Source organism: Populus alba, chromosome 14 (genome assembly GCF_005239225.2).
Source record: "Populus alba chromosome 14, ASM523922v2, whole genome shotgun sequence".
Lineage (NCBI taxonomy): Eukaryota > Viridiplantae > Streptophyta > Magnoliopsida > Malpighiales > Salicaceae > Populus > Populus alba.
This window is the reverse complement of record NC_133297.1, coordinates 11151081-11223169: the sequence shown is the minus strand read 5'-3', so window position 1 is coordinate 11223169 and position 72089 is coordinate 11151081. Positions and strand designations below refer to the sequence as shown.

Below are 72089 nucleotides of genomic sequence, written 5' to 3'. Positions count from 1 at the left end.
AAGCTACGATGGTTCAGAAAATGAGCCCCCCCTCCCCTTCAACCATTCCTTTCTTGTTTTGGTAACCGGCTAGGGTTCGGTCACCTAATCCAATTTCTTTATTGACTTTTTTTTTTTATAATGGTTTCTTGGTTGACTTTGAATTTCCCCTCCCAGGGCTCCTTCACCCCTGTCCACTTATTAAAAAAAAGGTTGAGCTTTTACATCTTGCATGCATGATTTAATGCTATAAGCTAGCTCTGAAGTTATCACGCTATCTGATTATTAATTCAAAATAAATAATAGCATATCCTCCATTTTATTATAAATATATTTACTTCAAAAGCCCTTAAAGAAACACAGAGTCGGAAACAATTCAGTTCAGTGTAACCGCAGTTTTTTTTATATATAAATACAAATAATTGAAGAAATACAGAGTATTTCTTCAAATTTGCCTTTAAAAACAAAATATAAATAGGGCTCTAATAGAATTATCCTGAAAAAGGAAACGTCAAAGCACCAATGTTAACTGGACTAGCTCATTGGCAAATCATGCAATTTAGCTTTGAGTCATTGATTGTGTATAAAACAAACCAGTCAATAACATAATAAAAAACAACAACAATTGCACACAAAAAAGGAAATATTTGTGATAATAATATTATTTATTGGTTTAAACTGTTTCAATTTAATTTCAATTTTTTTTTTTTAATAAAAATCAAACCAAATCTAAAATAATCACCTCCAATAACTAAAACCTTGCTAGAATAAAACCAAAAACAAAATAAAAAATATTTCATAAAACTTTAATTAATCCATTTTAAATTTTTTAGTTGGGATATTTTTTTAAATAATATTATAATTTTAATAACTAAATAATCACAGATGTTAATATACTTATTTTTCATAAGATTGTCTTGTGAATATGACATATATCAGATTATTTTTTTCCTTGTTCTAATTGCCCACCAAACTAACTCACAGGTATTCGACTTGACCGGTAACACTTCTTTGCAAGTTGTAAGGTTAATGTCATGAGAAATAAAATAAGGACACAGAAAAAAAATAAATGTATTTAGTTAAAGAGAGATAATAAAAAAACTATCTAATTATTTTTAAAAAAATATATAAGTTTGACAATAATATATGTAAAATAAATTTTTTATATTTTATTATGTCTTGTCCATCATAACTAAATACAATACAAAATAATTACTTTATTTTATTCATTACTATTAAATATGATTATGTCTTCATCTTTCTTTTCTATTTTTGTCCTATCTTATTTGTTTATACTATTTTTATCTTTTTTTTTTTATCCAGAACAATAACAAAATACTATCATAAATCAAACACAACCCACGTGATTTGAATGGCCAAAGTAACCCTTGAAAGCCCTGTACAGTGGTAATTTAAAAAAGTCCGATCTACTTATGTCCACCTAACTGCTACTATTAACAGTAACTTTTTGATAATTTAAAAAACATTTATATCCTTTACTCTGTCTGATGTCTCAAAGCCATTTAAGGTGTTTGAAACTATTTTGTAGAGTATTTTTAAAATATGTTTTTATTTAAAAAAAATATATTTTTTTTTACAGTAACGTATCAAGATCATTATAAAAAACTAAAAATATTAATTTAATTTTTTTAAAAGTTAAAAAGATTTTTAAAAAACATATAAAAATAAAAGCAAGAGCTTTACCAAACACCTCTTAATTCACCAGAAATGAAGGTTCAAAATTATGATGAGCCATAAAACTTACTGGGACATTCAAACTCTAAAAGAGCGTTTGGAAACGTGGTGTAAATCGTGTTTCTATAAAATTCAAAATTTTTTTTATTAAAATTTAATTCAATTTGTATGTTTTGGATCGTTTTGATGTGCTGATGTCAAAAATAATTTTTAAAAAATAAAAAAAATATTATTGACATGTATTTTGACATGAAAAATTATTTAAAAAGCAACCACTATCACACTGTGAAATACACTATAAATAAAGCTTGCATGCATCCAATTTCTCATGTGGATTCATGTGCATCATATGGCTTGTTATTGTATTAAATTAAGGTTATCAGTATGGGTCTGTAGAAGCCATGATGGGCCAACAAGTCCAAAATACTCCCAACTAAATTGGATCCAGGGTGTCCATGTGGCCCGACATGACAACACCCCTAAATAAAAGGCCATTGAAATATTATGAGCATACTAAACCCTAAACAATCTGGCCCATGTTAAGATAAGGATCCAAATTTAGGCCCATAAGGATCCAAATGTTGAGATTACCTTGGATCAACCTTGTTTTTTTCACAAGTTCTTTTACTCCATTTCTTTCCCTTTTTAATTTAAAACAACGTTAAAAGGCTGTCTTCTACCGTGGATATAAAATGAAAACCGGAGCATATTTTGTCCCACCACTCATTTTTGAATCGATTGTATCCTTTTACTCCAGAAATTTTCATAATATGATCCCGTCGTCAATATTTCACTAGTTTTTTCAATAAATTTGGACAGGTTGAAATTCTTGAAGAATAAAATAAAATCTGAAAATAATAAAAAAATATATATAAAAAACATAAGAACTATTAGAAAAGAAATACAAATTTGAAAACAAAACATTACATTTAAAAGTAGGGACAAATCAAAAAAAAAGAAAAGAAACGAATTATTTTAAATTTTTAAACAAATTAAAAAAGAGAGAAAGCAAATGAAATATCCCGTTTTTTTCTAAAGGCTTTTCAATTTCCTTTTCCATTTCTCAATCGAATATTTTGTTTTCAGATTTGTTAGCATTTTTTTTTTTTTCTAATAATTCTTATTTTATTTATTTTTTTAAAAAAATCTAGAGCGCATAGTTGTATATTATTTACATGATCCACACATAATAGAAAAATAGATGAAATCAGTCTCAGAGGCCGTTTTTTTTTTTTTTTTTTAAATATAAATAGAAAGATGCTAACCTCCCTTCCTGGGAAAGTTAGCCGTTAACCTTTCCCTCCATTTTCTCTTTTCTTATTTTTGGAAAAACCGCCAGGAACCTCTTAACCTGCCATTAACAGGAGGATACAGAGCTCTCTTCTTGTACCAAACTTCACTCATACTTTCCTCTGTGTAGAAGAAACAGTGGAGATTTGGAATGAATAGTCTGCAAGTAAGAAGGAATTGCTTTATGCAACCCCAAAAAGCCATCCTTTCCTTGTCGCTTCTACATTTGCTTATAAATGCTCTCTTTTGGAAAAAAATCTAACCGGATGCATTGTCATTTTGAAAAGAAATACAAACTCGACAACAACCAAAACCAAAAACCGTTTGGATTTTCTATCTAAAGAATTATGTCTTTGAGCCCACCCAGAACAAGAACCAATGGCACCACAGGAAACTTCCAGCCATACTGGTGCTACCAGTGCCATCAAATGGTCACGATTGACACCACGAATCCATCAGAAATCACCTGCCCTCGTTGTTCAGGGCAGTTCCTTTGTGAGATTGGAATTAATAGACCAATACTGGTTGTTGATTTCACTGCTTTTGATCCTTCACCAGAAGCTCGCTTACTTGAAGCACTATCTCTCATGCTTGACCCGCCACTCAGAAGATTCAATTATAGTCTCGATGAACCTGAACCTGAACCTGAACCTCCTCGTCGGTCCTGGTTTCGTAGACGGAATCGACCTGACTTTTTGGATACTGAAATTCGTCCTCGAAGGCGTAGAAATCTGTCGCTAGAGCTTGATGGGAGAGATAATTGGGATTCATTGGACCCTGAAATCCGCCCACGGAGGTCTCGGGATTGGAGTCTTGATGGGAGAGGTATTTTGGAACACGAACCTGGGATCCAATCCAGGCGAAGAACATGGATCCAATACAGGCCAAGGAATCCTTTTGGTGAACCAATTGAACCCCTTTCGCAATCTGAAAACCCAGTCCCTCCCCTGGTTGATCCCAGGGACTTTTTTTTGGGGTCAGGCCTAAACGAGTTGATTGAGCAATTGACACAAAATGACCGCCAAGGGCCACCACCAGCTCCAGAAACCGCCATTGATACCATACCAACTGTGAAAATCGAGGCAAGTCATTTGGTGAATGACTCTCATTGTCCGGTTTGCATGGAAGAGTTTAAAGTTGGAGGGGAGGCGAGGGAGTTGCCTTGTAAGCACATATACCACAGTGAATGTATCGTGCCATGGTTAAGGTTACACAACTCCTGTCCAGTTTGTCGAAAGGAGTTGCCGGTTAATAGTGAAAGTAGTGCTCAAGATGAAGATGAGAGTGAGGATGGAGGGGGTAGGAGGGGAAGGTGCTCGAGGTGGAGGAGGCAGTTGTCATCTTTATGGCCATTTCGCGCTAGGTATGGGAGGATTAGTCCTCACGGAGAGGTTGCCGGTACCTCTCAAGGAGGTGAGAATTGATTTCTCAACCTATATATATATTTAGCAAGATCATGTATTTAATATTGAGTAAATGGTTTCACGTTTATTTGGATGCGCAAAATTATTCCTTGGTATATGTGGTACTTCTTAATTTATCTCTTTGATAGCTGCTCGGGATAGCGAAATTCAACTCTCATGTTTCATTTTACAAGTCTGGAAACTGACAAAACATTTCCATGCGGCAAATCATACTATTTAGCAGAAAGGATGAATTTCTGAATAGCAAGATTTGATGGATGTTAAATATATCGGAAACTGGTTGTGATTTGCCTCTTATATACTGAATTCTTCTCTTACATTTTTTTTTCCAGCAGTTGATTCACGATGGTGTTCTTGCAATATTCTTTAGCAATAAAACGTTGATGGCCTTGCTAAAGCTATTTATATCGACTTTGTTATGGTTATATGTTTGTTAGGAATGTAATTGTATGGACCAATTAAGGAAGGACACTCGAGAACAAATTGTGCAGGACAGCTGATAGATTACAGGTATGCCATTTTCTGGCTTAGCATTGATAGTTTGTCAATCAATTCCATTTTATCCGAAAGAAACTAGATATCCTATTAGAACCACCATTGTTCTGCAAAGCTCATACGCAGAGCATCATTCTGTATTACTTTGTAGTGCATGCATACTACATCTGCTAACCAGGTGGTATGGCTTTGTGTTGCAGGGCGAAGCTAATTCTGCGGATAATATATCGTTTTATGCGACTACTGTTGTACTTCAATGAGACTTGACCTGAAAGCTTCGCAGTTGTCTCTGGTTTGGTTGGCGAAAAATATTATTTCAAGAGCAAAATGAAAAGAAATTAATTGGCATGCACTTTGTTGTATTGGCGTGATGTTTTATTTATTTGCAAAGAACATAAGTGAACCACCAAAGCCATTTATTTATTTTCTTCGCTAAAGAAGCAGTTCTGGATTAATGGTAAAGCACTCAAGGTTGAGTCCTTGAGAATGGCAGATCCCATGCACAACAGACAAAAATCCAATTCATTCACAGCTTCATAAGTGGTTGTCAAATGCATTTGCATTATGCGTTGTCTCTTTTTCATTGAAATATCCGTGACAAGCTGTATAAATGCAAATCACACGATTAATTCCATGAAAACATTCAGAACTGTGTAACCTAAGAAATTTATGGAGAGGTCGTTTCTCAATGTATTCTGTCATTTTCAACATACTCAAAGTCCCTATTTGACAAACAAAGATCTCTAGGTTAAGACTGAAGAAGCATACTGTACTACACTTACCTCTGAAAGTAATGGAGCTGATGTCTTATTTAAAATCTCTTCCACAAATAATCCAGCATCTGAGCAAACACTATATTTCTGCAATTCCTTCACCCTATGCATCCCACCAATCTTCTGTAGCTAGATTCTAATACATCCCTCTCATCGAGCAGGTTGCTTGATAATCTTCAATTATGAAATGCTTTCATAAGGTGTGGCTGAAGATGAAACTTAACTTCAGTTTTATAATAGTGCTGATTGTGTAGCAATTTAGAAGATTGCAATGAGAAGAATTACATATGATATGCATCGCAAGTAACAATAAGATATCAGAGTCAATGTGATATGAAACACGTCACATAAACATTATTTTTGCAAGGTAGCAAAAATGCAAACACGAATTTGTTCAAATAAAGACTTGAGAGAAGAAAAGATAGAAATAAATGCCAAAAGAGATAAAATTTAATGCTCACTGTGCTGACTCGTTTGTCAGAGCAAATGGAGTAACACAGCCCAAAGGGAACTGGAAAAAAAAAAAAAAAAACACAAGAAGATCAGAGAGTGAATTACCATTGAACTTTTAGATCACAGACAGATTTAATCAGACAAAATAAACATGTTGAAATATTAGATTGCCATGAATGTAATGAATCACTAGCTCATAGAATAAGATCTGGCATTATTTAACCCTGATCTAATAAGATTATTACCATTGCAACACAATCATGGATGTGATTGCTTTCATATGTATCCGCAGTGGGAGCATTACACCAGATAAGAATAGCCAAACTTAAGAAGGAGTCTAGTTTATCCCTACAAACAATTGAATTTCTCTCAGATCCAAGGAGAGTTAAAAGAGGAAACAGAATCTCGTGCACATTTTCCAGAATTTTGTCTGGCATCCTATTCCAGGCTGTAAGAAGTCAAGGCCACAAATACAAGTGCAAGCAAGGATAGAATAAAAAACTGCCAGTAACAAGGAAATAACAATGGAAAAATGAGATATGGGAGGGAGCACAGTCCAGGCATATACCTGAAGTATCTCACCTAGTGCTTCTTCAGGAGCCATTCTTGTACCTCCTTTTCCCAAACCAAGCCTCTGAGACTACACTGCACAGTTGAAAGGCACAAGTAACTCTCATTTGAAAGGCATAAGTAATTTCTATTATTAGAGAATAATATAAATCATATTTTGCCACTTTACATAACAACTTTTCCTTTCTTTTCATATTCTTTGGAAACTCATTCCCTTATCCCGACAAAAGTTATTGGGTTGAGATGATTATTTGATATGGTATCAAAGTCTTGATGACCAAACAGTCATAAGTTTAAATCTCACCATTCTCATTTATTTAATAAAAGTTAAGCACAAGGTAATGTGAGCTTGTACAAGTTTTAAGCTCAAATGACTTTTACTTGAAGGATTGTATTAGAGAATTATATAAATTATATTTTAAAATCTTATTTAATAACTTAAACTATTAGATTAAGATGGTTCTTTGACACCCATTAATATCCAGGAAATGAACAAATCCCATATAGGCTTTATGAATTCATAAGGTGAAACGGAGAAGGAAAGGTAACTTACCTTTCATATCTACTTTCGTATCCACCAAAGCGGAGACAATATGATACCGACTTTTCTTGTCCTGCATGTATAAGGATGTACAATTACCGGGGTATGGATGAGAAAAGATGCAAGTGAACAACTCAAAAACATGCTGTATAGTTTACCTTCAAGAACAAAATTTTACAGAGGCCACCTCCCTTATCTCCGACATATTTTTCCTGGTCCAAAACAAAATATTATTGCATCAGTAGCACCCGATTGGTGAAAAAATAACAAGTTCGAGCCCACATAAATTGAAAAAATAACATCAATTTACCTGTGGTTGTTTCTTTTGTCGTTTTATGTTATTTATAAATATTGATGGTTACTCAAAATTTATTTGATCATTAACTTTAGAATTTGTACAGATTAATTAAAATTTGTGCAAGTTGGTCCAAATACCCTATATATATATATTATTAAATGACAACAGGGACATTAAAATAAGCTATCACCGAGTACTGCGTGCAAATTCAAGTTATAAAACAGCTCACTTTTAGAAATTTAATTAAAAGTCAATGAAATTGCCAAGTCCCAATTCAAATGTAGTGATCTTGCAATTTAATAATTGCTAATTTTCTGACAAGGCATCATCACCCTTATCGTGCAACCATAAAATCACGGAAAAAAAAATGACTGAAAGAAAAATTCAAATTATCTAATAGTACTCATCACTAGTCAATATAATAAAAGATCAAGAAATTGGAAAATGAGACAAAACCAAGATAACCCAGATTAAGTTTTTGACATTAATGAAGAGCTCAAATTAAGAAGACTAAGGAAACAGCAAACCTCGAGCACTGTTTATTTTTATGTTTTAAAAATAATTTTTAAAAAAATTAAATTTTTTTTTTTTTTTAAATTAATATTTTTTAATGTTTTTAAGATTATTTTGATGCGTTGGTATCAAAAATAATTTTTAAAAAATAAAAAAAACATATTATTTTTAATAAATTTTTTAATAAAAAAACTTTAAAAAATAACTACAATCACACACAGACACACCTAGCCCATTGTGCGTGAATAGTAAGTAGAGAGAAGGAAATACTGTCTGTGATTCATGGAGATGAGGTTTCCACTGGGTTAGGATGATAAGTCCAAATCTAACTTGGAGTCCATCTTTTGGTTTATGGGTTTCGCCCTAAATCAAGATCACACCCACGAGTGGCCCACTTAATAGGATATTAGTGCTAGATAGGGCTAGTTTCTTGGTTTTCGACTGGGCTGAGAGCCTGAACATAGGAGATCTGGGCTACACTGCATAGATTAGACTTTAGAGCCTGCTTCATAAAAAGGGTGACACATTAGATCCATGGGAGATGAGCTCGCCATGTAAGTCTCGTATTCCCAATGCTCGTAAACTTTTTGTATTTTTGTTGCTATCTTGTTTGTGTCTGTGTGTGTAATAACGTTACTCGTGACATTATTTAGAACTAAACTATCCTATTGGCCTTCGTTATATCACCGGTTGAAGCACCAAAAATTTCAAATGTAAAAAAAGATAAGGACATTGCCAATGTATTTTTTAAAAAATAGATTTTAACAATGAATTCAAAATTACTTACATATGGAGTACTATATTTTTATTTAATATTAAGATAAAAATATATTAGATCTGCATGGGTCAATCTTGATTGATTTATAAAACTCTTAGGGATATTTAAAAAAAAATTGAAAAACTCAATCCTTAATTAACTTAACATTGAAGAATAAAATTGATACTTAATTAAAAAAACAAGAAAACTCTCAAAGCAAGTCTTGTACATTACCGGATTCAGTTTTTTTTTTATTTTTATCATGTTGATTAATTTTCATTTAATAGTATGACAACAAAATGCATAAAAAAAATTTGTATGGAATTTTTTTTTTAGAAAAAGAAAAACATGATAGGCACGTGGAACCAAGATAAAAAAAAATAATAATAGATCATTGATAACAAAGTATGAAATTATATATATATATTTTTTAATTTTGAGTTAAATAAAAAAAATATATTATTGATAACAAATTGTGAAATTATATTTTTTTAAAATTGAGGGGCAAACAATGCATTAAAAAAAATAAAATCATAGCCTGAATATTGTGGATTAATCTATCAAACTCATGACTGAACTTATAAACTCAATTATATTTAATTATTTTTTTTATAATTTTTTTTACTCAAATATAAAATAACAAAGTAAAAAAGATTTTAAAAAAAAACTCAGACTCATTGGCTTTTTAGCCTAACCCATGCTTTTAGCATGTCTATATATTTTTATTTTCTTTTTATTTCTCAAAGGGATCACTCTATTTTCCATTAAAAAAAAATTGGTGACACATGTCGTCTATGTGTTTATAATTTCATAAATAGAGGTTACCAAAAAAGTTGGGTTTTAATTATTATTATTATTATTTTGTTAAGAAGTATTTTTTTAATCTAAAATGCATAAAAAAACATTTGAAACACCATGATAAAGATGTAAAAATAACGATTGGATCATACATTACTATCTCAATTGCAATTGGCTCAGTTATGCCCATGGAATATATTACGAAAAACCCCACATGAAAGTATGTTTTGTAAAGATGTTGCTGTGTTTATGTATTATCACGGGGTACAAAACCATTGGGATAAAACCAAAACTAAAGACTTATATTGAAATCTTCTGTAGAGTTATCAATTTTAGATTCAAGGAACAACGTCAACATATGCCAGCGGGTAGTAGAACATCCACGCTCCATAATAATGCACCTCGATGTTGGATTATTTGTCAAAATAGCTGAATTTTGATCATTAGATGATAAATGTAATAAATTATTTGCATTTATTATTCCAAAATTCAAGATGATATGATACTCAAAACAAAAACAGAATTGTATTATGCGTGACAATCATCCTCTAGTATGAATCAAACTGTGGGCAATAAATGACAATAAACATGGGATATGGTGACTTATCCGATCGACAGGTGCTTTGGCGGGTCACATGATGTGTTGTCGTTTTGCAACAAAGGAATTGTCGTGTTGTAGTTTTGTTCATGTGCTCAAATTAGACAACGGCAATACTGCTTCTGTGGGACCGTGTTCTGTTAGAGGCCCAGTCATGGCACGCCAAATGGCCAAACAATTCGATATTCAAAGCTCAGCGATGAAGGATGAGAGAACGCATCCAAAGTCAGTAACGTGGCCCAATGCAGACTCACCTTGAAGAGACCAAATACAACGTAAAAACTGCAGAGGAAACAATTAAGGATGGGATTTCATGCCCTAACCCGTTGCAAAATAGAACACGTCATTGGGCATGCCCCCGCTACGCTGCATGTCTTTATTTTATTTTTTGCAAAAAAATGATATTAAAGTGATGTAAACAGTTTGTGTTTTTTTTTTCAAGAGAAACAATGTCTGGTGTTACAAGTGAGTTTTAAATGTATTTGAGAAATTAATGATTTTAGTTATAAGATGAACTCAGATTAATGAGTTGTAAACTACCCGATTAGCTAGTGAAATGTTAGTCTCAAATCAACCTAAGGCCTAGGAGTACTTCTCACCATGAACTAAAACAAGAATATGAATATGAAGTTGATTCATTATGCTCTGAGGTTATATATACATGTTTATTTAGAATTTAATGCTTAGTTACAGGGTAAATATGAGCCATAATTAATATGGTTAATTAAAGTAACTTTAGCTTTGGATCCAATATTTGGGAGTTATATATTGATACTTATAGATATATTTATTTGGAATTTGATGTTTAGTAAAGGGTAAAATATAACTCATTGGTACTATGGTTAGAATAACTGTAGTCCCTTGACTCTAAATTTGGCTATAATTATGAGTAAGCAATTAACATTTGTGTTCAAAACGGTTGGTTTGAATTAATTAATTTTGTGAATGAATAAAAGTGTTTATGCACTTTTAAATCTTTAAACATATATACTAATATTTTTGTATAATAAATAAATTGATTGTAAAGTTATATATTATTAAGTTTTGATATGCTTGTCCAACTATGAGATGAACAATTATTTAATGAGAATGTGACACTCATCCTCTATTTATTTATTTGTTCAGATTTTCAGAAGTTTATAATTGATGCCTAGACTTTAATATTTCAATATAATTAGATCAATTTATAATATTAGACTTGGTAGTACATTTGATTTTATTTTACTTTGAAGTTGGGTTAATTTGATATAAAATGATTTATATTGGGTTTTAGTTAAGTTATGATTCAAGATATTTTTTTAATAGAATATTATTTTGAGTATAATTTTTTTAATTGAAGTTCAGATTTTTTGCGTTCTTATAAAGTATGGAGTGTTGTCAGGCAAAAAGAGTTTTTTTTTTTTTTTTTTTGAGTTTTGGGTTCGAGGCATGCACTCTGTGCCAACAATGGAAAATTTAGTGAGAGCATTTTTTGTAGCTTTACACAAAAATCAAAACTTATATGGTAAAAAATAAATAAATCTAACACCCTAAATTCAAAAACCCACCAAAACCTAAAATCCTAAATACTTTCCCGCAAAATAAAAGTTTTTTTTTTTTTTTCAAAATACCCATATTATTTAATAAAAAATATCAAAAATTGAAATTCCCTTTACACTAAAGGAAACCTAGATGCCGAAAACCAAGCTCAAGCCCGCACAAAAAATAAAAACAAATCAATAAGCCCAGATCATAAAACTTTAAACTATAAGCTGTATCACAAGCTTGAAGTATGATTCAGTAAAGCCTACACTGATTATATATATAATAAAAGTCATCAAAAATAAAAATAAAAATGAAGTCTTGAGATTATTGCAATATAGAGAATGAGAATGAACCAACAAAGGGAGGTTGTATTGGCTGACAATGGGTTGGGTGGCCAAATTTTTTAGGAGGGTTGTTAGAAATTTAAAGGGGGTGGGAAGTATATCCAGTTTAAGGTTTAAATTGAAATTAAAGATGAAAAAGATACTGGAGAGAAAAGAGGATTTGATTTAGGTTTTTAATTTATTTAAAAATTATCGATAAAAATTTTCATGAGCAATTTTATTCAGTAACTTGACGCGTTAATAGAAAAGTGAATGGATTTTGTTTTTTTTTAAAAAAAGAATTGTCATTGTTTCTTTCAGAAATTATTAATGGAATATGTCCAGTGACAGAATATATTCTCTCCCATGTTTCTTGTTTTTTTTTTTTTTTTTTTTTCTTCTAGTAGTGTACATATTAAATGTTTGATCAATATATAACGTGGTGCAGACTATTTTTAAAAATGTTTTTTTTAATTAAAAATATATATTTTTTTAAAAAAATATTTTTTTAATATTAATATATCAAAATGAATTGTATTATTTCCTCCTTTGATCTTCTTTTTTTAATTTGATAATTTTCTGGGTAGATAAAATAACAATTGATGCCATAGAATATTGACCCGTTGTTTAACGTGATTTGCAGGTACAAGGAACATGGCACATTATCGCACCAACATCTAAATCTTTTTTGGATTTACATGTTGGTATTGAATCTGTAAGAGTTCACAATATCACCATTTAAGGTAACCGAGTTAAAAATAAAAATTCTTGCAGATGGTTTCAAGTTTCCATACCCCGTGTACATTGTTCCCACTGAGATAGGCACTTCTGACAGTTCCATGATCACAAAAGGGCTTTTCGAGTTTCACTTTGTCCGAATGCACAGGAAACTGTAATTTCTTTATTAGTAATAGCATCTAATTCAGATTAATTAGAAAAACCCTACGGGCTTTGGTTCATGTAACAAGCTTGGATGCAAAAAAAATAGTAATAAGAAAATTCTCCCCCCTTTTATTCCACTAGTAAAATGAAAGAAAATCAACAATTATTGCACGTAACAACACACTTTGAATAATTAATATTACATAAATTCAATATATAGAGAAGATCCACATGAGATGGTTTCAAAAAAATGTTTAAACTTCCCCATGTGAGCCTCCTTCTCCTAACTCAAGAGACTAATATATATGAACTTGAGGTTACTGTCAGTAATGTCTTCAGGCAACAACAGAAGAACATGAATTAAATATTATGAATGGACAAAAGAATGATAATGGCTGGCTTGATCTTGGACTAGGCTATTCAGCAAAGCTCCATAGACGAATATCGCCGTCGTAGAAATCATCGATCATCGGTGGATTGAAAGAGTCCCCATTGAACATTTGATCAATATACTTTGGTGATTGTAATCCATCAAAATTGTACCAAGAATCTAGCATTGGAATTGGTTCATTGACGGTCTCAAACGATTCCATTAGTGACATATAATCATCTAGCTGATCGGACGGTGAGGAAACCATTGACGGGGATGATAGGATTGATGATGATGACGAGGAGGAGGAGGAGGAAGGAAGAGGAAGTGGCGATACTTGAGGGGTGGTGGGATTGTCTTCAGAACTATTAGCAGCAGCAGCAGCAGCTGCTGCAGCCACTCTCTGAATGGACTTGGGGGACATCACAGCGTCAGGAATGTAATGTGAGGAGGTAATAGGAAAGTTGAGATTGGCTGAAGAGCCTTTGAGACATAAAAGTGCAGCATCATAGGCTCTAGCAGCAGCTTCAGGAGTTGAATAAGAGCCTAACCATATTCTTGTTTTTTGATTTGGTGCCCTTATCTCAGAAACCCATGAGCCCCAACTCCTCATCCTAACTCCCTTGTATTTCTTCTTCTTGCACGCTGATGAAGATGGTGGCATTGGTGTTGAAGTCTCTGACTGGATCCTGTGCTCGTTCTTCACCATTGTTGGATGGAGAGTAAAAGATCACAGGCTCTGGACCAATAAAAAGCTGGGATGGATCTGTTAATTTGTTGAAGGAGATGAATGAATGCTTCGGTGAACAAAAAGATTTTGAAGGAGTCTTCTGTTTTACTCTTTGGACAACTTGTTGTAATCTTTATTCTTCTTGTTGTTCATATGAAAGTGTGGAAACAAAAGTGTCTATATATATAGATGGTGTCGCCGTGTAGGTTCGAGTTTTTAAGCACAGCAGACCCCTCTAGTGAAGGAACAGTATGTCCATACACGAATACAAAATGGATGACAGATATTTTCAAGCTTATAAAAATGGAAGACTGATTTCTCGAAAAATGACTCGTCTGTCCAGCAGTGGTCAAAATCACTCCAGATCATGGAGTATACGCGTAAAAAAAACAAAGTAAACATCAATGAAGAGAAATGTCGATCGAGTGTCACAGAAAATAGCCAGCAAGACTAAATTTAATTATTGGCAGATGTCTTTTTAACACTATATATATATATATATATAGAGAGAGAGAGAGAGAGAGAGAGAGAGAGGTTACAAAATGTGTACTTGATGGTCTAATCAATCAAAGCATTTAATTACTTCATATCTCTTATTTATTTTATCTGAGAAGATCAATATTACAGCTAGATATACAGTTACGGAATTGGTCAAATTAATTATGAAGCCATATTGCTTGCTTGTTTAGACCGATATGACCTTAAACACTATCCAAAGATTAATTATATATGGTCTTAGGCTAATATTTACTTTTAGCAGGGTGGCGTGCTATGACTAAATTAAATAGTTAACAAGTAATTCTTCAGAAAATCATTAACACAGCTTCACGACTTTTTTGGCTAGACGACGTTACCTACAATTTAACTTGCAAGTGACACTTTATATATATATATATATATATATATATATATATATATATATATATTTCGATCAGCATTGACTAGTTTTTCCAACGGCAACCACAGGGTAACCTTGAGAAGAAAAAGCATCGATCAATCCAGGCATCGAGCAGACTACAGCCCACATGAACCAATCAGAAACCAGCATGGAAAGTTTATAAAAGCCCTTGATCTAGAGTTCTTTCCTGGCTTCCATGGCAAGTCACCCCTACGTACGATCCTAGCCCGGTTGACCCTCAAAGAACAGAATAAAAGATTGCAACAAATCAAAAGAGAAAACAAAAACTCAAGGGCAAATATGTACTTGTCTCATACCATTCTGTATCGATATTCAGGTGCCGGGTCATTAAAAAGAAATATACATATGCATGTGTATATATAAATAGATTAGTGATATCAAAACATAGGATTCTGTCTCAGAGGCAACTTCCAGGATCTTCAAGGGATGCTTCCTGCTTTTGCTGCTGTTCGCTGTGGTATGAACAGAAAATGATACTGCTTCAAACGCGCAGTCCAACAGTGATACTCGAATGGGAAGTCATTGACCAAAGCAACGGTGTTTTTGCGTGTGAAAATATTTTTGAAAATTTTTTGATTTTTTTTTAAATTAATATTTTTTTATTTTTAGATTATTTTAATGTGTGTATAAAGATAAATTTTAAAAATAAAAAATTAATTATTTTAATATATTTCAAATAAAAATTATTTAAAAAAAGCAACCATACGTCAGAGTCCTCAGACATCAGTCCCAGCTGTCGCTCCTCTGTCATGCAAGCTCTAAAACCGCGTCCTGCAAAATTGCCCTCTTTATCTCAAAAAAAAAAAAAAAAAAAAAAGCTTCCAAAAACTACTTGGTGGCTATCGCCTAGGTCATGCTTACGACTGCAACACTTGACTTTATAAGCATACAAGTTAATATGTTTTATTTTTTTTAATAAATTCTATGAGTTTTTTTTCTATTATAATAAATGATATCTTCAAATTAGATTGGATAAGATTAACTTCCATTCGATAAATTTTTTTTTGGAAATACAATTGAATTGCTGTATTCAAATTATCTTAGACATTATTTAAGATTAACTTTCATTTTAAAATAAACTTGTCACATTGAACTGAAAATAATTTTATACAATTATATATGGCACGGCAAAATCAAAATCAATTTCTTTTTTCTCTAAGGGAAAGGGCAGTGCCAGCACACATGCCCTTTTTTGGGGCACGCCCTTTTGGGGACAATTACCCTTTTTTTTCCATGCTGGGCCATGGCATTTGAAGTTAGTTTCACTCATTGAATCATTAGATATTAAACCCAGGTACACTCAATAAATTAACCTAGGATTTAGTTGATTTAATGGTTAGATCAATTTGAATAAAGTAAAATATCAGAATGAATAAAAATTCAGTTGACTCACTATATTGATCTTTGATTCGGATAATCAGGCAAAACTTAATTAAGATTTTTTTTTAAAAAAGTTTTTTCTCTTAGCTAGATATATTTTTTAATATTTTTTAGTTGAAGTTCATTATATAAATACAAAAAAATATGCAATACTATTTTTTCATATTACACCTAATATCAATAGTAGCGTCGATATCAGTATCACAAAAACAACCATTATCACAATGCCACTTTGGACAACACAACCATCACTATCACTGAAATTTTTATTAATATAATTATTATTTTATCATTTTCTTGCTATAACTTTCATATATTTCTGCAATTAAAATAATAACCACCGCCTTACTACCGCCACCATTAATCAGTGTAGCACCTCACCACCATCATCACCAGTTCTCACATCATAATTACTATCAATATTATCATTACCATAACAATCATTATTATTATCGCATATACTATTATAATCATAACTATAGCTTCAAATGAATAATTAAAAACTATAATTAAAATAAAATAATTGAAACTCAACTAATCATTCATTATTTTCTCATTCAAAACTATTCAACATAAATTAATATCTTTTAATTATTAAAAATTCCATATAAAAATCAATTTTTCTTAATTTCCATCTTAACCATGAAATTTATAAAAAATAATCAATAATCATTAAATTACCCATCATTTATTCAATTCTAACAAACTCAAATTATAAAATCACACTCAATCTCGTCAAGGCATCAATATCCATAAGGAGAAAGGTCTGGAGATTGTCTTTTCTGTACCCCTCAAAACCAAAACCAACAAAGAATTTATGGAGGCAAGAGAACCATGCATGCATGAGAAGATTTCTCGAGGCGGTAGAGAGACATGTGGGGTATGCATATCTGATTCAAATATGAAGATATCTTTGCAGAGAATGCCATTTAAAATTAAAGGCTCTGTAGACTTCCAATTGCAAAGGTAAGAACGAACCTGATCGTCGCAAAATTGAATCAACAATCAATGTTCTTAATATAGTGTTAAGGAATTATTACAACTTATAAATTTAAATTATTAAATGAAGTTTGATAAATAATGCTATATTATTCTTTAAAAATCTTTATCCCCATTCCACCTCTATTTTAAGCTGATTTATGATTTCATCAGACTCAATGCAAGTCTTTCAAATTTACATGCCAAATGGCCCTTTTACAGACATTTTAAATCATTATGTAGTCATTCCTTTTTGCGTATTCCAACTCCCTTCGATATTTCCTAATATAAACAACCAAAATGCAACCATAATTATTACGGGATTTTGAAATCTAGTGCATCTCTACGAAGACAGGTCGTGGGAAGTCATCTGGCGAAATGAGGAGACGAAATATTAAAGGGACCGGTGTAAAGTAAATATATAATTTGATAAGAAAAATCCTTTCTTGCTCTTGACTTCTCGATGAACTAATCAGAGTCTTTCAGTATTAAATTTACTCAAAATTCACCCATACGCGTTCTATATAGGATATTAATTATTAAATCTACAAGAAGGAATCGAGTTCTTCAATGATAATTCATGTGGGAAAAGAATAGTGTCGTCAATCTGTACTCGACTCTCCATTAACCTTCTAGCTCGCATTAAATAATAAGCCAGCCACTAGAAAACAGGCTTCGTCGAAAAAATAAAGCAAGGCATCTCTCTAAGCTATAATTTTATAATATGAAACACCCAACATAAAACATGTGTCCGGCCACATATCACTCGCCTTCTGTGTTATTCTTTTCAAATTTGTCAGAAATCACAGGAAACGATGAACAACGGACTTTTGTTTGTTTAAGGGAGATCAGGAGAGGAAATTTCTTAAGTATAACTATTATGGAACAATGCTCCAATTTGGTTTTGCACCTCTTTATTAAAGAACTCTAAAACGCGTGGGGAAAGTACTGTAGCTTTCCCCACGGTTTTCACTGCCAAAACATGCCAAAACATATCGCCTGTCATTAAATATATATCATTATAATTGTTGTAAGTTTTCTTCTTCTTTTTTTCTTCTGTCAGCGACATCATGATGGATTTCTGAAATGAGTTTCAAAAAATTAGGCTGCTGTTGTTTTTCTTTTCCGTGTAATTGGGTTTTTCTTTTCCTTCTATCAAGGGAACTGACATCTTATAATCTTTGGCATAATGTCCGTTTTTCATTGTTTCCTTTTCTGTTATTTGATCACATTGTCACCTCTTCTTTTCCCCAGCCAAAAACCCACACTAGCAATCAACATCCACCGTTGTTTTTCTGCCTTCTCCAGTGGCTGAAGTGGATCACCAGCAGCTTCACCGTCGATCACCGATCCAGCAACAGCAGCAAACACCTCCCGCAGGTAGGTAGCTTCTTCTCTCTTTTGCTTCTCCACGTAAATCATACGCATCTCTCAGCTCCCACCTCTCTCAGCAAGCAACTTTAGAGTGACAGTAGCTTTTAACATATTTCAGAAGAGATGGAACTGTATGTTCCAACTCAACTTAAAGACTGATGATTGATACATAAAAAAACCTATCATTTATTTTCCAGAGAATTATGAAAGGAGGGGCACATTCAAATAGAGATTTTCTTCTTTTTTTTCTATCCTGTCAACTCATAGACACTTCTCAAAGCGCTCCTGATACAGTAAATAGAGTGAGACATGCATCTAAAACTACCCTTTATTCAATCGTTGCATGGGGATGATAAAAAGCAACCAAAGTCTTATGATTACCCATTACAGTCGATAATGCTAAACACTATGATTCATGTTCAAACGTTCATGGAAGTCCGAACAGGGGTATACATAAGAAGGAACGAAACGCTTACATGGATCTCACCGAAGAACACAAGATCATATCGCTTATGTGCAAGTCTGAAAAGTAAAAAATAATGGGAAACAATAAAAAAGAATCCCATGAATCGGCACTGAAGTGTTTTATGTTTGATCAAGTAAATATAGTATTTGAGGGAATTAATACACCGTTGTTTTTCTACCTTTCTCCAGAGTAGCTGTAGATCGATCATCCAGCACCTCCCACCGTGGACCATTCCAGGCAGGCTCCACCGTCGACCACCATCCCTTCACGACAGACCAGCAACAACAACAAGCACCTCCCCCAGGCCAGGTTGTTGCCTTCTCTTCTTGCTTTTCCACGCAAATCATGCATGAATGCTGTAAAAAAAACAACAAACCCTGTCAGAATACATGAGTAATTATTACCATGTTGCTTGCAATCTGCTTTGCAAAGGAAATAGCAATTTGGTTAATTATTAATTTGTAATAATGATTAACAATTGGTTATATATATTTTGGGTGCTCCATTTCTCCGCTTATGCAACCGGCTCAATCTAAGATAGTGTCTAACTCCAGAGGAAGCAGATTGCAAAGTCTTCGACACACAATCAACTTTTTAAAAATCCGTTCTCTCAAACTCGGTTCCTTCTCCTCCTTCGCAGATCGCCGCCTTCGTCTATAAATAAATAATAATAAAAAAAACTTTAAAGAAGATGAACTTACTTGACAGTGATGTGTCGTCGTTCTTCTCTGCCTTCGGTTATCATCTTCCTCAAACATGAGGTACCACGCATCATGATCTCACGGAATCGACCAAGTAGAAGCTTGCTAGCTGGTTCCGGTGATGGAGCCAATAAAGTCAGATTTTCATTTCTTACAAGGCAGTCGCGGGTTTTTGCCATCTTTCAACTCATTGCATCCTTTTCATTCCATGTTTTCCTACCCTTAATAATTAAGGAGTCTGGCTGAAGGCATAGGCAAAGCATCTCAGTCAGGATTCAATTGGCCGAGACTGGCAACCAGAGGGAATGATTCTGTGGTTTCCAGTGAGTTCAGGGGCTTAGGGGTGGGGCTTCGATTGATAGATGAAGCTAATATGAGCGGCATCTGGTCTTCATGAAAAAAGGCAACGGGTTACCGGAGGCTCATCTCATATGTCCGATTCAGGCATCTCTCTTATTGACGCAGAAAATAATTCGGGGGGACGTGGACCGGACAAGATATTTTTTTGCTCTGAGTTTGTTGCCGAGTAGCATGGACACTCCACGTGGTTTGTCTGGACTTGCTCATCACATTTATTTTACTATATGCACATAGGTACAACATTATAGGTAGATCCATGTGAATTTCGCACTTTCCCGTGATAAACATTAATGTCGCTATGCTATTATTTTTTATGTTGGAAAGGTTACTTTATTACAAAGTATTTTTAAAAAAATATTTTTGTCTGTGCTTATTTTTATTTCTATTTTTTATATATTTAATTATTTAAATGTATTTTATAAAAAAAAAGTTTAATGAAATATATTTGATCATCAACCTTCAAATTTAGTTCATACGTACCCTTGCCGTTTGGCTAATCTGAATTCTGATCTTCGATCTGATGGAAAGGTTAAGAAAATCATGGCAAGTAAAAAAACCAAACGCAGAGGGTTTGAAATGAAAATGAAAATGACTGATGTGGTAGAGGCCTATAAGAGCTTCCTATAGTAGTACAAAATTAATTATTACATTTCGTGAGCTTTTCGGAGGATGTGCCACCTCTGTCTCGCACCCTCATGTGTTGTGCTTCGCAGTTGTCGCCAGAGGAGAAAAACAAGGAAAAGACGATGACGACTTTTGTGACCTCCCCGCCTTAAGTCTAATATTTTACAAGTTAAAAATTATATGCAAAAGCAAATCATTACTAGCGATTCCAAAATAAGCTTTATTTCATAGATAATGCATCTTATAATATTATTTTTTTAGATAGGACATAAAAAAATAATAGATCACGGGAAGTGGAATTCACATGGATCCATGTGAATTCCACTTCCCGTGATAAATATCCAGTTTAACATGTCCTATGCTATTATTTTTATTAATGTCCTATACATATTATCTAACATGTCCTATGCTATTATTTTTTATTAATATCCTATGTTCCTGATTATTGTTATTTATCACGGACATTTGAATTTCCACCTCCAAAGTAAGCTTTATTTTCATAGATAATGCATCTTTTGCTCTAACATAATTTATGTTTTATTTTCGTGGCTTTTTTCTTTGATTTTTTAAATCACAGGATTTTTTTTATGGTCTTTTCATATTGCATATCCCATTTCAAAATCTCTAGCCCTAATCACCATTATATTGTTATTATTATTAATATTATAATATATTTTACTATTTTTATATATTTAATTATTTTTAATGTATTTTATAAAAAAAAAAAAGTTTAATGAAATATATTTGATCATCAACCTTCAAAATTTCCAGTTCATTTACTAGAAAACATTTTTGACTCATAATTCATAAAATATTTTTATAATAAATAACTTATTCAACCATTATTTTCATATCATCATAATTATCATCTCACTATCTAACCCTTTACCATTATTTATTATTATTATTATTATTATTATCATCATTATAGTATCACCCTCTTTATTATTATTATCATCTCAAACTTATCACCATCATTATTAAAAAAAATATTTTGCAAGTTAAAAATTATATGCAAAAGAAAATCATTGCTAGCGAAAAATGACATGTTTTTTAGAGTATGGTTCTTGTTGTTTTTTTAAAATGTTTGTTGTAGTGAAGATATATCAAAAAATAATATTTTTTATTTTTAAAAAATTATTTTTTAAGACCACATCAAAACGATTAAAAACATAAAGAAATTATTAATTTTTAATAAATGAAATTAAAAATTTTTAGAAACACAATCACGTTTCTAAATGCTCTTTTCATCAACAGTGATTGTTTATGTTAGCTGTTTTCTTGGCACTTGGTCTACTTCAAATTTCATTTATCTTTTGAAAAAAAATTAAAGTGTATTAACTTTTTGGATAGGTGGCAATAATTATGTATACTTACAGCATGGTTTTAATACAGTTCAAGATGGTATTTAATTACGTGAAAGAATGGCGAAAATATAACATACAGATTGGGATTAATACAAACAGTAGTCGAAGGATGTTATAAATATGGGGAAGCAAAAATACAGGGGCGTGTACGTCTTCATGGTTTAGGTACAGATTTCACATGCCTAATGATCATGTAAAGAAAGCAGGTACAAGTCCTTCTGGGTTTTAGCAAGTGTGTTGCATACTTGCTCACCTATGGAATTATAGCTCACTTAGAGTGGTGTTTTGGATATGGGATATAAAATTCTTACGCCTATGTTTGAATTTTTTAAATAGAAATACAAACGATGAAGTGGGCGAACGCCGGGAACACACTCTCATTAAAAACAAACAGAGATGCAAATGGTTACCCTTATTCTTTGCGCTTATTACGATTTTGTTTTGATTTTGTTACTTTCGCTTTTGTTTTTTTCTTTAGCATTCACCAGAATTGTGATAGATTGTAGAGAGTTATTGCCTTTATTCTTTGTAGCTTATACCATTGTGATAATTAATGCTGGAGTTGTGATACTGATTTCTTTTACCTAGATATGTTGCCTCATCTTTTTTTTTTTTTTTTTTTTTCTTCCTTTTTGTTCTTTCATGCCTCATTCTCCAGATCTTATACCCCATGTCTTGTTTATTTTTATCCTTGCACATATTGAATCAAAATTGAACTTGTCGTTTTTCAGGTCTTTTGAAGGGGCTACTTTTTTTTATCATCGGTATTTTTCTCAGGTTTATTTTGTGCCTCTCTCTTATTTTTTTACTTTATCCATTTCTATTTCCTTGCATGCTTAATCATGATTATGGTATTCCTATGTTTAGCAACACATAATGTCTTTTTTTAAAATCGCTTAACCCTATTTTATTGTTATATCTCCATTCCTTTCCTGAACCAAGGAGTTATGTTTTTAGCTAACCCTGGTGACCCTATTTATCATGTCTTATGATATATCAAACATTTTTCAGTGTAATTATCCCTATGTTTACATGATTTCTTTAGAAAGTGCATGCCATTAGCATTTTCTCTATCCCGTGTTTTCCTTCACCTTAGCACATGATCATGTACTAATACTGGTTTTTTTTCTGTTTCTTCTCTCATTTACCTTGGCTGTTTTAATTTTCATAATTTATTTAGGCTAGCCATAATGACAAGTTACAGGACATGGGTTCAAGTCTGACATGAGTATGTGCATCTTCTCCATACTCACAATTTTGTCTCTTTGAATGACTACGAAACCCTGTTGATAGAATCTGCTATCCAATAATACTGCCGAGCGCTCTGCAAATACACCATCCTGCTCCACAACATACTCAGACGGGGTTGGCACATTTTGGTTTGTTCATTTAATTTAGGTGAGCAGGTCAGCACCGATAGATGCTATACAACCACCTTCTCCTTATCAAGCAACATTAGGTTGGCTAAACTGAAAGTAATGAAATTAATGCAGCAAGGCTATCCAATCTCCACAATCTACCCGCACTTGCTTCATTTCACCGATTGTGATGTAATCTGAACAGCAAATCTCTCTGTTGGCAGAGCCACGCACACATCAAATCTACTATAGCCAGGGCATTATAGTCAAGCAAAAAAAAAGGCGTATGTAATATCCAATCATGTATCCTTTTGTAGCCATTATTAACACCTTATTATGAAGCCCATTTTAAAATATCATTCGTTCAAAACTCTCTCAACTTTAATTTTTTTAACAGGTTATTTAATTGAAATACATTGATTTTGGGGATAAAGCATCACAAGATGTAACCATTAGCAACGCTCTTTCCTTTGGTTATGGCAAGAACGCTTGGCGCATGTTCAGCCCAAACAAAACCCCAGTCTCTACACTTTGTTAGAGCGTAATGGCTAATAATTGGAAAGTTGTGCTTCCTGCTCCACAAGAAACACCTAACTATCTTGATAACCTCCTTAACCCAATATCAATGGTTCATCGTCCAAGAATGTTTCGACGTGAAATTCGTGCTTATAACTCAATCATGTTCGCTTTCACGTCCATGGGGGGATTAATTCTTTGTTTGATCATTCTGTTGGGGGAGTCCCTACCTTCTGCTGGATCTTATGTTTTTAAGGAGCTCAATGATATTGCCACCATCTTATGGTTTCTCTTCTTCCCATGGATAATAGAGGCTAATGTAACCAAGTTTGCACAGCTTTATATTTTCGATACAGATAATGAGGTTTTCTAACCGGCTGCAACCATTCTGCAATGCGAAAATTTCAATCAAGCTTGGATAGTCAGATTGTTGTTGGTCTAATCAATATCTTGATTCATCGCTAATCAATTGGTTTTCGTTTGTTAGCCAGTCGTCATTGCTCACTGCGGAGGTACAAAGGTTCGGGATGTCAGAGGTTCCAGAATTTCACATACGGGTTAATTGCATTGCGTAAAACACGCGGGATGATGGGCGGAACTTACAAGCAATACGATGATTGCCTTCTTTAATGACCATTGGTGGTTTGGTTGTTGGGGACATTGGTCACTGTCGATCTGATTCGCGGACATAATTATTGAAAGTTTATCTGGAAACTTCAGAGGATCTCAAAGCTTCATCCTAAATTTATGTCCCTTCATTATCCACTTCTTTTTCCATATGGTTCAACCAGAGTGCCGTTTTCACACCTGATATTCCAATTAGCTCATCAAGAGCAGCAACCACACCTCTAAAAAAAAAAGGCAAAGGGCGTAGGAAAAAAAAGGTTTTCAATGAGAGCCTATTATGCTTATCTCATTCATGAAAGAGAAAAACACTAGAAAAGCACTTTCTCGCTGTATAAACAGGCGGACGAATTTGTACGGCAGCAATTTTTGGGTTGATGCATTTGTTAATGTTGAAAGAGGAACGTTTGGATTTCTATACGTGCAAACCAAGAAAATCTTAGAAGTGAGCATTACAAGGGAATACATTGATGCTGTTACTAGAGGGTGATGTTGGATGGATCAACTACAGGGAAAATTATACTTCCATCATCTTTAACAGAAAGGGCCCGTATGGTTACTAATTAGACCAAGAATGCTATGGCCGATATCGTAGTAGAGTTAGTGTTATGGGGAATACCTGATCTTTTTATCACATTTACCCTGTGCAATGTTATAATTGGCCTGAAATTCGTCGAGAAATTAAAAACAACAACAAGGTAGCTATCAACCTGAGGACAAACTCTGACATCATAGCAAGGGTATTTCATTCCCCAAGCTAATTGATATGATGTCATTCATCAAGTCCGGAAAAACCTTTCGACGGACAATTGCTGCGTATTTCTATTTGATTCTTAAATTTTCAAGTTTATCTATTTTATCCTTCTACAAACATCCGTTTTTACTTCTTGTCACTTGCAATTTTTCTCTTTTTTTTAGATGTTGCGCTGTGGAGTTTCCAAAAAGAGGTTTGCCACACATACTCATTTGTTAGTTTGGCTAGCTCTGCAGAAATTCAAATATGCCGTTCGCGCTGAGGATGTTGACTCTATTATTTCAGCTGAAAATACCTGACAAGCATCAAGATCTCTATTTGCTATGAGATCGTTTCAAAATTTATGATGCATGGTCCATGTGGCGCTGCAAATCCAAAGGCTCAATTATGGAAAAGAATAAATGTTCCAAACAGTTTCCAAAAAAAAAAAAACAAAGAATGCAAATCCATCTTTTGGTGAGAATGGCTTTGTTTATCTATAAACGACGAGCATGCAACCTATGGGCTCACATTTGGGTTAGAAATCGGTTATTTCCCCGCCCTGTTTCAATATTGTTGAGTATGTTGTTGTCCTTTACAACAAAGAACTTTTGCTTCGATACCATGCACAGTGTCATTAATGTTGAATTTGTTTGCCAATCTCTACTCATCAGTATCTTTTTAATATGTTATGAGCAAAGCGAGTTGATCGATGCAATAATGGTTCTGAAAAAAGATATTGCGAATGAAATAACAGGAGAAATATCAAAAGCTATCTATTCTAATGTATATTCATAACCAGTAAAGCATGGTCCCATTATACCACAGCCAGCCCACGGTTAGTTCCAGTTCCCATCTCAATAGGAGACCAGCTTTTGAAAGGACTTCTTCAGCGTCCAATACTGCCCATTACAACACCAATGTGTTTTTTTTCAGGTAATCAATCCTTATCGTCATACAGTCTCCTTGGCGGAACTGGATTATTAAGACAAGACAATGGTCTCACAGAGAGTGGTTGAGCCGACAGGGTTGGATGATTGTGTCGATGCTTGAGGACACTCTATCTAAATACTCACACAGTTTTCCAAACATATATGTTTAGGATTCTAGGCTAGCGCAGAAAAAGAAATGGGATTAAGTTAGTAGTGCATCTGCCTTGGTCGCATCTTTTGTATCTCCCTCAGTCAGGGAGAGTTGTATTGTCAGAAAATTGATTACTTAAAGTCATCGTTTAAAGAGAGCAAATGAAAACTTCGAAGAACATTGCACGGCGGGCAAATCTCCTGGTATCAATCATTTCCAACTATTTTCAACTTGCAGTCATGCAAGCTTTGGGAATCTCTCCTTAGGGAGATGAATAGACATGTCGCGATACAGATATCATTGGGTGAGGGGCTATACTTCACCAACCACTTTTCGCACCGCTAAGGCCACTTATTTATTAATATTATAATAACTCTGCTGAATCGCAGACCCAAAGATCCAAATAGTCTCGCGTGAGGTGCGCTTCGATCCAATAGTCTTTTGGTCATTTGAGCATGTCGAGTGATGACATGAATAATATTTCATCTGAGAGATCTCTTTCTTTGTGAACGGTCGGTTTTTGTCTGATGACTCTAATGGCTCTGGATGACGTTCGCGTTTGTTCTGCTTGACGACTTAAGACTTTAAATTCCGGGACACATCGTATTAAACTATCCATAAGCGAATGTTCCAATAGATGGACTCAAGAAGTCAGGAAGATCATAGGAACAGTCTGGACAAGCAACTTTTAAGAAGAGCACTGACTTGGCCTACACCCACACTTTAAAAAACATTCATTAGCTAATGCCACTTCCTTAGAGCTACCATATGGTTCAACATGCTGAGCGGTAGACAACTACTCTGAGCTATATTACATTCTATAATCTGACAATCAAAATGAAACAAGCGTCCTATTTAATTTGCTTCATAATTCACTTTCCAGTCATTGGGTGGGAACACAGGAACATCATATGGCATACAAAGTATAAATCAAGATGGAAGTTAGTTCAGTTCATTTGCATAATGAATATATTCTGAGGTCAATAAGATGCCGTCTCATCTGTTACTAGTGCACTTCTAATACTTAACCTGGGAGGGAACGAAAACCCAACCCATTCTCTAGATTTTCGCCAAGTTAGAAGTAGTGTTAGTGATGCAGAGTTCAACATGCGGATTTAAAACACAACACTCACCTGTCGACTTACTGGGAGATGATGAACACTATTGTATTGTTTGTTTGGATGAGGCTCTGATGATAATAGATGTCTGTTTGAAGCGCTTTTGGACAGCGGTCTGCTACGAGATGTTCTTAGAACTTAATCAATCCTATTGGTGGGTGGCAAGTCTGGTCTGTATATAGGTGGTGGGGGTTTACGACCGATCCAAATTCTTCTTGTGTTATCTGAGAACAAAAGAAGAAATAATTAATGCTTCTTTTACTAGCTCATTGCTATGGTCTGCATTCACATTCCTCACTTTGAATCAAAATATGCGACTATCAGCTGAAGGTTTAAGCCCAGACCAAAAGGATGAACTTAGACAGTTTGCAGAGTGGATCCTTTTAATTGGTGATGGACAAATATGTGATTTGGCTGTTTCGGATGACATGATGCGGCATTTATCATCCCATGTGAGCTTCAGGTTGAAGTAATTGATTCTCCAATTGCAGCTATTGTCTCTGCCATATATCCTGACATTGAAAGAGCTCATCTTGACCCATTCTACTTTAAAGACAAAGCAATTGTTACAGTTACCGAAGAACCTAACTGTTTCTGAGATTAATAATTTTATCCTTGATATTATACCTGGTCATAAATATAAACTTTCTTAGTTGTGATTCTATCCAAACAACTTCTGGTGATATTGACAACATCGATTTATTGTATCCAATTGAATTTATCAAACCAGCTTGACTTTAATGGTGTGCCCCAACACAGTATTTCATTGAAAATTGGCACACCGATTATGTTACTTCGGAACCTTAATCCCTCTGCTGGTTTATGCAATGGAACAAGGCTTATTGTTACACAGCTTGCCGAGCGAATTATTGAAGCCCAAATTATTACCGGTTCTAACATTGGAGATCGAGTTTTTATTCCACGAATTGTCTTTCCAGTTAATGATAAAAATGCCCCTTCACAATCAAACGGAGACAATTTCCTATTAGGCCTTGCTATGCTATGACTATTAATAAAAGCCAAGGACAATCACTTAAGATTGTTGGTGTCTTCTTGAAAGAACAAGTTTTCAGTCATGGTCAATTATATGTTGCTTTATCAAGAGCTACATCAAAGAATGGACTTAAAATCATTTCCCTCGATCATGAAGGAAAACCATCATGTTATGCCAAAAACATTGTTTACAAGGATATCATTCAATTATTACCAAAAGGTAATCTTGTATTCATTGTTGTATCTTTTGTGTGTTTAAATTCCTTATTCATAACCTTGAACATCTATGAGTCTTCTTTCAACATATATATAAAAAAAAAATTAGTTCCATTTTAACTATAATATATTTAAGTTTTTGCTTTTTTTGTTTTTTGTTGCATGCGGACAATAATTTCTCATACTCCTCTATTTTTCATAAAGTCTTTTCATGTCTTTTCAGGTTAGCCTGTCACTTCGTCTGCTATTTATTTTTCTACTTTGGATCAACGACTTCACTCCTTGCCCTTACAATTTCATGTAAGTTTGTTTTTTCTTCACAGCCCTTACTCCATGCTTAGGGTGATTTTAATATTGAGTAATGAGTGGACATGCTAATTCTTGATTTTTGTTGTTCCTAACCATTAATTTGTTTCATATACTACTTTCACCTTTGCCATACATGTATGAAAATAATCAATTGTCATACACATGTATTCATGATCTGAATTACATTTCCTACAATTAAATAGAATTTATGCTTTTATGATGACACTTTTCTGCCATATTAGCTTTATATTTTCAGATTTGGGTTCCATTTAGATCTACTACTATGTTTATATTTTAATCTCATGTTTAATTATTCGCTTATTTGTTCAATTTTTCCTTGCTTTTTTTAAATGCAGAGTAATGGCTATTCATTTACACAACATTAAAAAATATGTTTTCTACCCGCCACACTTTAATCCGAGCTCGAGTATGGTCGTGTTTGGATTCCAAAACAAAATGGACAAGCAACAAACTTCAATTGCCTATTTGTTGATCGTGAGGTATGCAAACATATCTACTAATATAATCTTTATTATTGTTTTCTTCAAATTCTTGCCTCTGCTTGCATGCTTTTTTTTTGGTCCATTTTTTAATTCCCACACAATTATGCAATGTCACCAATTATTTGCCTTTTTTAATGAACAAGGGTGGTGCAATACAAGGATCAGCCAAATCTAGAGATGCTGCACATTTTTCTTCAATCATTATTGAAGGTGGATATTATGAAGTCAAAAATTTCTACACCTTTGAAAATCGCTACATGAATGTTGTTGTTGGGCCATGAAGCTGTTGTTGATCTTAAGTCTGACACCAAAGTAACTCACCTCAATTCTCCCCCCCACTTTCAATTCCACGATATTACTTTAATTTCACAGATTTTGCACATGTCCTTAACAAAGAAAAAGGATCAAGACTTCTCACAGGTGTTCTTCATTCTTACCCTTATGTACCAAACTGTATCATGCATAGTTTTTTCAATTCCACTAACATGACTATTCAATTATTTATATAGATGTTCTCGGTAGGTCTAAAAGCAATACAACCAATTGAAAAGATTTTGGTTCGGGGGCAAACACTTGAAGACAAAAGGGAGTTCATCCTTGAAAATATACGGTTAATGATAAATTCAAATTATTTATTATATTGAATTCCTCCTAGCATTAGTCTAATATACTTTTATTTTGTTTAGAGGCGAGGAGCTTCGTATCACTTTATGGGTGACATTGCTCGAAGCTGACGACGCATCTTTTTAGCAGAACAAGATTCTCCTCTTATCGTTGCTTTTGCTGGTTTCGTGTCTCTGAATTTAGAGGTTTCCTTCGTTCTATCATCAGGCCTACCATCATTCAATGTTATTAGATTTTCGGTTCAAATTTCATAACCTCTTCACATTAAATATACACCAATAAATATGTGGTTGTTACATTTATAGGATCTGCAAATCTAATTGGCACCGCAGCTTCAGTTTGGTATTTTTTAACCCGGACATCCAGAATTATTAGCATACAAGCATTAGTAAATTTCTATATTCTTTGGAACCTTTTGCATTTGTTAAAATCAAATTTATGTATTTAATGTTTAAATTAATTCTCAGTTTCTTTATCTTTTTTGTAGCTATGCTCAGATGGCTGTTGACTTACACCAGCTGCCTCCATCATCAGGAGCTGTCCTCTCATTGGAAAACTCAGATAAATGAAAATAGAAGAACAATAAGGGAGATCCTCTGTATGGACCCATACGAACACAAGGTATCTATTATGTTATTCTTTAAATATTACTTATTGCAATTCATGTCGTGATGCCCAAGCCCAACAATTGGTCTAATAAAGATAGATCGTCAAATATAGTGTCTAGGATCAAGAATCATGGCATAGAAGTTCAAGGCCTATAATTTTATATCTCATGGCTGGTTCCAGACCCCTATAATATTATGATTACACTGCTGTTGGCAATCACCAACACTGCATAGCCTGCATTTTTATGAAAAAAAAATGTATGACTTTGTGCTTTAATTGACACCTGCAGAATGAAAGATTTACATGTAAAGCTTTCATAGTTGATTATGATCTCTTCAAGGGATGGTGGTGTCAAAAGCTGTCCAGATTGCAACAAGCCACTCTCTGGACTCCCTAATAATTTGCGATGCATGGAGCATGACTATCCATCCTCTGCACCAGTCCCATGGTTCAACTAATATGCATACCAAAACAACGTTGAATTTTTCAGCTAAAACATATATTAACCCATGCTTTTATTTCATTCTTAACTGGAGCTCTTTTTCATATCTTTTAGGTTCAGACTTAACTGCATCGTTAGCGATGGTCAAGATGTCACGAATTTTCTTCTCTCTGGCAAGACAGCTGAGTATTTTTCAATGCTTCAGCTCATCATTTTGGTGTTTCGACAAACAATTCACTGACCCATTTACTGTTCCACCTCAAATGATTGAGAATTAAACAAGACAAAAATATTTCAGCTTCGATTTGGAGCATACAAATCTGTTCTCGGCAGATGTGAGATATATGTTTGCAACATCTTTGATGAAATACCAACTAAAGCATCTGTTAGCCCACCTAGCCCAATTAAAAACATTGGACACGCCAGCCTCAATACCTCTGCTGCTGGGGAAAAGTTCAAGGACTTTCACCCCTTCAACACCAAACGTTGCAGATCCCTTTGGATGTAGATCAATCTCAGATTCAGACTCCAGCTTCACAGCAGGACACCTCTCCACAAAAAGACACGTTCCATGACAAGCTGCCATCGCCAGTCAAAAAAGAGCACTAACCTTCAATGATGTTGAGCCACACGACAGGTTTGCTTTGCCTCCCCACACATAACAAAATAATTCCAGTGCAAACATGACACACCAGCGGAGGCCACTATCTCATCATTGATATGCATTCCTTTAGTAATTTATTCCCTTGCCTGATCAACAACTTTATAAATACTCTTCCCTTTCATTCTTAATATCTTATTTGGCATGCAAAATATCATCCCGTGGAATCTTTTTTCAGCTATATCATTATTTTTATTCTTATTTTTTTGATTTCAAGATATTTAACTTCCAAGACACCACTATCTAAATATTTGCTCAACATTCATCCTATGAAAAGTTATTACTTAATTGTTCTACTAATAAATAAATTGTTTTGTCTTTCATTCACATTGTTTACATTTTCCATTCCTTAAGTACTTCCTTTCAACATATGATTCAGCACCCAGCTTCCCCACCCAAAACCCCTTCAACGAAGACTCATCAAAGGAGCATCTCTACAAAGATGATGACAATCCTGCACCTCAACTTTCAAAGAAGCAGCGCCTCTCCGTTTCATCACCTGAAAAGTAAGCATCTACTTCTAATTAGTTTCCCTTCTTTATGAACTCACATACTCAACAATAATGACATCTTCATTTCTCATTACTGATTTATCTTGAAAAAAAATTTAATATTTGTTGCTGTATAAAATTTATGACTTTCAGTTACACTGATTTTTTCCAATAGGAAACCAATTAACATTTGGTTAGTCAATGCTTGCTTTTCCAACATCACAACCTGATTGGGCGTCTTCATCATCTGCGTTGTTGATACAGCTTGCTGCTCATTCACGTCCAATTCTCTACCTATATGTATAAAGCATAAAATATTTACCTCTCGCTGCTTTTGTTATGCTTGAACTAACTTTGTTAACTATCTGAAACTTAACTTTTGCAACTAACTCTGTGAATATACTATTTATTCCCATATAATATGTGCAAATTTTTTTTTACAGATTTTGACACCCGCGGCAAATCGCGCGGGTATCAAGACTAGTATATATATATATATATTGTGGTTTCTTGCTTTTTATATGCAAATATGCACGAGCCCATCCATCCATATGAACTGTATAAACTCCACTACTACATCACTAGCTATGAATTTAAGAGGTTATTAAACTTCCATTGGCCAAGGAATGGTCAAGTCAGGTATAATTTAAGAGGCAATTCATTACGTAGAAAAAACTAGCGCAACTATCAAATGGAGTGGAAAGGAAAGCAAATTATTAATTAACTATTAATTAAAAAACTAAAACGTGTGGGAAATTTACCTTGTTAATCCTTTCATATGGCATTATGGATAAACTGTTCACGGTACTATTTTTTTTTATATTTGACCATTATTATACCAAATTATAAATTAATTTGTTGGAAAAGAGTGGAATTGAAAGACAAGAAATCAAATGTAAAAAACCACAGGAAATGGGTAGCTTTAAAAAGTTTGGATAAAATATTTATTATAGTCTCTATACTTTACAAATTATTAGATATTTTTGTGTCCCTTTTAGTTTCCAAAATTAAAGTGAAAAATAAAAAAAAAAACTTTATTTTTTTTTATTTTTGATTACATGTATGCATAAAACTTTTTTTTTTATTTTTTTTTTTTCTTTATAATTTATTTAACTCCAAAAGCATGTCGAAAAAACCTATGTATATTAAAAAAATTTGGAAAAAAAAATGACCTGCTGTGAAGCACAAGTCAAGTATCTAATAAAACATTAAGCAGTGTGGAAAAAATACTATGCATTTTACATTGTGTATTCTCTCATAATTTACTATGGATTGAAAGTAGTAAAATTTTTCTTTTTTTTGGTCTGCAATTGTTTTCAAACAATTAAATCCTTAAATTGCAAAAATCGATGGATGATTGCTTCCTTTTTGTTGTCAAGGGAAAAAACTTGAAAAGAAGAACAACCAATGTGGAAAAGAAACACTGGAAAAATGAATGGTAAGTTCAAAGTTAGCATGAAAAGTTCTATTTAGTCCTCTGAATTTCAACATTATACCTTTTTTATCCCTCCTATTTTTGGAAAAATTAGATTTGGTACAAAATTTCATTTTTAATTTTTATTTTTTAGCTCCTGATTTATGGAAAAGAGCATTACCAAAATTCTGGCGTAAAAAAGAAAAAATAATCATCATTCATAACCATTTTCGCCCCTCAAAATAGTTTGTTCTTGGTATTCACATGTTCTATGGGATGAGAGAAGTTTGATGATAGTTGTTTAGAGTCTCAATATTGTTAAAAAAAACAAATCTAAGTCGAGAAAGATAAATCTAAACCCAAATTGATTTTCAGGTTTTTATGGAAACCTTTTTTTTTGGTTTAGATTAATTAGTATCTAAATGTTTATAAGGGTAATTTTAAAGGTGTTTATGGGTTGAAATGACTTTAAAATTTATGGTTTTAGAGCAAGAAAAAAATCTTATGCCCCCCTAATTTTCCAAATCACCATAATTGTGGTTGAAATTTAGGCAACAGGCAACACATTGTTTGCTTATTTTTGTTTTTTTTAAAAAAAATAATGGTGGGACAATTATGTTGTCAACCCTTAAAAAATATATTTTTAAAAAAAAAAGTTAAAAGGGTCAGGCATGCATACCTGGGCCTAAAGGCCCCGACACTCCTAAACTTTTTTTTCAATTTTTAAATTTTATATGGAGGTAAAAAATGTATTTAAAAAAAAATTATTGACCCAATTGAATCCCATTGCAAGTTTTAATAGATTAAGCCACATCATCTATACTATTTTTTTTATTATTATTTAATGCATTTTTACCTTCAATTTTAAAAAAAATATATTTTCAACATTTAATGAATCGATAATCTATTTTTGTTATCTCAATCCTACTTGCCCTTTTTTTTTCATTTGAAAAAAAAAATATTCAGACAATAAATTATCATAAAATAAACTCTAGAGAAAAAAAAAAATTAATAGTCTCTGTTATTTTTTTTAACAATTAATTTTTTTTAATTTAATCCAATCACAAGTTAATTTTATTTTTTTTTTTTACAAAATTATCCTAGTGAGTATAACCAAGCAACCCGGATTAACACAATTAATCCAATATAATATTATTTTTTAATATTAAATGAAAATATCGTCCGTATGTGTGCTCCGACCCGCAAATAGTCTGGTAAATAATACTATCCGAGCAGGGTTTTCAGCTAAAAGAAACATGAAAAGAAAGCAACACCAAAGGGACCCCTCTTACGCCCACTTGATCACAGCTTACACAACTTTAACACATAATCATATACTTAACCATTTCCGTTTCCACATAAACAGAAGACTAAATCGAATACTTGAATCTCTGACTTGGTGTAAACTTGAACCACCTTCAATACTAATAATGCTCGAAGAAGCGACGGCATTTTATAAGGGTAACATCCACCTCAAATATGCCCCAAATTATATGATGTTTTGGCTCTACAAAAATATGCACGAGACAGAAAAATCGACTGCTCAAAATAATTAACCCCGACTGTATTTGACATTTTTGGATGATCTTGAGAACACATCAGATAGGCAATTGGGCATTTGGATATAACATTTGGGAGAGCAATGCAAGGAAAAACATCAGAAAAAGTTTACCACTGACTTTCTCATGGCTTCCACCCCCTCTTCAAGTCCTATTTTCCCAAGCCCTGTTGGATGAATGCATGCAGATCTCCATGCTTCCAACTCCATCCCCTTTTCACCACGGTTTAACCCGCATATAATGGGTGAGTGCAATCGCATCATGTTCAATCAGAGGCTTCTGTATAGACTTAAGAGGTGCGACTTTAAGCCTGCAGAAAGGCCAACAGACCTTTCTGGCCAGTGAATGAATATCGTGACAGACGTGTGTGATACAAGGGGGCTTGTTCTATCAAAACTCAAATTAAATATAAGATGACCTAAGCCATGTAAAAAATCTCTGTACAATCAAACCTGGGACTAGCTGTAACCTTTGTGTGTTTCCCCCATTCACAGTGGGAAGAAATATTACCCAAAGTGAATGTCCAGAGAAAAAAAATTTCTGATCCACCATTCATCAATAAATCTAATGATTTCTTTTTTAATATTTGTTCTTCTATATGTTAATTTTGACCGCGCTATTCTGTACTGGTTTCAGCAAACTAAACTGAGCAGCAGTGTACTTGGCAGCAGCAGCAACAACATAGCCCATGGCACATTCAAACTGCGAGCAGAATTAATATAGTGGTAGCCTACTAAATGTACAGTTCCAGTCCGTTCATCAAGCACTTGGATGCTTGAAGAGCCTGAAATCAACAACAATAAATTCAGCATTAATGGAACTGGATACCAGAAACCTAAATTTTTAACTGCATATATGATTTTTCACTAGCAATCTTCAGTGATAAGTCAAATAGAAGTAGCATTAATTCTCAAAACTTTTGGAAATTTCGAACCAGAACACAACAAACAAGATATTCAGCTCTTGACTTGAGTGTGATGATGCAGTATAGGAACAATAAAGTTTACTTGTTTATTTGTAATTTAATACATTTACAATTTTATTATTATTTGACTGATGATGCATATATGATGTTATTGTAATTATCAACCAAGTAATATTTTATTATGATTCTTATTTCCTATTTAGATGAGGATAGAAGTTTCTTGGTATCTATATAAACATCATATCCTTTGTAGAAGGAAACCCTAAAACCGAACCGATTGATTCAATGAAGTTATTTCAATTTGAAGTTTTAAGGGTTCAGTTCTTTTTAATCTTTAGTATGGTATTCCAGTTTATGCTAAAATTAAATATCACTTGATTTCAAATTAGTATGCCAGTCCTATCAGTCTGATCGCTTGTTTTTCCTGATTATATTATGAATATGTCTAAATACCACAAAGATGAACCACAAATTATCAGACCTTATTCTAATAACAAAAACCACTTTGCACCAGAAAGAAATGTAAAACAGCAAACCAAGATATTCAAAAGCATAAAGGAAAAATAATTTTAGACTCACAGTTATATTCAGTCCATCCAATGGCTTGATTTTCAAGATCATACAAGACTAGTTTATTTGAAAGTACTAAATCTGCAAAAGGAAATAAAGAAGAGAAAGGATTAGAAGAATTTCACAAATGATCAAAGTTTCTACTGATGGATCATCACAGCAGATGTCCACTTGAATTAGTTGTGTTTTTATGGTGGAAGAAGACACTATGTTCCCATGATCTAAGAATAAACTACAAAAGGATATGTTTGATAATTTACAAACTATACACATTCCATATAAGAATAACACCAACATGTATGTATTTTGCTTATACCTCCCAAAAGTGTCATGTTCCTTCTATCCCTCGATTGCACTCCACTGTTCTGCCATCCAATGCACCACAAACCTTCCTGTAAAAATCCAAATTCATAACCGGTTAATTTATCTATTTATGAAATGTAAAATTTTGATAGCAAACACAACTCAGAAATTAGCCAACAAATGAATAGCAAGCATGGTGCTGTATAAGACATGCATCTGAGAAGAAAGGCAAGGCATTAACAAAGGATAAGGCAAGGAATTTATGAAGCCATTGGCAAAAGGACTTTAGGCCTTGAGCAACTTTCTACAAGACAAAGGACTTCACCAAAGAAGTTATCTAACCAGAGATGGGCATTGGATTAAGCAAAACAATTGACATGGGTTCACGTATGATCATTAACAGTTGGAAACAAACAATAAAAAATGAATCCAGGGAAGCATTGGCAAGAGACCATACCCCCCCACCAACGACCACGGAGTAGGGGACAGTTTGAGAATTATGAGAAACTGGTTGGACTTTTAGAAGGACAAATTGAAGGTCAGAAACTTAGAGCATTTAGGACAGCCATGTACAAAATAGAACATTTTGTAGTGGAGAGGTAGAAGGTGGAGGGACCTTTTATGAGGATTAGATTTACAGTAACAAAGATTTTGAAGGAATTTATAAACAATTTATTTGACAGGGCTAACTGGATAAAAGAACACACAATTGGGTAAAGGATGGTGGTTAAAACAACAATAGGGTGGCCAATGGCTATCAATAAAAGAGTGCTGTCAGAGAACTATAGAGGTGGAAATAATACGTGACCCATTCACACACATACAAACAAAATCTGTAAGCATGGCTACACACACATACATACAATTAGGAATATGAAGATTATATCTAATGCAATAATAGCCTTGTGCCTACAACCAATATGTCAGTTTGTGCCCCAGGTAGTCACTTCACGCAAAAATGCTAAAAAGTATGACTTCTCCAGACTTGGTACCCCAATTTCATGGGATCATAAAAACACAAGGCATCAACTTCCCTGAGCTATTATTAGTCAACGATCAAAACAGTCCCTCAACCAAAAGATTTTATTATTTGCTACCTTAAACTTCCAAATTCACAATTAGTCCTTCTGTTAGGTTTTCATTAAAACTTAACGAAGCATTCCAACAAGCCACTATTTGGCATGACCCAGCCACCTTTAGCACCATTTTCACCTAAAAATTCATGCCCGTAACATCCACTATTACTTTAGCTTCTAATCACCATTCAAGCAAGCTCTAAGCACAAGCCAAACTTTAATTTTAAAACTTGAAATTTTTGGACTTTTTAAACTTGAGTTTGAAAATAGTTTTGTTAGGGTTAATTGATGTTGTGTAGAATGATTTGGAATTGGAATTTGTAGGACTAATTGAGAAATTTCAAAGTTTTAGGAATTATTATCACTATGACCAAAACTTCATGAAGGTCTATACATTTTTTCAAAAATAAATCTCCTTTGAATGAGAGATGCAGACTAAATGAAGATTTTTGGATTGATATTTTCCTATTAGATCATTTTGGTTCTTTTCTTAGGCATTCTCAATTGAGTCCTGTTTCTTATTTAGAAATTAACTAACTTTAATTTAGAATACATTATATTCCCAGTTGTAGGAGTTCGCTTAAGCTTTCTATTGATGATTGAATCAATATCCAAACTTTTTTAATGGTTAGAGTTTTGGTGCTTGTAGGAAAGAGCTAAAGGTTATGGTTTTAAGGAGATGTTTATTTGATGAATTCGAATATTGAAAATTCTTGCTTATCCCTTCCCGGCTGAGATTTCTAGTTATTCCCCTTTACCTCTGTTATCTATGTTTTTTACCCTGCTATCCTGTGTCAGTGTGTGCACGTCTAAAAAGTTGCTTTTATGCCCTAGCAACACAGGGGATTCTATCATATTTTAACATTTGATCTGTCATTGTGCTTAAATAACAGATGAAGTACAAGCAAGTGCAATGAAAAGAACTGGATAAAAACAATGCAGCGTCATCTAGGGATTGCTTTGAAAAAAGAAAATCATTGCTGCATAACCGCCTAGATGAAGTCCAAAATTCAAATTATTTTCCTTGAAAACCATGTAAAAGCTGAATTCAATTCATTGATAGCTTATGAGCTATTAAAAAACATGTCCATTACGTATAACACTAGATGATTAGATTTGAGGCCTGCATTCTTCTAAGGTACAATGAGGAGATGAGAAGCTATTCTAAAATTAAAGAACAAAAATATGCTACAGAGCTGCAAAACCAAAGCTGTAAGAATTTTTACAGTGCATTATACTTACAAAGGGAAAAAGATACTCGTGTGGATAAACCTTCAAGATAACTGAGTTTTCAAAATGGAAAGTGACATTAGGAAATCCATCATCCAAGCTGCAAATGAAACAAGAAATGTATGAGCAACTCCATTCTGCACCTCAATACTGAAATATTATTCAGGAGGACATCCGCATGAAGTCTGAACAAAGTATAAAGTTACTGTAAAACGATAATCAATTTCCGAGAATCATTGTTAAAGAAATTAACAAAACTGAGAAACAAACACCGGTCCCTTGGTAGACAAATTATGATGGAAAGAATCTGAAACTGAGTTTCATTTTTAGTCTACAGATCATTAAAGGAAGCTCGAGCTAAATGAAATGAAAAGAAAGAAATCAAATTTATGCACTTTTACCAACACAAACTTATACAGTAAGAATTGCTTTTCTCAAATTTACAGCCATAATCCATGCTGAAGTAGTCATAGGATTTGCTTTCCTGTTTTGCTTCAACTAACATTAATCTTCAAGATAATACAAAATGAGCCCCAAAGGCTCACCAGAGTAGTGAAAACTTACAAGACACTCTACACAGAAACAAATCTGAAAGGAGAAGAGAGTAAAGAACATAAACACAGTCGGTACACTCTACTGATGTTTGATGCGTGTGAAACAAAATCAGATGTACAAGATATAAATTATCATATCTGAGAAGAATACAATTTTAAAAGATAACCATAAGAGAATTTTCAAATTTATATCTTGAAATTAATGTTCCTAGAAGCTTTAATGAAAAATAACAAAAACAAAAGCTACAGACTGTACCTGTCAGAGAACTGGAAACATGTATATTCATCACGAACAGTATGAACTTTCAGATCAGGTTGCTGAGAGATTATCTGATAAAGACAAAAATCACATAAGTTCACAATTTATAACGAGAATTACAGCAAACAACAGCTATTTAAATCAGAATTACAGAAAACAACAGCTATTTAAATCATATACCTTACTTACTAACGGCTTATAAACCATTTCTGGAAGATAAGCTAAGGTTGTACCACTGTCTATTATAGCACCCTTTCTGTCCCCTGCCTCAAATACATCTGTTGGAAGACTTAGGAATTCATGACCAACTTGAACTGCCGTCATATTGACATTGTAATGGGGCCTAAAAATTTTATTACCAAAGTGTAGCTTCATATATTAAATTACATACACCAAGATCTAACACACCTAAGAAGAACACACTAAGTGTTTAATATTAAAATAGTCATGGATGAAGAAACAAATCCAACTTAAAAAGCTTTAAGATCATGAGCATGGAAGAAACCCTATCCATTAAACCATAACATAAATTTGGCATTAAATGTTGTAAGAAGTTGTTATATTGGTATTGAGACTTAATTTTCAACATAAATCTGGCAACTGATACATATGAACTAATGAAGCACATAAAATCAGCTCCTATCTTTTGCCATGTAATTAGCAATAGAAGTTCTTTTGTAAAGTGAAGATTCAAAAAGGAACTTGTTTTGTCTTCTTTTCTTTTATTATATGTTTGGAAAATTCCTTATACTCCACTTTGTATGTTTCTATATTCATCTTTCAAATAACATCTTTCTTTAATAATAATAAAAAAAAGGGTATCCCTGAACCCTAAATGAGAAAACATACAGCAATTTCAAAAATAAATCACGTACTGATTTGGTATCAAAGGAGTCATGTTAACTTTTGGTTGCACAACATGCCCAATAACAAATATTCCACCTCCATTTGTACCATCTAAGCAGTGTGCAAATATCTTCTTCACTTTTCCAGTTACTGCCAGCTGTGAAATCATCGACGAATTTGATTTTCCAAAACCAAGTATCCCATCAAGTGCTTCTTCATTAGATGACCCTAGATCTCCTGATTGTCTAGCACCACACCTATCTCATCATCACATCAACTTGATCAATGCCAGTAGGTAGAAAGACAATAGTTATAAGAACAAGAGAGGGAGGGAGGGAGTAAATGAGAAAAAAAATGGATAAACGATAGATACAACATGCAGATCTATATGCATGTGTATATGTACACAGGATATGGGGATCAAAATTAGTACTAATTACTAAAACAACAAGAACCTAGTTAAAAAATAAACTTGCAAGTTCCTAGGCAAATATTATTGACAACCATTTTAATTATGAAATTCGTAAGATTTCAAAATTAGCTAATTGAGTGCACGGAAATGGTTGAACCAAATATTTCCAAAGACAATGAATGCCAACCCAAGTCATAAATAATCAACATAATGCTATCCATTGGTCAATGCACGAAATTTAAAGAAGCATGATCAAAGTTTCTTCTCTCAATGAATAAATGTAATAGAGTTAAACCTAAGCTCTAGTACATTTTTTTTATTTGGATAAATTTTCTGATCTCCCTTTTTCTTTAAGCCCCCCCTCTCCTCCACTACTTCTTCTTCCTCTACTTGCCAAATTAACCCTAGATAACCAAAACATTACCTATGAACTCAGCATGATGCGAGAAATTTCTCTAAAGACAATTAAAAGCCAAGACTGGATTACAAATGAGGACATTGAAGCACTTTTTGAACAATGTGGCTTGTTCAAGATATTAGCCAATTGTGCCTCAATCTACTAGCCAACACCTTCAGCATGAATGAGATAAGCTACATAACTGAAAGCTCATAGAAAACTACAATGAAAGTGAATTCCAAACCCAATTGAGATAAATTCACAGAAACGCATCTAAACTGAAATCCTAAATTTGAAAACAAGCACTTACAATCTATCAATTGGTAATACCAATTGGCCTGGGTGGTTACAACATAGCAACCTCATTCATATCATACCAGCTTAAGAACCTAGTATTCTTGGATACTTCCTGATGCATATTTGACAAATCTAAAGCAAGTTCCAAAATCTTCCTTTTGGAAAAACATGCAATTTTCTTTCTATGCTCTGGATTATTGTTCCTTTAGACAACCTTTTTTATGCATAGACTTGGATTAATGCTATAAATGGCAGCAAAATATATACTGAAATTGTTCACAACGTATGTTTAAACTAACATAGACAAAGAAATGTGTCCAGAACCAAACAAAGACAAGCTGCAACCATTGAATATTTAACAATGTAACAACAAAACAGCATACAAATAACAACACAATTATTTGTGTATGTATCCAGCTGACTTTTCAAAATTTGTAATTTCGAGATTTGCACCTTGTATCATATCCTTTCTTCTAAGGTACCCAATGTCATTCACTAAGTAAAATTCCAGCAAGTCCCCTGAAGACCCCCTTTTTATAGATAAACCCGAAAGAGTTTCTCTATGAACAAATACGTTTCAAAGATCAATAAGCAAGACAAATCTAAACCATCAAACAATCACTATAAGAAAAGGTGACAGAAAAAACTTAGGTCCCAAAGTTTCCTCTACCTTGGGACCACAGCACTCGTCCATCATATCCTTTTCTTCTAAGCATGTGAAGCATTCAATAACCTAAGAAGCACCTTAAAATGAAGCTTAAACCCATTAATCAAAACTTGCGTACCTAGTAGTGGCATGCAAGAACAAGAAAAATAACAAACTCACCCAAATATAACACTTCCATTTGCTGCAGTAGTTTTGAGATCACCAGAAACTCTAGCATACTGCACAACATCCTTGACAAAATAACCAGCAGTGGAACTCCCATCTCCATAAATCTCAAGATACGGACAAGACATATTCGCGGTGCAGCCAGGTAATTGACCCCCATTTATCTCATAGCAAAACTCTTGATCACAAGGAACCAGCTTCCCAGTGTCTGACTCGTTTATATTATATAAAGTAAGATCAATCTGCAAAAAAATAAATAAAATATTAATTCAGAGATAATAATAATAACAATAATAATAATAAAAAAAAAAAGATGAACATCAAAGAGAAGGAACAGAGGGGGGGGGGAGGCATACACCAAGAGAGCTAGTTTTTGGGCATTCTCTGCATTGAATACAATTAACCCACATAATATCACTTCCTGTATCCACTTGTACATAGTAGTCCTTCGTCGGAGTTCCAATCCCTATCTTAGCATAATATAACCTACAGATACATATTCGGACCCAAAAATAAATATTGAATCACAATAATAATAAAAGTAAACAAAAGTGAGGATTATATGTATAGAAAAACGAACCCGAGGATATCGGGACGACCGATGCCGCCGAGGGGAAGATCGACTCCGGCGAGAATACGGAGCTGTCGTTGATCGTCGTGTGCTTTTAGGTCACTGAGAGAACGTTGAAGGCCAGCGTATTTGTATTTGACGCTAAAAACTCCGTTGTTTGCAGAAACAATTGTGAAAGAAATCATCATCGTAAGAAGAAGAACACAGGACTGAGCCTCCGCCATCATCATCAGCATCACCGTCCCCTCCACGACCCACCAAACTGGAATTTGGTGCGAGCGAGAAAAGCGAAGGAGAATAATAACACGGTTTAATAACTTATTTATTGGAGGGAGGGGAGGGCTTTTGTGTGCACGGTGGGGGTGGACCCGCGCAGTTTGCCGTACTCACAGTTTCGTTTCGCGAGGGGAAGCAAGGAGAGAGGAGGGACGTGAATTGGCGTGGCCTGGCGACTGCCGTCTCCCTCTTTGTTTTCTTTTTGTTAGGACGGAACGGAGTTACGGTTCAAAAGTGGATAATTGAGGGCTTGGCATCTCAATTTCTCGTGCCACCGTTAGTCCAGAATCAGCTTCTCCAATTTCCGTTAAATGGGCACATGGTGGTTTTCTATTAGATAGACGCAATGTGTACAAGTCCACAATTTTGAATCTAACATCTAATTACATTATTATATTTATATCAGCACTCAATTGTCTATTGCATAACATTATAGAATCTAACTCTACTTTTCATTTATTTTTATGTTTTGAAAATAATTTAAATTTTTAATTTTTTCTTTAAATTAAATTATTTTTTTGATATTTTTAGATTGTTTTGATACATTAATATCAATAATAATTTTTTAAAAATATAAAAATTTATTATATATATTTTTTAAAAAAATTATTTTAAAATATAATCATTACCAAACTTTTTAAACACCCTCGTCAACCAACATCTTGTTGTTTTCCTGCAAAGCACTTTCTTGAGTTTCTTTTTTAACACCAAATTCACTTTCACTCTCCAGTAAAAAATAAAAACAATAATATTTATATATAAATATATAAAAACAATATTATATTGATAAATTACTAATATATTTATACCTTAATGAGTAAATGTGCAAGATGTAAATGGCTTGTTCCTAGGAATGTTGACATTTTTTTACGTATTTTGGAGACAAAGCAAAGCTGATAAATAGTTGCGAGCTGGTGTAAAAAGCTATGGTGTTGCTCGTCGTCTTCTGAAATCTAAAAACCAATTGGAATTCCAATATTAGTAACAAATTGAAATCCATTGACTTGTCTATGTTTGGATTTTCATGTGATTGGCCGTACAAGCATCTTTGCCAAAGCCTTATTCTGCTTTTCCATGCATTCCTAGCATAAATGTGCTTTGCTCATTTGAACTGCAGAATCTGTCATTTTAGCTTTATCCTAGCTATTCATGATCTCCAAGTGAAACTCATCTCTTATTTGGACAATAATATTCCAACAACAAAAAAAAAAAAAAACAAAGCAGGGTTGAGCTTTTTGCTATTACATAATGATAAAATAAAAATATCGGATCATGTCTCTAAAGATTCAACGAGAAAATACTAAAAATGAAAAATTTGATCAAATACATCATCATCAAAATCCTTGATTAATGGAGTCTATAACTACATGTTATCAAAACGTCTATATATTCTCAATGACAAAACAAGTATCTATCTAAAACAAGTGATGAAGAACCATATTCAAGTGGAGGAAGCCAGTGTAATTAAACAGGGTCGTCATTGTTTCCAAATAGCAGAATCTCCACAATATCACCAGTCTCCTATTGAGCATTAAAAAAAAAAAAAAAAACATCAAGGGACATATTTGTGATTGTTTGATATTCTCTTAACTTTTAATAACGCCTCTCACCACTACACAAGCTGAAATATTGACTGTCATCAAGAAAAAGAACTTCATGCAATACCCATATCTAATTAAAATTAATTCAAACACAAGGTGTCCTAATAAATTATGTATCTTTCACCATGATCATAGATACAGGAAAAAAGAATGTCATGCACTCAAAAAAGAGATGGAAAGATTGATCTCCAGATGATACCTTTAACATTTTATGAAGAAAATGATGCACATTAAAAGGCAGGAAAAAAAAACTCATTATGTGCTAGCTAAGATAATATAATTTTTAAAAAACTCTCATTGTCTTTCATACAAAGTTTTCATACAATTTTTATATGCATACACACGACTTTTTATATGTGTAGTAGATACTTTTTTCTAACTAAAGGCAGACCATCACTAATATTTTTTACCAATAGAATGCATAACACAACAATCAAGGCATAACACATCAACCATGAGCTAGAATATCAGCCAAACAAATTTTTCAACCAATGATGCAATCTATTCTCCATGAAGAAATTCCCATACCTGGGTGTATAAATACACCTAATCACGCAAACAAGAGTTAATTAGAGTCGGTCATAATATCATCATAAACAGAACTAGAGAGCAATTCCTATCAAGAAAAGTTAGATAAAAGCCATAATAGTCAATTAATGCCAATCAAAGATTATAAAAACCAAATCAAAGCTAGCTAAATGCCATGAAAGCTAAGCGAAATCATTACACGTCCTCTAACCCTCACTTTCGTTTTTTCATAGCAAAACTTTTGATCACATTTATATTAATAGTAATATTTATAAGCATAAGTATTTCCCTATTATATTGTTCAAAATCTTTCAAATATATATGTTCAAAAAAAAGGGGTAAGTGATGATGGAAGAAAACAAAAATGAAAAGTTTTTTTTCTAAAACTTTTGTTTCCAAGCCTAAGTGGTTGGACTTCTGCCCATTTAGACTATGCCTAAACGAATAGAATTTTCTCAATCAAAACTCTACTTAAACCTAATATCACCCTCATCCAACTACTCTACCCACCACTCTTTTATGTATTTTTTAGGTTTTCATGAGGCGTCCATACAAAGTTTTCATACAATTTTTATGTGCATACACACGGCTTTTTATATGTATAGTAGATATTTTTTTCTACACTAATTGCAGACCATCACCAATAGTATGCATAACATAATAATCATGGCATAACACATCAACCACGAGCTAGAATATCAGCCAAACAAATTTTTCAACCAATGATGCAATCTATTCTCCAAGAAGAAATTATCATACCTGGGTGTATAAATACACCTAGTCACGCAGACAAGAGTTAATTAGAGTCGGTCATAATATCATCATAAACAGAACTAGAGAGCAATTCCTAACAAGAAAAATTAGATAAAATCCATAAAAATCAATTAATGTCAATCAAAGACTATAAAAACCAAATCAAAGCTAGTTAAATGCCATGAAAGCTAAGTGAAATCATTACACGTCCTCTAACCCTCATTTTATTTTTTATTTTCTTATAGATTTTTCGCTCTACTCACATACCAACTTAAACATCAAAGAGTTTCATGTTACTCAATGCCTTATTTTTCAGGGCTAGTCAAACCTATCGACCCATCCATGAAAACTCTAATTTCTATGTGAATTTTTTTGACAACTTCAATCGGTATGTATACTAAGTAAAGTTGGAAGTGTTAGAATATTATTGTAATACAATTCATTGACAAAATTAGTCTATCATATGCCAGCACAATCACAGAGTTTAGTAGCTATTAAGATAAATGGATCACATCACGTTGCAAGTTAGATTGTTTGTTTTAATGTTGAAAAAAATTAAAGCATTTCTAACATGTTTTTCAGGGGGGAAATTTTGACCATAAATTAAAAACCTAATGCATTTTGGACATCTTTTTAAAAAAATTGAGACAATACATATTAGACAACATTATTTTTTAACAAAAAAAACTCTAACATGACAATGTAGTGGATCGACCCGATTAACCTGGGTTAATCTCCTAAACTCGTGATCCAAGTTATAAAACTATGAATAACTTTGTAAAAACAAATTAAAATAAATTACTAGGCTCAATTCTTTATCAACTCAAATTGATCGATGAAATTGAAAAAAAAATCAATTAAAAAAAGGATAAAAAAAAAATCATAGTGAGCCTGAGTTAACATGGCAAACTCATGATTCGGATTATGCACCCCACCATATTTAAAAATCTTTTTATTTATCAATTATTTTTCATTAAATTATATGATAACTAGACATATTGCCCTCTTTTTATATCAAATCATATTTATATATATAAAAAAGGATAGGACATGATCATAGGACTATAATAACAAAAAAATCTGACTTTTTTTAAGTTAAATAACAAAAAAAAGGCATTCAAATAACAAATAATAAAATTAATTTTTAAAAAAGTTTTAGGGGCTAAGAATGCATCAAACAAAATAAAAATAAAAGAAAGGTCAGGCGGTTGGGCTTGTGCGTGCCATTGTTTTTAATATTAGTGTGCGAACAACACATCGTTTATAGCCCTATAAATCGATTATCGGAGAGTCAACAAAAAATAAGGGTTAGGATATTTCATACCGAAAAAATCACTTTTCAAACCTTTTTATTAAAAAAAACATCTAAAAAAAATATTATTGAGACATTAAATAACCCATAAATTAAACAACAAAAACAAAAACCAACTTGAATTCAAAAAATTCACTAGGCTCAGATTTACCTTCCCAGACAAGAGAAATGCCAAAAAATATCCAAGTAAAACTCCTCTTATTAAATAGAACCCATTTACACTAAGAATATCTTTTTTTCATGATAAAAATTTGATGTGAACTAATAATATTTTCTTTCTATCACTTAAATCAAGTGACTTTTTCTCTCTTCTCTCAAACAAGAGATTTAAAAATAAAATAAAAAACAAAGTTTGGAACAAAATTTAATTTTTAAAAAACTAAAAGAACTAACAATGAATCATCTGGGAAGAAGGATTAAAATGAAATTTTCACACCAACTTTAAAATCTTCTCCTATTTTCCCTATCTTTTTCACTTCAATCTCTTGTTTTTGAATCTTTTCTTTTCTTAAAAAATTAAAAGCAATTACCATTAATTTGACCGGTTAGAAAGCAAAGCAAATCACAAAAAAAAAATAAAAAAAAAATTAGAAACTAAAAATAGCATAGCATCACAATCCACAATACTAATTGAAAAAATAAAAATAAAACATAAAATTTAATTCTTAATAGATCAAATGTTGAATAATGAGCATAAAATTATCTAATTCTTAATAAATAAATTGAAAAAAGAAAAACGGAGCATAAAATTTTGCTTTTAAAAATAATATAATCTTTATAATATGCTTTTAAAAAATATATAAAAAAAAACATTATGCATTTAAAATATAAAAAAATCAAATTATCCTTGATTATTCTCATAATAACTAATAGGCCTAAAGAAAAAAAATCATTTTGCCTCTAATAATAAATCAATTGATTATTTGTCAAGAATAATAATGTGTCTAGTGAACCATGGCTTTCAGAACATAGACATGAAGTGCAAATTACACATACCAAAAAGAAATTGTATTTTACTAAAGAAATGGCATAATTATAATTTTTTTTCTATTTTTTACTGTAGCAGCAATATAATTGCAAACTTTTTTTAAAAAGAGATACACAGTGAGATCAAAAGTTTGAACAGCTCATTGAACTGGATGAATAATGAGATTTCATTTATCTGGTTCCATAAATATTACTGTACCTATCTGTGGAAAAATTACATAGCGAGGCAGAGTGTCCACCTGTAAGCTGCACTGAAGTGTTGTATGGACAGGTAAGATCTCAAATGGTGAATCAAGGTTCAGAAAGTTTACATGTTCTGGGAGGGGGAAGGAACGAGGCGAAGAAGCGGAATCACTTGATTTTTCTTTACCGGTATAAGAAAAGAGAAAAGGTAACAAGAATATAGGACCGCAGAAACAAAAATCCACAACCCTTTGGCATTGCAAAATGGCATGCTAGATGAGCAAATTGTGGAGAGGACACAATCTGTCTTCAGAAGTTTTCCAGTCATATCTGGTCATGAGAAATCACTGCACAAAGGAATTGGAAAGAATAATCAATACAGGGAAGCAGTATTTCGCCGATGGAGTGATGTGATATCAACAAAGAAAAGGATTTGCAAGAGGGGAAAACATTGAAAAAAGAATAAGAAAAATAAGATCGAACCAGACAAGGTTTAACACCCAGCTCTGAATGGAGAAAGATAAAATGACAATACAACAAGCATGGAGATACACATGAGGAGAGTGGCAGTGCATATGTAGGCCCATTTGTGGACGGGAGCACCATTATCATTTTGACCTGGTGCATATTACACAATCATGGTTCTTTATGCAATTGAAATTAAGAAAAATGAATGGCGTGCCCTTCTGTTTACATGTTTTTTGCATTAATAACCCACATTGAATTCAACAAACATTAAAGAGAAGCAAAAGGACAAAAAGACTTTTAATTGTGCTTACCTCTTTTATTCTCCTTTCCAGTCCGTCAATTCGCTGCGAGGAGCATAGAGCTTAGCCACTTGCTCCTCAGCTTCCGTGTCATTAACCACACCACGGCATCTAGAGAAGCCACAATAGCATGCTAGTTTTTCTTCAATTGAGAAAAATCTGAAAGAAATAAAGTCAGCATCTCAAGGAAATAAAAGGAACTTATTTCACAGAGGAGTCGAGGGAAACCTATAATCATATGTGAGTTCCTCCCATCTTTTAATATCTCTCTTTGCAAATATAATTATATGCTCATCACCGTTAACGCTTATAACTCTTGAATAGCAATTGGGCTGCAGAAAAGCAAGAGGAATTTTAACATTGATAAAACAAGTGTAGAAATAAATAACAATATCAGAAGCATATTATCCATGTGACCATTCACCTTCAAGCAAGTCTAAAAAAGTTGAATGAGAGAAAAATGCTGTTAAGGTGGATGAATTTATCATATGCCAAAATTTATTAATCATAAATCTTTTCTATAAATCATAAATGACAGATCATTCCAATACATTTTCTCGTTTGTAATAGGTAAGACTTTTAGAAAGGAACAGAGGATACACACACCTCACATGAGTGATTAATCAGATGGGCAATACTTCCAGCCCTTGTGGCATCAATGACTCGTTTATCATCAATTCTAAACATGTAAGTCCCAGCACCCTGAATTAACAAGGAAAAGGAAAGGTAACCTTCAATCTCAACAGCATTTTAAAGGACTACAACATGGTAAGCAATCAACCTTTCAAAAATAATCACATTAGTTTTATGTATTATAGTTCATAGTTGTACTAGAAGAGGCCACAAATACATGCATACAAAAGGCAAGGACAATGGCAAAATTCTCAACAGAAACATACCACTAATGAATTGTAGATAAAGTGCTCTCTCCTATCAGCTATTGGAGGTCTGACTAGTTCACCAGTATATTCAATGACCTAAAAAATCATGTAGTTATAAGTTAATTCCAAATACATGACAGAAAGAAATGTATCATATCACATGAGCAATTTAATTTACCATGTCTCCGGCTCTATGTGGATGCTTTGCAAAGATGCCAAATCCATGGATTCCAGATTTGCCTGTGGCATGATACATTCTCGATGGTCAGAAAGAAAATAACAACAACCACATAGAGTTCCAAATGCTCCTTCAAATAAATTGGAAACTTCAAATAGAAATTTGGAATACCAACTTACCAAATGCTAATCTCTTTCGGAAGGTCTGCCGCATGTGTTGATACTTTTCAGCCATAGAGAGAATGTTACTAGGAGCATCAAGCTGAGAGGCTCTTAGCCTTTGAAGACTAGAAGAGAAGCCAGAGTTAATGAGTCCATTAGAAGCAAGTGTACATCCTGAAGACTCATGTTGAGAGTAACCACCAACCAAGTACGGCTGATTCTCTACAAACAATCGCTTCAAGGATGCAGCAGCAAGGACTTCAGGTTCTTTCCGTCCCCTTCTCCCAAAATAATTGTAAGGCTCTGCAAGCATAAAAAGACATAAACAAAAATAATATTCTGGTTTTTTTATCTGATAGATTCAATAAAGCAGCTACTCATATAATAAGGAAACATTTGCAAACAAAGATGTAATTTCTATATGCCACCAAAGTTATTAGCAATTCAGATAAAACTCTGCTGCAAACTTGAAGGTCAGAAACAGTACCCGAAGGAAGGCATGCTTGACAGAGAGCAATGGAGACTCTTAAGTGTTATAAAGTCAATGGTTGCCAAGAGAATCATAATTGAAAAAATAAAAGGTTAACAAACATGTTCTTCCCCACACATGTCAGAGGGTAGGAAATAAAGATTTTTTTAAGTAACTGGTCGTGGAAGAACTGCAAAAGCACACAAGAAAACAGAAAAGCATACCTGTACGAGCACATCCTGATAGATTACATGGTGGGATGTAGTCAGAACACCGACGAGGAATTTGACCAACCCGTTCATCTGTGACCACACGCTCATTAGATGGCTGCCTATGCTTCTTGCAGAAGGAAAGTAAGCGAATGCACTGATCTGCATCATCTTCATCAAAAGAAAGGAGATAGAGTCTGTCCTCATCCTCAAGCTGTGCAAAGATAGAGAAAGATAAAATACAGGAATATATAAGCTATTTTTTCTATCAACAACTAGAGAGAATAAATATATAAATGCAGACATGTATGCAAGGATGCACTCAAGCACGCACACAAATATATATATTTATATATGCAAACACAGTACAAATCACTGAATGCTTGATAAAGAATACCTCAACACAAAGGCCAGCAGCGCGTGCACAAAGAGGATGATATGCTACCCGACAAGCGTTGTTTGAACACTGTAAACAATATTCATTTCAAAAGGGTCACAACTAAGCACTACCAAAAAATAAAGAAAGGAAAGGAAAGAGATGAGAAAACACAAGTGAATTATTAAATAAAAGATGTAAAAATATTAGCTTTTTTATCCTTCTCTTGCTAGGCAAAAAGGTCTCATATATTAGCGTTTTTTCATTATTTTTCATAAATAAAAAACAGTAAGAGCTCTTGATGGAAAAAAAAAAATAATGCACACAATATAGAAAGATAGCCCTTTGTCTAATAGCAAATTCCAAACAGACTGAAATGAAATTCATAAGAATATACACTTCTTAATTAGCTAAACTGGACCCTATCGCCTGATACATGCCAGTTGCCACAATGGTGGAAACATGCAGACTCGTCTATTCTTACATTATCTGATAGTTTAAGATATGTGGAACAGGCCTTTGGTATTTCTACAGAATCTATAGTGATCCAGAATAGAAGGGAGGAAATTGCATGAAAACACTTAGTGAGTTCTAGATGGGAAGAGCTTATGAAGATGTACAATATTCAAATTATTTGCAGTGTCTCGTTGAAGCAGAACTCAATAATCTTTGTGGACCAACCTTCTTCAAAGCAATTATTAAGGAACAAAATAGTTTTAGGACCTTTACAAAATTCTGCTTCAAGAACTTCCAGAATCTCCTTGGAATATTCAAAAAGACTAGAAATTCCACTTCTTTTTTTTATTCTTACTTTATACTCTAAGAGGATGCCTCATTCTCCTTGTAATCCTTCATTCTCACACACAGTAATTCATTCTTATGTTACCCAAAAAATAATATATACATCCATTTTTAGATAAAAGGTTTTCTTAAAATACAAACTGATCTGATTTCATCTCAACAGTTGATATTTTATTAGAGTATTCATCTTAGGGTAAAAAGTTGAATCCAGGAAAAAAAATATATACCAACTGTTTACAACTTTTCCATGCTCCTAAGTAATCTTGAGTGATAACTTCAAGATTCTTGATGGTATAACAATGTTTGGAACCCATGCAGTTTCTTACAACTCAAAGTTCACAATAGAATTTTCCTTGTGTATCACAACTTGCACTTTCTCTAAATAACCAACTAAAATTTCTAATGCATATTTCATGACTGAAGTTCTGTGGTGAATATCCAGGGGTATCAATCTGCTACAATTTATAGGGAAAAAGCAAACAAAAGAATCTCATGAAGATGATAGGATCACTTGAATACCCTTCAAATGCATGCATTTCATTTACTACATTAATTAGAGAGCTGAATATCATCCTTCTCAGAATGGGGCAATGAATGACTAGTAGTCGAGAGAGAATTCACTGTCTCACTGAGAAGAGCTGGGCTAAGGTTTCTTATATTTTCAATCGCATCAGCACTGGTGGCTTTTGGAAGAGTTGATGGGGCAGACAGCACATCAGCTGCGACAACTACAATGCAAATCTCACTAGCATAGTTATGGTTTGGCAGGGAGACAGTTCCCATTCACAAGATTTCAATTCAGCAACGCCAAGTCCCTAGCTTTCTGTACTGGTCACTCACATACATTGAGCTTATTAAAGATGAATTGGTTTTTGGGCGAACTCCAGAAAACAATAAAACTATTGCAAATGTTCCAGCACAAATTAAATAAAGATAACTAAACAAGAATAGCTACATAAGAACAGGGAGCACCAAAAAGGAACCAGAAAGCTATGCAGAAGCACCTATCCAGAAAGTCACAATACATATTAACATGAATATTATCACTGGATTAATTATGAGCTTACCTGGATACAAGCTCCATAAGCTACACCACATATACTGCATAAAAGCTTCCAACGATCCTGCTCAGTCACATAATCCAGATTAGAAGGAAAACAAATGTGCATTGCTTGATCTCAAAGAATCTGATTGTAGTGATTCTTAAGTCAAGAAGCCCTTGTAATACTGGCTTACTACAGCACACCACGTAGCACTCAGTGTGACAAGGTTACAGAGTGTAAATACAAGGAATAAACAAACACACACCGGAAAGGAACATTCTATAGAACAAGAAAATGCAAACTGAAATAACAAGCCAATGTACCTTATTGATTCTATTTAGCCCATCAATGGGCTCCATTCTCTTGACATCAGATAGGCAAGTTTCTGCAGCATATAAGGTGTGTCACCATAAGTCTTTATAAGGAAGGAAGAAACAAAAAGTAAACTAGATTCTAACCAGGTATCCATATGGCACAAGCCAAATGAGCCCAGCGTCCATCTGTTGTAGGCTTCATAGCACCACCTAAAGGAAAGTAAATTCACAGATTCAGTGGTGTGGCTCTTAGCTATAAGAAAGGTGTTCTAAGACAACCCCATACCTATAACAGGACAAAGGCAGCATGGTGGTGTGGAGTCAGGAGCGCCTGGTCGGCATAAATTGCATAACCACAGCACACCATCAACAGGTTCTAATTCCCCATAGCATCTGGCATGGACCTGAGCAGACACCAATTTCGATTAAATTGTTGGTAGGACTAGAAGGATTGTAGATATGAAATGAAAAGGAACAAAAGGTTAAGTCACCCCAATATTCAAGAGGAAGAATTGTTACAAAACAATATTAAGTAAGGCACTAAGAGTAAATAATGAGAAAACAGTGCCATTTTGAAAAGCTGCGGTCACAACACAATCCATTACGCAAATTCCATGAAACTGACAACAGAAAAACAAGTACAGAAACCCTTACCATCATTCTGCATTTGTCACACTGCAGGAACAAATTGTTTTCGTATTCCTGAAAACAAAGAGCTGCAATTAGAAATTTCTAACCATGGTGAAACATCAAAGTAGGAGTAATAGGAGAAGGATTCCCATAGTTGGGAAACAAATTGAAGACAAGAAGCCTGGAAAGCAAGGCAAGTTATAAAGATATAATGTGAAACAAGGAATTTTAAGAGTTTTTCATGCATGGTTCCTTTATAAGCCATGACAGAGCCGGGGTTGGTTGAGCAACAAGTAAGCATGTTGCTGAACCAAACTAGTGCTATCCATGCCTTATGGGGAGAAGTTAAGGTTTCACCTCATCCATATGGCAGACATTGCACTTATCAAGGTCTTTCCAATCAACACGAACAGGTCTGTAACCAACAGGTATGCCTTGATATCTTTCAGATGATAACTTGCACATGGACAGTTTGGAAGAATGTCTGGATTTTGATAATCCCTGTAAGAACCATTGGAAATTAGTGTAAAATTACAATCAAAATACAAGGTATTTGAAGAGTAGACACTCGTGCAAGTGTGCACAAACACCATAAGCTCAAAAAACCTCTGAACTTCCAACAACACTATAAAGACACCAACTGAACAAAATGCAGGATTCACTAGTCTAAAACTTTTGATATGGTGATCGATCACATAATACCAAAAATACCCCAATACTGCCAAAAAAATTCAAGGAACTTGATCCAATTTAAGAATAACAAAAAAGTTAAATTCACTAGGCCACCTAAGAAAAAAATCACGTCATCACAGAAAACAAAAAATTAACCAGATGCTAGTAACATAGTTATAGCAAAGTTCTAATACATCAATAGTGGGTGTCATGTCAGCTCAACAGATAATGATAGAATATTCATGATTCTAAGGAATTCTGATTAATGGTGAAAATTTAGATTCAAGGGTTTTCTTTGCTTCGGTTAGATTTGAGGGTTTTCATTGCTTCAGGATAGGGGAATGAGGAGATAATTTGCTCAGTTGTGAGAGTTATTGTAATTGTAAGCTAATCACAGGGAAGTCTGGGTCTACATAATTCTGCACATTACCATATTGTATTGTGCAGTCCTGAACAACATCACCCATAAGCAAGAAGCTCACGTGAAAGGTAGATGGTTAACAGATTCAGCTGCCTCTTTGCTGAAGATCTTTTCTCTTTGAGGAGGTTATTTAATGGTCAAAGTAAACCCCACACACCCACCCAGCCACACATCCCAATCTTGTGCCCTTCTGCAAAAACCACATTCCAAGAAGCGAACCCATAATTTACAGCTAACAAGAGCTCATCAGAGCATCTCTATCCAGAATTAGTTTGAAAAGTTAAAGACAAATAGTTTTACAAGATGTTCACCATAACATCAACCATGCCAAAACAATATAGAACCCCTCTTGCTAGCTTAAAATGAAAAAAAGAGAAGTGTTCTCATCCTCTCATAGTCTGCACTCCAACAATAAGCATTCCTGGCTTCCCTGAATATCCACCAATTATGATTGACATCCCACTCATACTTAGCTTCAACAACTGATCCATATAAATTATTTGATTCCAACATGAACTTCCCAAGTGACTTCCTGAGAATACCCTCATTAAACATGGAAAAAAAAATTGATTGCCAAATCACCCATTAAGAGCATTTTTTTGGGGCATTTGGGAGAGAGGCACTCCAGGATTCTTTGGAACTGGAACAATGTTTGTGGTGGCAGAGTGTAGGTGGAGAGAAATTCGAGAATTGTTAAAAACAATTTACTGTTAGGAGATAGAATAGTTATTTTGGCTTCCTAGAGTTTCTACAATAGGAGATATAGAGGTGTAATGCTGCCTTAGATGACACTTTGGCGGAGCTGAAAAGTATATTACTATATTTTCTAGATATTCTATTGTTGAGGATGTATATTTCTCATTACTGTAATTTTGCAAATTTTCTTCTTTATATGAGTTTTAAAAACAAAAGTGATAGAACAACTCTCTTGCAGTCCATTATTTTTTTAGATAACAGAAAATTGTATTAATTGCAAATGGAATGACAAAAGCTTGATGGAGAATAATCCATCCTCCCGAATAATAAAGCGAAGTGAATTACATAAAAGAGAAGCTTAGCCCCGCTGAATAAGCTAAAAAAACTCCCCTGAAAAACATCTGAAGCATGTCTAAAAGCGTACTAGTTTTTAAAAATTCTAGCATTCCTCTCCAACCAGGTACTCTAACACTCAACTAACTTAAAGTTCTGAAAAGTTTCAGCATCCAATGAAAAATTAAAAGAACGATTCGAAATCAAATTACAATTATGTAAAATAACAAAAGTAGGTTTCTATCTTAAAAGAAACTATCTACAATATTCCACTCCAACCCATTCATTATCCATTTGCCTAGCAAATGAGTGATTCAGAAGGTTCCAGCACAAAATGGCTGGGAGAAAATGACATAAATATAAAGTAGGTCCAGATTAAGGAATTTTAAGGCCATAGAATACCAAGATGCACACCTTAATTAATTTTATAACTTCAGGATTGGAGAACCCAAACATTTCAGAACCCGATTTGAGTATTCTTCTACTCACCTTCAGTGCTAAAAACCATTTAGAAGTACCATCTTGCATCTTCTTATTTTTCTGTATATTTATCCAGCAAGCAGCTGGAGTGGGATCCTTTATCTGCAAAAAAAAAAAAAATTAAAAAAATGATATAATCAATTGACACTCCTTCAGCAGGTTGACACTAAGCAGTGAAGCAAGCAACGGCACAAATGGTGAGATGCCAATTATATTTTAGGTTTGATGGATAGGAAGAAAACAGCTGAAGACAAAGTGAATAGATCATAGTTTATTGATCATAAAAGTCCATTTATTGACAGCAACATGCCAATATCAGGCAAGTACAAAATACCAACAAGTTCTATTCTACCCCAATCACGCAAAATATGCCCTACAAAGTTTGTGTTTCCTCGATCATCTTTTATCTGTACATGAAATGTTTATGGTAGTACCATGCAAAAGGTTAGTGTGACCTAAGATGGATAGTACAAAGAATCATTTAACAAGATGAGATAAAAAATAGTTAGATGAGGAGAGTGGCATGCAATGCACAGAGATAATAGGAGTACACATGTAATCGGTGGTTTAGACCTCATCATAACTGACCTCCTCTCCATTATCCAATGTCACTCTAAATAGAGGTCGAATCTTTGACTCGGCATCTCTCAACACTTCCATCTTATACATCATATGAACATTTGGATCTGAAACCAGAGTCAAACAAAACAAAAAAGAGAATAAGTCAGGGAACTAATAAAATCAAGATGATTAAGAAAATGAAAAAGAAAAATCTCAAAAAATGAGTTCATCATAGCATAAAAGATGCAATAAACATATGTCCCGCAAGATATTTGAAAAATAACCACCTTTTATCGAAGTAAATTTCCTCAGGGCAGTATACCCTTCAGGCCAGATGAATCTGTCATCTTGGAAATGTTCTGAGTCCTTGACAATCTTTCCTGCGAGGACAATGTACAAGTCTACGAGTGTAAATGAATGGCTGCAACAATATAAACTAATTACATATTAATACCCAGCCTCCCCAATTAAGTAGCAGGACGAGGCTGCAGGTACTGTGTTGCCATCAAGAAGAAAAAGGTGGTGAAATGCACAAAACATGTTCAATCATGTCTTAGATAAAACAAAACACAAGAAGCAAATTCCAAAAGCTGAAACTTACCGAGGCTTATTATTTGCAAATCCCCAATTACATAAGGAGAAGTACCCAGCCTAGCCAATATCCTTCGAATCCCTCCATCTTGTATGCAATCTTCTCCTGAATCTGTACTCCCTTCATCCTCACTACTCGCACTCTCACAGCTATCAGCTTTCATGCCATTTTGCAGCTGCAGCATTCTTCTCGGAAGCTTTTGTTCACTGAGATACCTGGTCAAAACAAAATGATCACAGCATCAGGATCCCAACAGTCCATGTCATATTTTAAGTATTCTCACAGTTTTCCAACTCTTTATGATTGAAAGAACTGCACTGTATAGCTGCTCCACAGTGAGTCTGTCCAGTGAAACTTCAGGTAAGAAATAGATAACAAGAAGGTAAAGTAACAATGAAAGTGAGGCCTATCAACCAAAAAAACTAATTGTGCAGGTACAGAATATTGGTAACCAATTCCAGAGCCTGAGCATCATCAAGCCTTTAGGACAAATTCCAAGGATTCTCAACGTAGAAAGTAATTCTATTGTGGAGTAACTGAAAGGCCGTGTCAGAAGTGTTATTGGCACATGCAACCCATTTCCCAGGTTTCAAAACAATAATGCAGGTTATATTACAAGAAGACAAGCACAAGATGGTAGGGTCCCTAATATAGTAACCTTCGTCAACTCAACAAGTGATGAAAGCATACTATATTGATAAATTGACTACAGAAATTAGTGACAATCCCTATACATCAAGAGGGATTCACAGGGGCATGATCACAAATCTGATTAAATAACAAGTATTCAAGCGTGAAACACCACACTCTCATGCCACTTCAACGATCTGAACCCTTAAAATCAACCTTACATTTTCGCTTCTTCCAAGCTTCGAGTGAAACGAGGTTGCTTGCACTTTAGGTGGAAAGAAGAAAGAAGTCCTTTGAGAAACGAGATTGCCTGCTTTGGTTTAATTCTGATAATAGAAAGATCAAATATAAAGTCAGCCTCTGAGAAAAATAGATGTCCTACATATTGGGGAGTGATTGACTGCACCAAAAAACTCCAAACTTGTAAGAACAACAAACCTTGCAAAATCATGGGTACCAAAAAATTGCACAGATACTGATCTTCCTCCAATATTTTTGCTTAAGCCTTTATGATTGCCAATAAGTGCTTCATCTACAATAATTGCTGGCCACATAGCATGACCTGCGCTAGAACAATTAAAAGATATAGTTGGTGTAAAACCAAAAGGGTAAATTTATCTTTCTAATGTGCTACACAAAATGCTTTCTTCAAAACCCGAGAAAACTAGCACAATATAGTGTACGTGCTGCTGAGTGCAACAGTTTGCATGTTACAACGCCTGCCTTTACTGTGCTGACATTCAATCTATCGAAGAGATTAATGCTAACTCAAGTTTTGAATAATTAACTGATGATAGCACTTGCATGTACATAATGACAGAAACTGCCCAGGCATGAGGATAGGAATCAAATAAATGCAAAAGATCCTTTCCACCAAAATCCTGGTTCATTAATGCATAGCCAAACAAGACCATCCAAACACAAATACAAAATAGGCTTGATACAAGTTCTTAACAGAATCATTGATTTTGTTTCCTTTTCTTTTTGTTTAAATTACCCGGTAAACCTTTTTTTTAATGCCCTCGATCTGTGTGCCGGTAAATGACCATACATTCAATCAATAGTCTTTCTAATCCAGCACATTGGATTTCCTTGACCCTGGAAACTATAAGCATTATTTAGTCAAGAATTAGCATGTTGGAAGAAGTAAAAATATGTTTTGCAAAAGCAACACAAGAATCAGTTTTAGGTCATAAGGCCTCAAGCCTAATCTAAAGAAAAAAGGATAAGGTTTTAGCTCGCAATTCATATCTTGTGTAACAGAGCCTTGATATTTCAAAGCATCTCTGAGATATCTTCAGGTTTTTTATGGTTAATGTCAGTAATGCAAATAGTGAAAACAAATAGAACGAAGACAAAGACAAAAGCCAAGAAATTTTGGTGGCAGAACCAGTGACTTTGGCCCATATGATATCCCCAGGGTCGAGATCTTGGCAGTCATCCAAACTGGCAGCTAACACAACCATCTCATTGTAATCATATCTATCACCATCTGTACTTTTTACAGAGACAGTCAGGTTCAACCGCTCCATCTCCTCATGAGAAATAAAAAATTTTACTTTCTCGTTCGAAATTATTAATTCCTCTTTATCTCCATCTTCATATTCAATCTGCATTCAGTTCATCTCCCATCAACAATAGTACCCCATCGTATCCTTTGAATTCTAAAGCTGTTCGAAATTTTGAATAAAAATATAAATTGGGCAGCAAGCCATACATTGTATCGATTGGTATCTGCAATGTGCCCAACAACACGTCCAGAATACCATTCAGCATCCATTGGCCAGTAAACCTGTAAAAATCAGCGTTATCATGCATATAACAAAAAGGTAAAGAGAGATGGAAATAATCTCACGAATCCAAGAGAAGTAAAGCATATGCTTGCCTTGCATGGTAACCCAATGAATGATTTCGGATCAACACCATCAAAACTCAAAACCTATTGAAAGACAGAATTTTTTACAACCCATTAAACAAAAAACTCACATGAATAAGCAGAAACCAGCTGTAGGCCAATGCAAAAGGTCAAAATGAGATTAAAATCCATGCTACATTGTCTCAGCACCTAAAATGCAGCTTATAAAGATTAAATACTTTACCGAAAAAATTCAAATTCCACCACTCTAATAACTGAAAGAAAAATTTACTACTTTCGTCAGTAATTTTCAATAAAATCCATCTCAATTAGTACATTAAGAGAGAAACCCACCTGACCCATTTTTTACTAGTAGCTGGAAGGGCCGAAAATTTATCAGAACTCGTAACCATAGAATCACGTTTCTTTCTCTTAAAATCCCCAATCTTACTATTACTGTTGTTAGTATTATTACGGCAATCCCTTCAATCGAGGCTATCAAAATCCCTAGCAAAATATTAGAATCGACACCCAATTTCAGCAACTCCTTACTCCCCGCCCTTCTCCTCTTCTTCTCCTTGTTCAACTCGATCATCGACTCCTCCTCAAATTCACAAAAGTCGCTCTTCACCGCCTCCTTAGGCTCAGCGGCGCGTGAAACCAACGAATCAAAAAAGGCAGGTCGGGGGGCCCGTTTTGAACGGCGAGAGTAAACGTGGAGTAAAGAAGGGGGGTGGTCGCCCCGTGGATGGTGAAGGTCGTCGTGGTGGTGGGGTAAGAGCTTCCGGGCTTTAACTTTCTTTGACATAACGTTGGATGATCCACAGAGAGATGCGGCAGAGTAGACACGGTCCAATGACACGTAGCGTATCGGGGTGCCCCCGGCTTCACCTTCTTCGAAATCGAGAGGAGATTTGTGGATTTTATTCTACTGTGTGCGTTTGTGGAGAAGTGCATGAATGGGTGAGGTAGTGAGAGAGAGAAACTGACCTGTCTCGAAATTGGGGAAGGAGAGAGGGAGGGTTAGGGTTTAAGGATTTGGATTTGGAGGGAGGGAGAGATTTTCCCAAATTATCAGTTTCCCGCCCGCCGTGTCTAAAATAGGAGAGAGAGGGCTCCCGCGAGCAAGGATGCCCCGATAATCTATCAATCCTCGTGTTAATTTTCTTAAGGTTTTTTTTTTTCTTTTTTTGGTGACTGGGACTGGGAGAGGGAGAGAATTTCACAAAAGTACTTCGCACGTGCCAAACATTATGTTATAAGAAATTGCTGATGTGATGGCAAGATATACTTAACAATTTCCCTGATGGGCTCCCCCGGCTTACCTGATAACGACCCAAAAAACATTATATTTTGATTTTTCTATAATTTAGTCCCTTGTTTTTTTGAAAAATTACGGTTTTGCTTCCTTCTATTAGTCCTACATGTTTATTGATACATATTATACTTCTTCAACGTCTAAGATCAATACCAAGATCTATGCAGCCAGTCCAAAAAACCCTGCTTTGCTAGCTTGTGGTGAGGACACAAGCACCTGAGAAAATATGATTTTGGCACTTTTTACTTTTTCTTTTTTCTCATTTAAAAAAGGGCACTTTGATAATGTTGTAGGTTTCACACACAAAAAAACATCAAAATTGATTTTATTTAGTGATTTTCGATCATTTTAATATGTTGATGTCAAAAATAAAAATAAAACTGAAAAATAAATTATTTTAATATATTTTTAAATAAAAAATCATTTTTAAAAAAGCATCTGCACCATAATATTAAGCATGACTTGAAGATCATGGTGAAGTGGTGGAAAATTCTGTATAGATTGGATTTTCCAAGTATATGTCTTGGATTAATGGAGTGATTGGACCCGACCACTAGCTAGGTATTAAACAAGGCTACTTTCATGATCACATAAAAAAATAAAGTCCCTCGTAAGCAAGGGCGGAGCTGGTAATAGTTAATAAGGGAGATCAAAATTAATATGATAGGATATATTATTAAAAAAATCTATTTATTTGAAATAGAAATTATTGTATATTTTATATCTAAATATTAAATAAATTTTTTTAAAATATTTTGCAGGGCAGACCCCTACTCGTCTCCTCCTAATTCTGCCCCCTATTGATCATAATAAAGATTATAATACTCGATTACTCAAGTCAATAAATATACAAGGAAAAAACTACATGGAAGCAAAATATATAAAGAGATAGCACGAGGTTTGAGGAGAAGGACGTGATTATGAAAAGATGATCACAATATAAAGTAATCATGGTGTAAGAAGGTGATGGTAATGACCATAAAAAGATAACCAAGAGGTGTTAATAAAATTAGCTATGATCAAGAGATGACAGCAAATATAAGATATAATTCTGAGAAGATATAGCTTAAATCAGTTATGTTTGAAATTTGTTTTTTCAAAAATTATTAGTTCAAGTACTATAAATTTTATAATTATTAAATATTTATATAATCATTAATTTCAGGATTTCGAGAAATTAGTTGATGTATACGCAAACTAACCCGAACATCCACTATTAAAAAAAAAAATTACAAGGTGTTGACCTAAAAGTGATAATGATTTGAAAGTTTTAATCAAAAAAATGATTGTGATTAGAATGTGGTAATGACCATAAAGCTTAATGACTAAAAGGTGTTAAGCAAGAAGTGACAATGTTCGATGATCCTGCATTTATGGAATCATCGAAAACCCTGAAACCAATAACATTACAGTAATCATGTGATAGTTCTCCAAGTAATAAAGGGTAAACTTTAGATAAAATTAAAAGTTATAGTGAATGGGAGGGGACATAGGAAGCACATGTGAAGAATCCGCAGCCACTTATTCCAGTGTGAAACGTAAACTTCCAACAACAGTTGCCATGAAGGGAAAATGGTGGCGGAAATGGAGCGTCGTTAGCTTCGCCGGCAACCTCGTAATGCCAAAGACTTTAGCATTAATGCCCACCCAGTTGACCCATAACAGGATGCTGTCGTTATACTACAGTCACCTTCTGTGAGTATTAGCATTCAAGATTTTTACCCAGAGGGTAGCACGCCTGGCAAATTCTCCTCTCCTCTTCAAAAGGGAGATAGCTCTATAATGGCGCAACCCTCTCCAAGCACACTGTAACAGGAGACCATGACCAGCTTTCCAATCTATAAACAAAGATGTTTGTGGAAACGCACCAGTTGCTCTCACATGCATGGACGCGGCCAGGCGCCAGTAATGGCGAGAGCAGCGGAGGAGAATTAAGCACATTATACAGAGGTTGATGATCTGATCGGAGTAATCTTGACGAGCTCACATATCCTCAGTCCCCGTTCATTTCACACTGCATTTCACTGTGCTTTGCTTTTAGACTAAATTTATGAAGTCAACATAAGTCCTCCTTTTGTTTTCTCTAGCATTAGTTTCCAGGGAAGAGCAGGCCTCTTCACAGCTTCTGGGGAAGCCTCCCTTACCAGAAGCAGAGAGAGCAAGAGGATCGGTGTTCATCTCCACCCGTTTATAAAGAAGACCCATCTTCCTCCACATCTGTAAACACTCTTTTCCATCAGAACCCATGTCTTCTGCATCAAAAAGAATTCCAAAAGTGACCATATCAGGTTCCACACAACGTTCTGGGAACTTAGAGAGGAAGAACATCAAGCGGGTGAAATCTTTCATCTTCAAATATGATAGCAAGATGATGCTCGCAATTGTTATATTCCAACAAGTGTTTGAATCTTCCATCTCCCTGATAATAGCATCCATGCCTCTTCGACTCAAAAGACAAGCATGAGAAAGGTGTTGGCACAAACAATATCAGTCCGAGCAGGTCTAGAAAGTAAGATCAACGGCCAGGCGTGTAGTCTCGAAAACATGTAGTTTGCTATATTTTTTTAGTTTGGTATTCTTTTTCAACGCAGGCTAATATAGGGTAATATGGAATTGATTTAAAATTGAATTTTATAATTTATTTTTTATAAAATTATTTTTGTTTTATGACTTAAAGCTATAATTTTAATAAGTTAATTCAAATTTAGTAGTTATTTTATATATATATTTTTAATTTTATTAATTAAGATTTAGTCTTTATAATTTATTTTAATTCATATTTTATTTAATTATTCTAAATTTAATAGATTAACTCGAGTTAAATAAAATATATTTTTAATTATTTTTATTTTTTATAAAATTATTAGTCTTATAACCAACATGCAAATTAATAAGTGAATGTAATCAATTCAATCTATTAATTTCTTAATATTTATATATAAAAAAATAATTCTAAATATTTATTTATAAGTTTTTTACTAATTATTTAAGTTGTATACCCGTCATATTGCCCAATAACAATGGATCAATCTCTGATTTTATAAAAAAAACTACTAAAAAGACATTAGCAATGTCTACTAGATTTAACATAGTCTTTACTATAGCTAGTTCGGTGGGGTAAATCCCACATGCATCAACATTCCTATATTATACAGAGAGGGCATTAACTACGCTAATTTACAGATGAGCAGCAAACAAATTGTGCCCAGTATGGTCTTCCCTTGACTTTCCTCTTCTCTCTCTTAATATCTGCAGGGTACCTTGCTGGAGAACTCCATGCTCTCTCTTCCACCTTGGCAGGCTCCCCTACAGGTTCTTGAGGAGCCAGAATGGAGCTCACTGTTTTAGGCAAATCACCGTTGTCTTTAGCTGCGGGGCTATCCTTTTCAACCGGGATTTCCTTAGCATTTAGTGGCTTGGATTTGGTTTCCATGCTTGCCTCGCCCAAAAGGCTCTTCAAAGGAGCATGTTGTGGGCTCCTCAGAGAAGGGCGTTGTTCGCCGGTGCTCCAGTTTGTGACCTTGGCAATAATCTCTTCGTTCTTCTTTCTCCCCTCTGACTCATTCAAAACATTGGTAATGGAAGGAAACCAACCAGCTTGTACAGAAGCAGCGTTTAGCTGTTGTGGGTTCCGTGTTGTCTGGCTTTCAGATGCAGCAGCTTTCTGGTTAACCACATCTCTAGGTTCAACCAATGTCATGAAAGATGGGGGATCAAAAATATTTGATGTATCAGCATGTTCTGTCCCAGAAGTAGCTATCGGCTTCTTCAAGGTGGCTTTCTCTGCTTCTGGTAATGCTTGGGAACCATTTGATGGCAAAGGCTCAGCATCAAGAATAGCTGGTATATCCGATTGGGTAGAAAGCACTGGATTAGAAACAACAAAATGGATTGAATTAATGGAAAAGTGACAAACCTTGTTCTGTAAAGGTATCAAAATAAAATGGTAGGCGTCATGGAAAGGATGGTTTGCAAACGAGCTGACAACACTTGTTATAGATGCTCTACGGACTAGGGAGCTAATCCTAATCAAGAATAAGCAATAAAATGACAAGAATTTGGGTTGCTTAAAGTTTTGTTTAGAACATAGCAGCAATTGTAACAAGCGTGTTTTTTAGCATCGTTTAAAACACCAATTGAAGTTCAATAATCTAAGGAGATTTATACAACACTTTGTATTATGCAAATGCAAGATATGATGGGGCTTTGGGTCCCAGTTAGCCTCTACATGTCACACCTACAAAAAAATATAATGACATCAAAAGTAGTAGTAAATCCGGAATTAAATTTTCATTGCAAACATACCTGAAACGGAACCCCAGTGACCTTCCAAACTATCAGTTTGGCTAATTGAATCAACTGAAAAGTCAGTAGCAGATGCAACAACCTGTTGTGCAACTAAGTTATTGTCACCTTCATCAGGCAAAGACTCAGGAGTGTTCCCAGATGCAACTCCGAGAAAATCTCTGGCCTGATTATCCGCAACAGGGGAAGAATTTTGAAGGGAAGATGAAGGTTCTGAAGGAGAAACTAGAGGCTCTCTCACCATTTTGTCTTCAGAAGACTTCCATAATACCTCAGCATCTCCACCACTATCTGATTCCACGGCTGCACTAACTTCACCAGCACGCTCAACTTGTTGATTGGCCATACCATTGCTTTCAGGTTCCTTTCTGCTTTCCTGAGGATCCAAAACTCCACCTATATCTGTGTGTTCATGTTGTGGCAACTTGCCCTCACACACATTAATATCATTCTCTGAGATAAAACAGGATTCGACATTGACAGCAGATTCAGGTGTTGTTTTTGGCCCCCTCAAGAGATTTTCCTCCCCCAATCCAGATACAGAATCACCTTCAGTTACAATTTCAGACACATTGCATCTTTCTATTTTACCCTCTTCAAGACCAGCAGCTTTGACATCTCCAAGTACGTTGTTCCTTTGATCAGCTTGTTCAGAGGGAATACTAGCAAGTTGTGGCAACTTTCCCTCACACACATTAATATCATTCTCTGAGGTAAAACAGGATTCGACTTTGAAAACAGATTCAGGTGTTGCTTTTGGCTCCCTCAAGAGCTTTTCCTCCCCCAATCCAGATACAGAATCACCTTCAGTTACAATTTCAGACACATTGCATCTTTCTATTTTACCCTCTTCAAGACCAGCAGCTTTGACATCTCCAAGTACGCTGTTCCTTTGATCAGCTTGCTCAGAGGAAATACTAGCATGTTTAGAAGTTGGTATCCTGTTTTCTGCAAAACTCTCCTTTGTATTTCTTTTGTTTTTGTCATTTTCACCTACTTCAGAACTTTCAATTTTATCTTTTTCATCATTACCAGTATCATCCATGCCAATTAAGTTTGTCTGCCTAACTTCAGCATCCATTGGCACAACCACAGTGTTAGCATCAGATATGGCTTTTGTAGCATGCTCTATAGAACTCGTTAGAGATGAAGTTTCACAATGATCACAAGGTACATCTTCAGGAGAGTGAACAGAAATGCTCTTCTCCAAGTCACCTGTCACAACATCTGTTACAACAACTTCTGATCTCTGGGGCACATCAGCTTCTGCTTCATCAGGCAATTCTTCAACAATACGCTGGCTGGTCCCATCTTTTGGTTCAAGGTTATCATTCAAAACATGCATATTGGATGCAGAGACTTCAGTGTCCTCAGTCAATGGCCTTGAGTTAAAACCCCGAGGATTGTTCTTAAGGTCAGAATCCTTAACATTGTTAGATACTTCAAACGAATCCATGTTCATAAGTTGGGGCAGTTTCCCTCCTTCGAGGTCTTTAAAACCTTTAACCATGTTCTCAGCATCAGCAACTACAGTTATGTCATTGGGAACTATAAGCACATGCATATTTCCATTTCCTTCTCCCTTATTATCATAACTCACAGCTGAATTTACAGAAACAGCAGAGTCGATTTCTTGAGAATCCCCCTCGATCTGAGCAGTGGAAATAGAAGAATGTGCAGGTTCAACCAAATTAACTTCAGGGGAGAGATCATTTAAAGACATTCCAGAGGCTAAACCATCAGTATAGCCTCCTTCCTTCAATTGAAGGACTTCTGCAGCAGGCACAGGCTGTGAAGTTACATCATCCATCTTCTGTGACTCAGATGCCACCTCAGATGCATCCTCAGCATTGTCATCGGTTGAAACCACTACATCCAGTAGCTGTCCATCTAATTTAGTTTCTTCATTTCCTTTTGCATCAGTCTCTGGCAAATCCTCGACAGTGCCGCTCTTCTTATTCTCTTGTGATGCATCTGTTTGTGTTTCAAGTTTGACGGGGATTGAGTCCCATGCAGAACTTCCATTATCATGGCTATGCTCAAAGTCAGATTCTTCATCTCTACAATCTGTTAAAGATCTGGTCATGGAGGCAATGGTAGCATTCGAGCCATGATCTAGGGAGGACTCTTGAGCACTTCCAGACAGATTAATTACTGGAACTTCAGTACTTTGCATTTGGATGTGGTCAGCTGAATTGCTTGGGGGTGGACTGATAACTGCATTGTTCCATAAAGTAACAATCAAACCAACATGCTTACTGGATATAAAATGTAACAATCTTAAATCCACAAAATCTATCCCCTCATTTTCTGGGAGGGGAGTATTGTGAGTCTATTGGTAAGTGACTACAGGATCTGAATCAACGCACATGGAATTACTTGTGCACATCTGCTCAGAATCTCATTACTTTCCTTCTTCAGAAAAGGGGCAGAAAAAAATGGACACTTATTAAGAAGACTAATTTATAAAACATTTTCATGAGAACAAAACATTACTAAAATTTACACAGCTTAAATACATAAAAGAAATTAAAAAAAAAATCGAAGCACAAAGTATAACTTCATCAACCAAAAAACACGTGCATCATGTATAATGGAGTGGAATTACAGGCATCTCTAGGCAAATCAATATGCGCGCTTATTTGTATATAAGAAAAGAAAACAAAATAAGATTAAATTACCCCAGAAAGCTTTTACACGCCTAAAATGACATTCAAAGCTATAAATATTCCAGGAATAAAAAGCACGATTCAAAAAGAAATATCCCGCATAGCAAACCAGATGTAATCCAAATAAACAGAATCCAACTGTGAAACCCCGGTGGCTTCTCACTAAAAGGTCTCCAGGGTGACACATGACCGTTCCAAGAAGCTAGAGATGGAGCATGTCAAACAAGGTCCATCAAACAGCCCAGAGGTCAAATCAAAAGTTCGTGGGTCTTAAAAGCGTTTTGTCACAATTAAACCTTCTTGAGTACCCTGCCTATCAATCCAGAATCCCAATTAAAGCTTTTCTCGTGTACTAGCAAAAGATTCTACTTACCATCGTACATCACATTCCATGATGCCTAGTGGCGTATTTAACCCACCCTACCCATCACTTAAAATGACTCCATCATGGCCAAGAATACAATCACAGTGATGAAATGCAGCCTATTTACAAGAGAGAGTCACAGTGAATTAAAATACAACTTCCGACCAGTATTGAATATTGCAGCTACCCAAGAACGCATTAATCATATTATAAACTTAGATGCAGACAAAACAGCACAAATCAATTGATTATCTGGTCCCGTTAAAAGCTGACCAGTAACTGAAGCATCCTCGGATGATTGAGCAGTGGCTTTGTTGATTTCCAGGTTAATTCCTGGTTCTTTAACATCCCTTGTATGCTCAGCGGTCGCCGGACTAGATCCGCTTTCAGGAAATTCCGCAATAGCATCCGTAAAAACATCATCTTCTGATCTATTCGATCTGCTCCCTACTCCACCACAACCCTTCTCGTTAATACCTCTCTCCAAACCTTTTGGACCTTGCACAGCCAAATTAACAAATATTGGTCAAGAAAAAAATGCAGCGTTTCTCTCAATCAGAGACCAAGTACAAATATTTATTTCAGCTTATCCTTAAGCAGTCCAAGGCTCCCTTAAAAAAACAAAATCTAGCATCCAAAACAGTAAATTCATTCTCTTCCCGCATTTTATAAGCGATAAAAAACATAATTCTCTAACAAGAGTTCTCACTAGAGGTTTTAGGATCTTCATCAGAACCATGGTCATCATCAGAAAGGGCCGAGAGTGGAGTCTCCTCAGAGTCAACAAACTTGTATCCTTCAAGAGTTCCACAGATCTTCTTGTGTGCACGCCTGTGTCTTGCACTTGGATGTGGGTTTGGAAAGGGCCACCCACATTTGTGACAGACATAAACTCCATGGCTCTCATGCCCTGCGAAATTCAAGAAAAAACCAAGATAATCTCACACACACAGAATACATATAGAAAGTGAATTTCCACAGAATGTGAATAGAAAACACAGCCCGTAAATATTTTTCCGTCGAAGAAACTAAAAAAAAACAGACACCAAAAAGAAAAGAAAAAAAGATTTCGAACAAACATATTCTATATATCAGTACCAAAAAAAAAAACCATTAATTGAAAAAAAAACAAGAAGAAGAAACAAGAGGGTGGAGTGAAGAAACAAACCTGGTGTGTGTGTAGGGTTCTTTCTGGGATCTTGGCTATCCATTTTCCAAGAGCTGGAGAAAGAGAGAGTGTCGCTCTGCGTTGACTGGAAAGAGAAAGAAAAACAAAAGACTGAACTGAGCAAAAGCAAAGATTTTAATTAACAGTGAAGAAATGTGTGTCTTTTTTGGGCTTGGAGATGAGGGCAAAAAAATAATAATTTAGGTCCACCATGCAGTACGGAACACAGACAGACCGTGACGTAATGATTAACGGCACATGCCCCCGCCATCCTATCCTCTGTCATATGGGGTTGGACACCGTGGGCCTTTTTGTAATTGTCAAGGGTAATATTTCTCATGAAAATGCAACTAATGTTCCATCGCCGATTTTATTAATTAAATCTTATATGTAAACTATTTTAGATTTAGAAACATGTAATTTAGTATACAGAAGGATTTTTTTTTCTCCCGATATTTGGAGTTATTTTCTGTATTAATTGAGATTAATTTTTGTCTTCATAGTTTTAAAGATGGTTTTTCACATTAAGTATATCTAATAAATTGTATTAATTTAATATTCGAGTTCAATAATAATAGTAAAAAAAACATGTGTGCTTAATCACAAATATCCATTTTATTTTTATATGAACTAATTGTAGATGTTTAGACTAAATTATACGAACTAATTTTATTTTTATTTTTTATTTTTGTTTATGTTGAAGATCATCCCTTACAACAAAACTAATGCATTCAACAAAATTAAATTAACAAAAGCACTAAAATACAAATTTTGCCCTTGGAATCCAAAAAAAGAATATAATTCTAGCGTTTTTTTTCTGGTTTTTTCCGTTATTTCAATGGCCATCAG

The 72089-nt window shown here is 34.3% G+C and overlaps 5 protein-coding genes and 1 long non-coding RNA gene across 10 annotated transcripts; 1 reads left to right on the top strand and 5 right to left on the bottom strand.

Annotated features, from left to right (window-relative positions):
• Positions 1-3202: 3202 nt before the first annotated feature.
• LOC118041774 (E3 ubiquitin-protein ligase RING1-like) lies at positions 3203-5286 on the top strand. 4 transcript variants are annotated; one of them, XR_012167963.1, is made up of 3 exons: positions 3203-4377; positions 4721-4898; positions 5084-5286. XR_012167963.1 is itself a non-coding variant. In XM_073404700.1 (1 exon), exon 1 carries the CDS (start codon positions 3312-3314, stop codon positions 4386-4388), a length of 1077 nt encoding a protein of 358 aa, XP_073260801.1. In that variant the 5' UTR covers positions 3205-3311; the 3' UTR covers positions 4389-4455. The 4 variants fall into 4 exon arrangements, 1 of the variants encoding a protein (XP_073260801.1); XR_012167964.1 differs by having other exon boundaries at positions 3204-4377; positions 4724-4898; XR_012167965.1 differs by having other exon boundaries at positions 3206-4377; positions 4826-4898.
• A 7773-nt stretch (positions 5287-13059) lies between these two features.
• On the bottom strand, positions 13060-14180 carry LOC118041775 (ethylene-responsive transcription factor ERF014). The gene has a single exon (XM_035049267.2). It carries the CDS (start codon positions 13990-13992, stop codon positions 13330-13332), a length of 663 nt encoding a protein of 220 aa, XP_034905158.1. The 5' UTR covers positions 13993-14180; the 3' UTR covers positions 13060-13329.
• Positions 14181-32244: 18064 nt separating this feature from the next.
• LOC140954507 (uncharacterized) lies at positions 32245-32812 on the bottom strand. The gene is made up of 2 exons (XR_012167842.1): positions 32689-32812; positions 32245-32470 (listed from the first exon to the last, which is right to left on the bottom strand). It is a non-coding gene; the product is annotated as an uncharacterized lncRNA (long non-coding RNA).
• A 3005-nt stretch (positions 32813-35817) lies between these two features.
• Positions 35818-44223, bottom strand: LOC118041776 (aspartic proteinase 39). Its single transcript, XM_035049268.2, has 10 exons — positions 43717-44223; positions 43493-43622; positions 43131-43378; positions 41228-41455; positions 40533-40695; positions 40350-40423; positions 39552-39639; positions 37247-37322; positions 36940-37011; positions 35818-36219 (listed from the first exon to the last, which is right to left on the bottom strand). Exons 1-10 carry the CDS (start codon positions 43941-43943, stop codon positions 36068-36070), a joined length of 1458 nt encoding a protein of 485 aa, XP_034905159.1. The 5' UTR covers positions 43944-44223; the 3' UTR covers positions 35818-36067.
• Positions 44224-49289: 5066 nt separating this feature from the next.
• LOC118041701 (histone H3-lysine(4) N-trimethyltransferase ATX1-like) lies at positions 49290-65170 on the bottom strand. Its single transcript, XM_035049175.2, is given in 28 exon segments — positions 49290-49694; positions 50127-50273; positions 50343-50446; positions 50721-50816; positions 51014-51091; positions 51174-51235; positions 51353-51637; positions 52028-52226; positions 52410-52478; positions 54257-54313; positions 54556-54617; positions 54691-54756; positions 54833-54950; positions 55201-55248; positions 55534-55677; positions 57713-57880; positions 58367-58464; positions 58627-58719; positions 58941-59146; positions 59783-59887; positions 60000-60123; positions 60952-61171; positions 61279-61353; positions 61447-61497; positions 61770-61919; positions 61922-62344; positions 64457-64572; positions 64879-65170. Coding segments are annotated over 27 exon segments (3651 nt in total). The 3' UTR covers positions 49290-49694; positions 50127-50131.
• Positions 65171-65755: 585 nt separating this feature from the next.
• Positions 65756-71397, bottom strand: LOC118041777 (uncharacterized). Of its 2 annotated transcripts, none has more exons than XM_035049269.2 (5): positions 71241-71397; positions 70782-70982; positions 70346-70570; positions 67040-69256; positions 65756-66601 (listed from the first exon to the last, which is right to left on the bottom strand). In XM_035049269.2, the coding sequence occupies exons 1-5, from the start codon at positions 71281-71283 to the stop codon at positions 65907-65909; spliced, it is 3381 nt and encodes a 1126-aa protein (XP_034905160.1). In that variant the 5' UTR covers positions 71284-71397; the 3' UTR covers positions 65756-65906. The 2 variants fall into 2 exon arrangements, with proteins under 2 accessions (XP_034905160.1, XP_034905161.1); XM_035049270.2 differs by having other exon boundaries at positions 65756-66574.
• Between the last annotated feature and the right edge of the window lie 692 nt (positions 71398-72089).

Coding starts and splice junctions, on each gene's coding strand:
- LOC118041775 (XM_035049267.2), bottom strand. CDS start 13,992: ATGGTGAAGAACGAGCACAGGATCCAGTCAGAGACTTCAACACCAATG.
- LOC118041776 (XM_035049268.2), bottom strand. CDS start 43,943: ATGCTGATGATGATGGCGGAGGCTCAGTCCTGTGTTCTTCTTCTTACG. Junction 41,456..43,130: donor AATGGAAGTGTTATATTTGG/GTGAGTTTGTTA, acceptor ATGATGAGATAG/GTGTGGTGCTAGACAATCAG. Junction 39,640..40,349: donor TGTTTCCAGTTCTCTGACAG/GTACAGTCTGTA, acceptor TTTCATTTGCAG/CTTGGATGATGGATTTCCTA.
- LOC118041774 (XM_073404700.1), top strand. CDS start 3,312: ATGTCTTTGAGCCCACCCAGAACAAGAACCAATGGCACCACAGGAAAC.
- LOC118041777 (XM_035049269.2), bottom strand. CDS start 71,283: ATGGATAGCCAAGATCCCAGAAAGAACCCTACACACACACCAG. Junction 70,571..70,781: donor TGAAGATCCTAAAACCTCTA/GTGAGAACTCTT, acceptor TGGCTGTGCAAG/GTCCAAAAGGTTTGGAGAGA. Junction 66,602..67,039: donor TCACTGGGGTTCCGTTTCAG/GTATGTTTGCAA, acceptor TTTCTAATCCAG/TGCTTTCTACCCAATCGGAT.